Here is a 72,089-nt window from a genome sequence, read left to right as displayed (position 1 = left end):
ACTGTCTCCTAGAGTGTTAGTCTGATTTATGAACTGGAGGGAAGCCCTTGGAGGTGGCAAACCAGAGTCCACACTTTTTTTAAAAATTTCATTTATTTGTGATTAGTGTAAAAAACTCTGCTTTCTGAGCTTGAGAATGATCTTTGGCTTTGCAAATTTTCTAGCTGGGGAGAACTGGGGAAGCGATTGAATGTCTCAGAGTCTGGTTTCTTCTTCTGGAAGACCAAAATAGTAATACTTGTCTCAAGGGCTGTGAGACTGCTAGTGAGTTGGTTAAAGGAATCTGGAACATAGTAGGTATTTACTCCATGTCGGCTGCTCTGTAACACATCCTTCTGTGAGTGCACACTATGTGCCAGGCTCTGGGTGGGGCCAGCCTCCAATCTTTTCTATTTAATTTTATTGGAATATAGTTGACTTACAATGTTGTATTAGTTTTAGGTGTACAGCAAAGTGAATCAGTCATACATACACATATACCCATTCTTTTCTTCCAAAATAGGTTATTACAAATCACTGAGTAGATGTTCCTGTGCTATACAGTAGGTTCTTGTTAATCATCTATTTTATATGGTAGTGTGTGTGTATTATTCCCACCCTCTCAATTCTTCCCTCCCCCCGAGGGTTTCCCCTATGATAACCATAAGATTGGCTTTGAAAGCTGTGAGTTTGTTTCTGTTTTATAAATAAGTTATTTTGTATCATCTTGCCAATATGAAAGCACCAGTCATCTGGGGATGAGGACACAGGCAGCAAAAAGATTAAATGAGATACTGAACAGAAAAGGCACAGTGCATGCATCTGTGGAGGACTCAGTAAGTGGTGTCATGACCTAAGGGTGTGCCTTTATTCCTGTATATCTTATTTTATTTTTTAATTGAAGCATAGTTGATTTACGATGTTGTGTCAATGTCTGCAGTACAGCACATGACTCAGTCATCCATATATATATATATACTCTTTTTTAATATTATTTTCCATCATGGTCTTGCCTAAAAGATTAGATGTAGTTCCCTTTGCTATACAGTAAGACCTCATTGCTTATCCATTCTAAAAGTAATGGTTTGCATTTGCTAACCACAAATTCCCAGTCCATCCCATCCCCCCCCGCCCTTGCTTTGGCAACAACAAGTCTGTTCTCCATGTCTGTGAGTCTATTTCTGTTTTGTAGATAGGTTCATTTTCTCATATTTTGGATTCCACATATAAGCGATGTCATATGGTATTTGTCCTTCTTTTTCTGACTTACTTCACTAAGTATGATAATCTCTAGTTGCATCCACACTGCTGCAAATGGCATTATCTCATTCTTTTTTATGGATGAGTAGTATTCCATTGTATATATATATTCCTGTCTATCTTTTAACATAAAGCACATGTGAGAAAGTGTGGCTTGGTGATGAGTCATAAACAATTGCACTTCAGTCTTGCAGTGGTGTTGAGTTGGAGCTGATTTTGCAATGTAAAGCCTGCTAATGCATATTTGCAGCTTTGTGTTGTTAATGGACAGAAATGGTGTGGGTGAGGGAATAAGTTACTGCATAAAAATGCCATGCCTCCAAGGAGCAAGGTTTAGATGACAAAGGAATCATAAGGGTGACTGACAGAAAGGTGCCTGTGGGAATGAGGGAGATTGTGCCTTGTGCCCTAAGACTGTATTTGTTGAGAGTTTTTCTCTGGAGCTCCTTCTGATCAGAGGCAAAGCATGTGAGGATTCCATACAATGGATACCACCATGCCAGGTGAGGCCATGGATTTCCCAGTGGCCCACACCCATTGACTGATCACCAGGAGGAAGCTGATGCAATTGATTGAGAAGCATGCTAGTTCCCCAGTCTCTTCCCGGCTGAGTAATCTTCACTTCTTTGAACCTCAATTTCTCAACTGTAGAACTAGAGCGAACACATCCACCCAAAGGATTACAAAACTCAGAAAAAGCAGAGTGAGTGAAATGGTTTTATAAACCATAGTTGAGGTAATTGATAAGTTAGCTGTCATTATCTTTTTCTTTAAAGGATGGGGAAAATGTTTGAAATATAATCTGATAAGGGTATATGAATATATAAAGAGCAATGAAAACTCAACCATAAAAAGACAAAATTTTTAAATAGGCAAAGAACAGGAAAAGACATTTCTCTAAAGAAGATGTTCAAGTGGCCAATAAGCACATAAAAAGATGCTCAACTTCATTAGTCATTAGGAAATGCAAATCAAAACCATCATGAGATATCACTTCACACCTCCTTGGATGCTATAATGAACAAACAAAAAATCAAAGGAACAAAACCTCAAAAAATAAATGTTGGTGAGGATGTGGAGAAATTAGAACACTTATATGTTGATGGCGGGGATATAAATGGTGTGGCCACTGTGGAAAACAGTTTGGCAGTTCCTCAAAAAAATTACACTGAGAATTACCATATGATTCAGCAATTCCAGTCTAGGTATATACTCGTGAGCAGTGCAAATGTAGGTCCACATAAAAGCCTGTATGTTAATGTCCATAGCAGCATTCTTCATAATAGCCCAAATGGGGAAACAACCCATATGTTCATCAAAGGATAAATGGATAAATGTGGTTTACACATATGCTATTATTCAGCTGTAAATGGGAATACATGTGATCTGATACATGCCACACCGTGGATGAATCTTGGAAACATTATGTTAAGTGAAAGAAGCCAGACGTAAAACATTCAATACTCTGTGATTTCACTTACACGAAATATCTAATATCTACATACAGTAAACAATAAATGGCAGTTACCATTATCATGATCCTATTATTATATAATTTACAGTACTCATCTTAGACTAATAACCACTGAAGTAGGCAGAGAAGATGTTGATGAGTAGTTAAATAGGACATTATTAGATTTTAAAAATTAATCAGGATTTGCTATGTTCAAGACAGGAGGAGAGACAGCAACAGTTAAAAATGAGCAGATCTGCAAGGGACTGGAGGGGAGAGGAATAGAGAGTGATTGCTGGAAGTGTACCAATGTCCTTTTGGGACAATGAAAAAATTCTGGAGCTAGATAGTGGTGATGATCACGCAGCATAGTGAATGTACTTAATGCCACTGAACCGTGCACTTTAAAATGGTTAAAATAGGAAGTCCCCATGTTGTGCAGCATGTTAAAGATCTGATATCACCATAGCTGTAGTGCCAGTTGCAACTATGGTGTGGGTTTGATCCCTGGACCAGGAACTTCCACCTGCTGTGGGTGTGGCCAAAGATAAAATAAAAGGGTTAAAATAGTAAAGCTTCTGTTATGTAGGTCTTGCCACAGTTAACAGCACCAATAACAGACCCACGTTTCCTGTTCTCAAGGAGCTCACAAAGGCAGAGGAAGTGGTTTGGTTGTTATATCAATGGTCCCTATCAAGACTGTGAGATTTCAGAAGAGGGATGGACCATTATTTCCAGGTTGTGGCTGAAGGAAAGTGGCTCAGGGACCTTGAGTAAACTGCTAGGACTAACAGCAGGTGAGGGAAGGGACTGGGGCTGCGCCCAGCATCTCTTACACTCAGGCTGCTTCTCTAGCTCATGGAAAAGCTAGTTCTGAGATGGGCAATTCCACAAGGAAATACGCAGAGGATGTCTGCCGTGGTCCCCAATTTGCGGGGTGATGGAATTGATGGTGTGTGTGTGCCTGGAGAGGGAGGCGGTGATGGGCTGCTTGGGTGTAATTGTATATTTTAAAGTTTGTGGAAAGTATATCATGAGCTTTCCTCCCCACCCTCATTTAATATTCCATAAACACTCACCACATAAACAACATGTCTCTTCTCAACCCTTATTATCATTCCCAGAACCACTTGCAGGCTTTCAGAAACCCATTATTATAATTATAATCAAGAATCTTAGGACAGAGCCATTTGTGCCAAAAATACATTTACACTTGGAATTGTTTGCAGAGGAACGAGAGCGAGAGATGTCGTTTTACAGCCCTGGAATCTATTGGCAGGAACTCCTACGCCATTCAATTCCTTTTCCACCATTTAATTTCTTAATTTCAATTTTTGTTGTCAAATTCCTAATATTTGCTTTTGTCTCTTTCTCTCTTTTTACCCCCCTTGGGTCTTAATTTTCCAAGGCTTAAAGAATGCACTTGTTATCTTCACCCTCTTGGCTTTACCATCAGGGACAGCCACAGACAAAGACGAAAATGGGGCTGATCTCAAAAACATCAGCAGGATCTTGGGTAACCGCCCCCCCCCCCAAAAAAACCTGCCTGCATCCTTGATTCTTTTATATTAGAACAAAGGCTTTCATTTCATAATTAGAGATAAATCAACATAGAATTACTTTAATTCAGTTCACATTTATTTAGGTTTCTTTTTTTTTTCTTTTGGTCTGTAAGCATATATAGATGAATCAAACATAGCTCTTACCCTCAAAAAGATCAAGGTTCATTACAAGACGTAGACTGTGAATAACTATTCCTTATGGGAGGCAGGATGTAATGAGGACTGCAGAAAAGGGAAAAAACAAAGCAAAACAAACAAAAAAAATCACGTGCCATGCAACCAGAGGAGGGGATGAATTATGAGGCTAGGTTTGATGGAAAAAGAGAGCAAAGATGCAGGTTCTGTTGTTATTATGTGTTAATGACTGGTTACTACTTGGCCAGGTCTAACACCAGATCATGGCCTCATGGGTACAACCATGGTCACTGCAGGTGAGTTTGATAACCTCTCAGAGTCTCAGTTTTCTCACCTACAAAGTGGGGGGCAGGATAGTATCTACCTTGTAGTTATAAACATTGAGGGGTGCAGTGGTAATTGGCCTAAAGTCTCAATTCTACAGCCATTAGGAGTCCAAAGTTTTTCCAGGGGCAGTAGATAGGTCTGTTTCTGCAGGAATCAGATTCTGAGACAGAGTTTAGCACATGGGTTATTGTTGGGAGACCACATGAAGCCAGAAAAAGAAGCAGGGTTGGGCAGAGAGAGCGGCTAAGCTGTGGAGCAGCCCTAGAGGCAGCCTCAGCTGGCCCCATGGCCAGCCCAGCAACCAAAAGAAGCCTCAGAGTTGTCCCACCTTGGTCTTGACCTTGATACTCCTGACTTAGTCAGTCTCCCGATGTGAGCTGCCCAGGTGGGGACTGGCCTTGGGCTAAGGGACCTCATAACTGGCCCTTCAGGGACTAGGGTGACAAGTCCTTTCTGGATGTCACCTCTGGGTCATGCATCTCCAAACCCATTGTGCTGGTCGGCCAGCAAACTCACTGGCATGAAGTGAGACTTCGCTTTTCAGTCCTACTTCCAAAAGTACACTTCCTTTCCTAGGGCCTCTCTGATTCCCGGCTCCTGGTTCCATGTGGGGTTGGCTTTTTCAGAGGGTTCCCTGAAAAATACACAGGCATTGCACCTGCTGCAAGGTCGGTAGATTTTACCAGTGGTCAATGGTCTGGAAGTCCAAGGGAAGGTTCCTGATACACAACATGGGTTTCTACCACCTACGTGTACCTTCCCCTCAGTCTTCCTTCCCATCCCCACCACACACCCCAACACACCCTGCCCCCGTTCTCTCCCTGTCTGAGGCACAGCAATGCATCAGGTAACTTTTATGTCTGGAGCAGGCTTTCATCTAAAGATTTATACCCCAAACAATGCCCTCATCTCTCCAGAATCTGGGAAGCTATGCTTTTCTCTTCTTCTACACAGGTAAGGGTATAAGCACATAATACATATTCGACATGAGTAGGGTTTATAATTATGAATATCTGTTTTACAGGGTCAGACCCACCCAGAGATGGGCCATCTCAGCCCCCCTTCCTGTAACTTTGGGTCCTTTTGCTTTTTTCCTCCTCCAGGCATCCTGTTCACCATCTGTAAATTGAAGCCAGGGTAGCCTGGTTTAGTGAGACGTGCACAGGAGTTAGGTCCCAAACACTTGGGGTGGACTCTCCCTCACCACCCCCCCGCTATGCTACTTTTTGATCTCGGTAGCTTCTACTCATTCACTTTGAAAGGGGAAATATAATACCCACCTCTGAAGTCATCAAAGAGATTCATTCATTCACGATACACTCTTTCATCCATTCTTTGTTCAACAGCTATCAACCATCTCCTGATGCCAGTACTGAGGAGACAGTCGTGGCGAGGACACATCCATCCATGGCCCTGCAGAGCGCTCATGTTATGGCAGCAGAGAAACAATAAGCAAGTCATTAATTAGTGACTCCAAGTGGCCAATAGTGGGGGAAAAAAAAGTAAGCAGGACACAACAATAGAGAAAAAGGAAACATGCATACATAGACTGTAAGGTCAGAGAAGGGCTGTTTGAAGGGATAATTCTACTTCTAGGGGGTAAGGTGTTGCAAAGGAGAGAAGTCTGCAGCCAAGGTTTCTCTAAAACACTTGGCAGATACTTGACTATGGTGCTTGTCACTCTCATTGTAATTATCACAAGACAAACCTAATCCTTGACCCCAGACTGTCTTCCTCACTCCTCCAAGATTAGGAATCCTATTAAAGAAAGCAGATAGCAGAAAAAAAAGCATCACTTCCTAATCAAAGAGATCTGGTTCAAAATCCTTTCTATCACATTGCAGCTGCTGTCAATAAGGTGCATTGGCAAGAAATGGAGATTAATAACATCTATGTAAGGAATGGCACTTCTTACGAGGGTGAAATCATTTGAATCTATGGAAAGGCACATTGTAGGTGCCCAAGGTATGTTCATTGAACACATTACTTTTTTTTTTTTCCCACTGTACAGCAAGGGGGTCAGGTTATCCTTACATGCATACATTACAATTACATTTTTCCCCCAGCCTTTCTTCTGTTGCAACATGAGTATCTAGACAAAGTTCTCAGTGCTATTCAGCAGGATCTCCTTGTAAATCTATTCTAAGTTGTGTCTGATAAGCCCAAGCTCCCCATCCCTCCCACTCCCTCCCCCCCCCCCCCCATCAGGCAGCCACAAGTCTTTTCTCCAAGTCCATGATTTTCTTTTCTGAGGAGATGTTCATTTGTGCTGGATATTAGATTCCAGTTATAAGTGATATCATATGGTATTTGTCTTTGTCTTTCTGGCTCATTTCACTCAGTATGAGATTCTCTAGCTCCATCCACGTTGCTGCAAATGGCATTATGTCATTCTTTTTTATGGCTGAGTAGTATTCCATTGTGTATATATACCACTTCTTCCGAACCCAATCATCTGTCGATGGACATTTGGGTTGTTTCCATGTCCTGGCTATTGTGAATAGTGCTGCAATGAACATGCGGGTGCATGTGTCTCTTTTAAGTAGAGTTTTGTCCGGATAGATGCCCAAGAGTGGGATTGTGGGGTCATATGGAAGTTCTATGTATAGATTTCTAAGGTATCTCCAAACTGTTCTCCATAGTGGCTGTACCAGTTTACATTCCCACCAACAGTGTAGGACACATTACTTTTTAAACTTTTTAAACTCATAGTTGAATTGCAATTTTGTTTTTCATATTTTATTTGTCTTACAACACAAGGTTAAAACCATTACACAATTTCAGGAAGTTGAATGCTTTGAACTCAATTCACAACTCAGAGTTTTGGGCATAGTTCTTATTAGGTTGCTCTCCTCTCTGCACAAACTTGAAATTCCCTGACCAGTATTTATTACCACTTTCTTTATTAACAAATTTAAGGATCATATTTCTAAAGTGAGTGAAATAGCCCAAGGACTCTTCTGAGACTTAAGGATGGTGCATGGATACAGTGTTTTCACAGTAGGATTAATATCACAAAATGTGAATTACAATTTTTTAAATTAAAATATAGTTGAATTAAGTATCGTTCTGTCAATTTCTGCTGTACAGCAAAGTGATCCCGTTATATATATATACACACACATTCTTTTTCTCATACTATTCTCCATCATGTTCCATTACAAGTAATTAGATATAGTTCCCTATGCTTTACAGCAGGGCCTCATTGTTTATCCATTCTAAATGTAATAGTTGGCATCTACTAACCCCAGGCTCCCTGTCCATCCTACTCCCACCACCCTTGGCAACCACAAGTCTTGAACCTGTTATTTTTAACCATTAGCTGGTCTTCAAGGTTACCCTAGTCTATACCTACCACACAGGTGAGAACTAGGTGAGACAATATTTGTGACCATCACAGTGGCTGGCACCTGGTAGGTGCTCAACAGATGCCACTGGGATGATCTGGTTGAAGACAATGGGGGAAGCTGGAGCTCTGGGGCGTGGGGGACTGTGGCAATGGCTGTTGGGAAGAAGTCTGGGATGGAAAAGACTTTGTGGGAAAACACAAATGCAAGCTGTTCCTGAGTTTTATTAGTCTGTCATCCACGTCTTCCCTCTTGAAACACTCTGCAATCAAAAGAGTTTGGAGTGGACTATTTTCAGCCCTCAGCCTTCACCCTGAGCTGCACTAAGAGGAAAAGCTGATTAGGGAAGCTCTGCGGTGTGCACATAAGTCAGAATCACCAATATCCATCCTCTGTGGGATTAGACCGTTAATTTTTCCCCCAGAAACATTACAATCATGTTTTCAATACCCTAGTGTCACTCTTCGTAGGATTCATTATGGCAAAGACCCTGAAATCTATGACTCCTTTTAGCCAACTTAAAACTTCTTTCAAGACCTGCATCAAAATTCTCCTTGGCTAAGATGCCTTCTCGAACTAACCCTTCCCTTCCTGGAACATTCCTGTCACCTTTCTGCTGCCCAGAATCTCCAACATCCACTTGCAGCTTATGCCTTGATAATGTGCATCCGACTGAATGTTTCCTCTTGGTTCTTCTCTGTCAGTGAAAGAACCTGGATCTGGAGTTAGACTATTTGCCATTGTTTCATCACCGACCCTCTGTTTCTTCATCAGAAAAAAATCATGCGTGAAACAAGACCTATATTTTAGGGTTGTTGAGATGATTATGTGTAACAGTGGATGCCGGTATTCTCAGGAAACTGGTGAGCACTCTGTAAATTGGCCAATTTTTTCCCCCGACCTGGATATAGCAAGTCTTCCTAAGCTACCTTGGTGGATTCATGTCAGGGACCAAATGTTCTGTCACTGACTTTCTGCCTGATCTTGTGGAAGTTTCTCCACTGTACAATTACAATTTTGAATTTGATATACTCTTTTCAAATTTTAGTGTCCATTGGGGGGTTGGTGACAAAAATGCATATTCCCAGCTACCTAGGCAGAGATCCTAATTTAGTTGGACTAGAATACAGCCCTGGAATACGAATTTTTTGCAAGCTCCTTGGGAGATTCTGACATATGTTGTCTGCAGACACACCTTGAGATGGATGCTCCCTTAGCACTAGGCTTCTCCCTACTGGGAGTTAAATGTGAACTGGTACAAGACTGATCTCTAGCAGGCTGGCCCCTCAGAAAAAGAGTTGGCAAAGTTCCTTGGGAGCCAGTTATAGCTCAGGGTCTAATCAATCAATTCAGGTAAACCACAAGAGACACCCAATCACAACCTGAGATGGGACTGGTGCTCCCTCCAGCCACAAGTGCAAAACTGACTAGTGTGTCTCAGCTCAAATTATACCAACATACAGACCTTAACCACAGAGCTTCAAGAACCATTAGGGAAAAGATCTATGTTCTGCTTGCCTGAAGTACTGTCCACTATCACATATGAAAAACTGCTGTACAACCACTATGGATAAAACAGTAAGTTGATGCAGAATGTAGCCTAGAGGAGGTTTTATTTCCTAGCCTTTTTGAGTTTCTAGAGGCTGCCTGCATTCTTTGGCTGATGGCCTCTCTGACATCTTCAAAGTGCACCCCCCTGACTCTACTTTCATGGCCCCCTCTCCTCCTCTAATTCTGATCCCCCTTCCTCCCTCTTATGAAGATCATGTTGATTCCATTGGGTTTATCTGGATAATCTATTTTGGAACATAGTAAATACCCAAAGGGCTTCTTAGTGCTGACCACTTGCCTAGTCTGAGTTGACCCTGGTCTGCATTTCCCAGATCTATGTTCTGCTTGCCTGGAGTACTGCCCACTAACACATATGAAAAACTGCTGTACAACCACTATGGAAAACAGTATGGAGGTTACTTAGAAAACTACACATAGAACTACCATATGACATAGCAAACCCACTCTTGGGTATATATCCGGACAAAACTTTCCTTGAAAAAGACACATGCACCTGCATGTTCATTGCAGCACTATTCACCACAGCCAAGACATGGAATCAACCTAAATGTCCATTGATGGCTGAATGGATTAAGAAGATGTATATATACGCAATGGAATACTACTCAGCCATAAAAAAGAACAAAATAATGCCACTGGCAGCAACATGGATGGAACTAGAGACTTTCATACTAAGTGAAGTAAGTCAGAAAGAGAAATGACAAATACCATATATCACATACCTGGAATTTAATATATGGCGCAAATGAACGTTTCCACAGAAAAGAAAATCGTGGACATGGAACAGACTTGTGGTTGCCAGGGGTGGAGGGGAGTGGGATGGATTGGGAATTTGTGGTTAATAGATGCAAACTATTTCCTTTGGAATGGATAAGCAATGAGATCCTGCTGTGTAGCACAGGGAACTATATCTAGTCATTTATGATGGAGCGTGATAATGTGAGCAAAATGAATGTATACATGTATGTGTAACTGGGTCACCATGCTGTACAGTCGAAAACTGACAGAACACTATAAATAAGCTATAATGGAAAAAATAAAAATCATTATAAAAACAAAACAAACAAAAAAACCCTGGTGGTTAATGTGGGTTGCCATCTATTTGCCTGTCTGCCAGTGGGACATTGTATCCATGTGTCAGATTGGACAGGCCATACTGGGTTTCCTACATGATACCAGGGGTTGAATCCTGGTTTCATTTTTGGGTCTGCCATTACTCTACTCCAAGAAACCAGGTCATGTCTAGTCCAGTCCTAAGCCACAGCAGAGCCAAAATGATAATCAGTGCAGAATAGTTGGGAAATGGACACATGATTACAAGAGATCCTTGTCCTTTTGTCTAAATGTGATTATGACTCCCTCCTGCTTCTCACTGCCTCATGGCTCCAGATCAGCCGCTGTCAAGGCTTTGTTTCTTACCACAACATTCAAGGCCCTTTATGACCTGACACCTGGCTCCCTTGCCAAGCTCATTCCCTGCCACACACTTCCAAAACAAATGCTCTCACAGTGCATTCATGTTTTTTTTCTTTTTTCTTTTTAGGGCTGCACCAGTGGCATATAGAAGTTCCTAGGCTAGGGATCAAATCAGAGCTGCAGCTGCCAGCCTATGCCATAGCTTGTGGCAATGCTGGATCCTTAATGCACTGAGTGAGGCGAGGGATCAAACTGGCATCCTCACTAACACTACGTCAGGTTCTTAACCCACTGAGCCACAATGGGCACTCCGAATTAAAGGTTTATTGCACCCTAAAAGACCACACTCTTCATGCCTCAAATCTTTGTCCATCCTCTTTTCCCTTATTGGAACTACAAAAGGCCCATCCCCAGCTCTCCCAGTCTCATCTGCTTAAAGGACTGGTATGCATCTCTTAAAACCCAAGTCAGACAGGACTACCTTCTTCCCTGACCCTCCCAGAAACAAGCCTTTGGAATGCCCGTATACCCTGAATGTGTTTGCATTTTACTTCTGCCACCACCAGGGTTGGTAATTTAGGTAGTTCCAAGAATCAGGCCCCTACTTGACCATGAACTTCTAGAGAGAAGGACCCTGAATCGTACTCACTCAGCATCTGCAGCACTGTCTCCCATAAGGCTACCACGCTGGGAATCTCAGTCCCCAGGTGGTGCACGACCATTTTATAAATTATATGAATGATGCCTCTGCAGTTGTGCAGCATGCTTTTTCTGACCTCAGAGTATAGCTTCTCCATAAGTATTTGTCAAATGAAGGAAGGAATGACTGGAAGCATAGTTGTCAAGCATCCCACACAGTTACAAAAATTTGCCTATCTGTATGAAAATGATAGTGACATATACTCTCAGCACCAACATCATCTCATAATCATTATAAAAAAAGTCATCTTGTGGGTGTCCTTCTAAACCCTGTGTGCCTTGCCTGTGCCATTCTGCACTAGTTCCCAAGCAAACACTCTTTGGAGGGATGTGCCTGACTCTGCTGACACCATTAGTGCAGACAAACTGGCATCGAAAGCAGTCATGTTGGTTTCTGCTTCATTAGAAACTCAAGGGGAAGTGGGGGAAAAAAAAACCATCAATGTTTTGCCACTTTGAGATCACATCAAGAGAGGAAGGAATTTTAATTTCTTTGAGTTAGTGAGACGTTATTAAAGTAGTGCCAGGTAAATATGAAGTTGATGTCACTGAGATACAGTGTCTCTTCTGACTCAGAGTGACATCCACGGAACACTTCACTCGAATCTTCCTGAACTGGGATCAGCCACCGGCAGCAGAGAACACTGGAAAACGACTCTCTCTCTCTCCTGACTTAGGAGGCTTCAAACAGATTTATTCATTCATTTAGTCATCCATTAAATATTCATGAGCACCTATGTAACAAGCACAGCGTTAGGTGAGCTGGGAATTCAAAGATGACTGAGATCAAATCCCAGAGCTCAAGAAACTTGCAATTCAGTGTGGAAGACAGATGCACAGTTATTCAGTTACACAATTTCAAGTGCTATATGATAACAAATGCTTGCTGAGCACCCAATCTGAGTGTGGTACCACATTCTACACTGGGAGATCAGGAACTTCTTTTTGTCTTCACAACAATCCTGTGAGATAGGTGCTATGATTATCTCAACTTTGCAGGTGAGGAAATGGATGCACAGAGAGGCCAAAAGGCTTGTCCAAGATCACACAGCTGCTGAGTAGCTGAGGAGGGATTTTCGCCCAGGGCATCTGTCTCCAGAGTCACTGCCCTTGACCCTCCTGCTGTGATGCTGGAAGGATGATTTATGCATTTGCTCTGGGATTCATTCAGTCTAGAGAGTTGGGAACAACTTCTTACAAGTGATGACTCTGGAGCCAGGTTTTAGAGATTAAATCAAGATCCCTGCAGGTCGGGGCTTGGGGCATAACTAAAGATACCAAAGCAGGTGTGAGCAGGATGTGATAATGCTCTGACGAAAGCAGGAATCATAACCAAAGCATCCTTGTCTGTTCACATTATCAAACCCAGGTCAGATATTCCCAGGCATACACAACACCCCTTCTGGAGCAATGTCTGGGCAAAGAAGGAAAGATGCCCGTTATTATTAGCTTTTAATCTTTTTAAAAAATGAAGTATAGTTGATTTAAAAAGTCATGTTAGTTTCAGATGTATAGCACTGTGATTCAGATATCCTTATCTATATTTATAGATATATAGATATATTCTTTTTGGGATTCCTTTCCCTTACAGGTTATTACAAATATTGAGTATAGTTCCCTATGCTATATAATAGGTCCTTTTTGTTTATCTGCTTTATGTATAGTAGTGTTAGGTGTTAATCTCAATATCTTAATTTATCTCTCCTCCCCTTTTCCCCTTTGGTAACCATAAATTTGTTTTCTATGTCTGTGGGTCTACTGCTGTTTTGTAAATAAGTTCATTTATATCTTTTTGTTTGTTTGTTTTGTTTTTTTTTGGTCTTTACCTAGACATATGGAAGTTCCCAGACCAGGGGTTGAATCAGAGCTGCAGTTGCGGGCCTACACCACAGCCACAGCAACTTGGGATCTGAGCTGCATCTGCAACCTACACTAAAACTCATGGCAATGCCGGATCCTTAACCCACTAAGCAAGGCCAGAGATTGAACCTGTGTCCTCATGGATACTAGTCAGGTTCATTACCACTGAGCCATGATGGGAATGCCTCTTTTTTTTTTTAAATTAAATTCCACATACAAACAGTATATGACATGTGCCTTTCTCTGTCTAGCTTACTTCTCTTAGTATAACACCTAGGTCCATCTATGTGGGGCAAATAGAATTTTTCATTATTTTTGTGGCTGAGTAATATTCCATTGTACAAAAGATGTGATATAAAATGCCCATTATTAATAACCCATGAGTAACATGTAGGGATGGGCTGGGAGTCAGTGCTTCCATCCCAGAGTTATTTTCCCTTCCCAGTCTAGGCAGTTGGATGCTTGAGATGGATTGGCAAAGGATAAGTCTGGGAAGGTGCCAAATGTCATGTTCAGAACTGGGGGCTTTGTCATGTAGGCAATGGGGATTAAGGGAAGGTTCGCAGAATGTGAGAGGAGAATGGAGGTCTGCATGGAGGATCCAAGATTTCGTTGTTGCCTCTCTGTTCTCGCCACATTGAACTCTGGCCAGGGGCAAAGGCAATGATCAGGGGTTCCCAGGGATGACAGTCAGAAGGAAAGTTGTGCGATCATAACAGAGAAAGACTCAAACTTGCAGAAATGCCCCAGGGTTCACCAATCATAGATAATCTTGTTTGGGGAAGATTTGGGATCAGGAGAACAATATCCCAGCCTGTTATAGGGAGAGAGACAAAAGTTAGGAAAGAGAAGTAAAGGGGTAATTACTTCCTAAAATCAACTAGGGATTTTTGATTGAGGATCTTTGGGGGTTAGGTGGGGGTTGCTTCCCTATTATAGAGGTGAGAGTTACTCTCTGCCTACTCTAAACCATTGCTCCTTGATCCTGCCAACATGCCTTCCATCAGAGTTCTTCCATCATCGAGAGAGCACTTGGCTAGGAGTCAAGAGGAATACATTCTGCTTTTGACTCTGTGGGTTATGAATCATGTGACCTTGGAAGGGTCAGTCACTTTCTATGAGCCTCAGTTTCTATATCTGTAAAATGAAGGGGTTGGGTTATGACATGGAGGCATAGTTGCAGCATATATGCCCCTATTCTGCCAGCCAAGCCCATGGCAGACATTATCAATCAATCATGGCTATTTTTACCCAGTAGGTCTGAAACAGACCTCAGAGTCCTTCTCAACCCAGTGATGCCAATTAGTGTTTGCAGATGATTCCAGTTCTACTTGCCAGTCCTACTTGCCAGTCCTACTTGCCAGTCCTGGAATAGATGATTCAAAACTCTCTTTTATTTCCGATATTCTTGAATTCTGTGAAATTTCATGCCTAGGAGTAGAAGAAGAAAGTTCTGGGAAGAAATATTGGTGCTATATGTTTTAGGAAGGCCTTGAATGCCAGCCTGAGTGGCAACAGCTTTGGCATTACAAGCAGAGCCACTATTCAATGTGCTCAAAGGGACACAACAAATGACAGCCCAGTGGCTTCATTTTAATCGGCCAGGGTATAAGAGGCCATGTTTCTATTACCAGGAGATCTATAAGAAATCACACCCATTAATGGTTCCCATTAAATTCAGGGCATGTGGGGAAAATTGTAGTTTGATTTAGTTTAGCAACACGAAGATATTGGCAAGATAATCACATAAAAGCGACACCTTTTATGACTGGGCTATTTGATTTTATGTCAGCAGGTTTCAATTTCCCACATTTTTATGATGGCATATAGGTTCTCCCACCTAATGTATGCATTAGCCAGAGTAAAGGTTACATAGATGGTTTTCACATTCAGGATTCAAATCTGATAATAACGATAAAGTAATAATAGCGCTTGTGATAGAAACCCTCCCCCCACACGTACATCTCCTGCCCCCCCCAAGCCAAGTCACCCTCGTGCTGCCAGTGGAGGTTTGGGGGCGGGGTGTGGGGACAGGCCAGTGGGGCAGAGAAGGAAAGGAAGGACCTGGGCTGTGCAGTCAGGGGCCTGAGTTCGAATCAAGCACATGACCAGGGTTAAGGTAGTTCCCTCTCATCAGGAAAATGGAGAAGGTGAAACCTACATCGACCGGGTCCTGTGGAGGCTAAGTGGGCCAATGGGGATAACATGCTGGGTTACAGAATAAATCCTGCTAAAGTCACACTCACTCATACCCTGTAAGATGGAAAGGGGGCAAAAGTGCAAAAACAGCTTCTCAAATTAAATTTCTTATTTTGAAAAAAAAAAAAAGTATGAAAGGGCTATTATTTCTTCCTTGGACCATAGTTCTAAAGGCCCTGGTGGCTTCCTGCTGTCTATCAGGAGATAAGAGCTGGGCCAGGTCAGTCGACCTCTCTCCGAGACTGCTAGAAATTAGCTCCTCGGTGACAAGAGACCAAGGCAGTGGAGTTATTTAATGGGCATTGTTTTGGGGCCTGAAAGGAGGGAGGCCCAGAGAAGACCCATAGAGTTACTCTCTTTTAATATCCCTCTGAGTCCTGGGTACGTTTAAGCCCTAACTCATCTTTATACCTCTTCCTTTCCCTGAAAGATTCTCAAAGAAGAGTCTTTGAAAGAAGGACTAGTGTTACCCAGGCCAGTTGTAATTGGCAGCCCGCCCCCCCCCCCGCCCCCCGCGCATTTGTCACACGTCTCTCTTCAGAAGCCTAGGTCTCTATCAGGGACCGAATCTCCAGCCATTATTGGTCAAGCGCTCCTGGCAGAGAATTCGAGCTGCCCCTTTAAATCCATTCCTCTTACTTTCCAGTTTGGCCCTATTTAAATATTCCAGACAATTTCAAGACTTAATAATGATGAATACGATTAAGATTAGGGTTTAATAAGAATGTTAAGAAAAGATTTTTCATTCCAATGGAGGTGGGCTGCTGTGAAAATTGAATCGCACCGGGCTTCCCAGACCACGCTGACCGGGATGGTTCCTCACCTCCCTCGAGGCACTTTAACTCCCTCGGTCCAGAATTCTAGGAGGAATGCCTGCGCGTCTCTTGTCAGTTAAACCCCTCCCCCTCGACCCCGGTCATCCTTCCCAGATCACCCTCATGCTGGGCATCAGGTAGTCACACTTACACACAACCTCACCTGGTCACTCCTTCACTGAAGGTCCTTTGTTATGGTTTGGGCATAGGCTAGGAGAGAGAGAGACACTGGAGACCAAGATACTATGAATCTCTGTCTCAAATTAGACCCACTTTCCCCCAACCCAGAGGGTCTAGGTTAGATGTGACAGTCAGCAGCGCTGAAAAGGGAAGGGAAATCATCTGAGTCTGGTACATGCAGCTTTATAGTCTCTTCATGACTCCTTCCCAGCTTTGCAACAATGACCTTGATTATCATGGTGGGAGGCTATGGGGAGGATAAAAAGGCCCTATCCTTGCAGCTCTAGGGCTGGTTTTCTTATGCTTAGAACTATTGGCATTTCGAGCCAGATAAGTCTTAATTGTGGGGAGGTTGTCTTTTGCACTGTAGGATGGTTAGTAGCATCCTTGACCTCTACTCACTAGATACCAGTATCACCCCCTCCCACACACCTCCTGAATTTGAACCACGTTCAGATGTGCAAACCATCCCCATTCCTTCAGGTCTTCATGCCTTTTCATGTGCTGTCACCTTCATGTTCCCGACAACTAGAGAATTCTTTTTTGTCTTTTTAGTGCTGCACCTGTGGTATATGGAGGTTCCCAGGCTAGGGTTTGATCAGAACTGCAGCTGCTGGTTTATACCACAGCCATGAAACACCAGATCCGAGCTGCATCTGTGACCTATACCACAGCTCGAGGCAACGTCATATCCTTAATCCACTGAGTAAGGCCAGGAGTCCAACCCAGGTCCTCATGAATACTAGTTGGGTTCATTACTGCTGAGCAACAACAGGAACTCCAATTAGAGAATTCTTATAAAAACTCCAAGATACAGCTGATTCTGCGCTCTCATTCCTCCACTAATACAATCTCCTTGGTGCATCAGAATCCCTCACTCGTTCTCTCTTACCTTTCAACTGTGAGCTCTCAGGGAAGAGGGACCATGTCTGACTTGGCTTTGACTGGGGATAGGGTCTGGCATGTAGCAGGGACTCAGTAACTATTTATTGATTAAGTAAATTAAAGATCATCTAATTCAGCTGCTCTCAAGTTTTTCTTTTTAGCTAGGACATCTTTCGTTCAAACACATCTTGCATGGAAACATACATGAACAAAAGAGATAAATGTGGAGTGCTCAGATTAAAATTGGGAGTTGGGAGTCTAGGCACTCTACTTTCCTTCCCATAACCACTCCTTTTCCAGAACATCCTTTGCCCTCACTGCCATCAAGCAGCAGCTCTGGAGGAGGTCCAGGGAGGTACTCAGTTTAAAAAATCACTAATCTGGTCCAACCTCGATTTAATGCTTGAATTTTTGCCAGTTAAGTTGGTGATCCTCAAACATGGCTGTCCATCAGAGTCTCCTGGGATAGCAAAAGGTACAGACTTACAGACCCTACAGTTAAAGATTCTGATTCCCTAGGTCTGTGATTGACAACGTGGCTAGGTTTTGGAGAAACTCTCCACCCATATCCTATGGTGAATATTTCCTCTGGTGCTGACCACATTCTCTTCCAGAAACCCACTCCTTTGGAAACTGCTCTTGTGATTAGAAAGTTCTTGACTTAAGCTAGAAAATTTTAGCATCCTCCATGGTCCCATGGGGTTCACACGTTCTAGAAAATATTAACTGGTTGGGTGAACTTTGTAAGCAAGTTTTAAAAGGGAAGACCAGAAGAAAGGGGAAAATTGCATTGGATGGGATTCTGGTGACTCTTCCATATTGTCACTGCTCCATCCAGGAAAGGAAATGGGTCTCAGGCTTGAGACAGATCTGTGAGTCTTGTAGTCTGACCATGTAAAGGGGAAGCTTCACATGGAAGGTGGCAGTCTGTGAACAGCTGCAGCATTCCACAAGGCTCCATGCCTCTCCCAGAGGCTGTGGCTTCCTTTGACAGCTCAATTCACCTTGGGGGAAAAGACCCAGAAGAAAAGACATTCTGGCCAATGTGACATTGTACCCAGGTTAAGCTGAAGAGTGGATGTTCATGTAGGAGAAAGGAACCCAGTGATTGGAGATGGAAGCTGAGTTCTGGTTCAGGTTCCCTTAAGACTGCATTTCCCAGCATCTTTTGATGTTTGGTGTAGCCATGTCATCAAGGGTCAGCCAATGGGAAGAGAGCTGAGGCAGTGTGCCCACCTTCCGAGAATGTCCTCAAAATGAAAGACATGCCATTCTCCTTCCTTTTGCTTCTTCCTGGAGTTTGTGAACTCATGAAGTAGCCATCTTTGACTCTGAGGTGGAAGCTTTGAGGTGATGGTTTTAGAGGATCAAATGGAAAAAGTTAGACCTGATGATCACAGTGACATGAAGAATACTATGGGTTGCCTGGATATATGAAAGAAAAACAAGTTTCTTTTGCCTTTAAGTCAGTGTTACTTTAGGTTTGGGGTCACACATAAGCAAACCTCCTCTGAACTAAGACTGGCCAAATTGCTTACTTTTTGCTAAACTTTGGTTTCCCTCTTTACAAAATAGATACAGTTACACAGAGATGTGAACATAAATAATGTTATGGGGGTAAAGTGCATGGCACAAAACTGGGCCAAGAGGAAACACTTGGTACATTTTTGAGTTATTGTCAGCCCCATTTTACAGATAGGAAAACTGAGTTACGTGATACAGCCAAGGCTAGAACACAGGTCATTCCTTAAAAGCTGTTCTTCTAACTATTATGATGTAATGAGTCCCTCTTTTTGGCAAAAGGGGATAGCTGAAAGAAGGCTATAATGGAAGGTGAGTGTGATGGTGGATTTGGAATAGGGAGAATCAGTCTGGGCAATGGGGAGGCTTCAAATGCTCTTGGAAGAAGAGAGGCAGGACTGAAGCCAGAGAAATGAAAGCCTTGTGTCTTCTCTTAGGAAGGTCCCTTCACAAGCCCAGCCTCACAATCCTGAGATGCTCGGAGGACTTTTTAAATTGTCATTGGCTTCTGGATTCTGCTTCCCAAATGTCCTCTTAGGCTGGAAGTGGAAGAGACAGAGAAGCAGTACCTTGGATATGACTTACTTTTGATTTGATTCTTTGCCAATGCTCATAACTAACCCTGAAATCAGTCTTTTCACCCTCGTTTGGACGATCAGGTGTAAAAATACATTTTAATTATTGACATAATTAAGTCAGCGATTTGCTGCTGATCCGATATGTTTGACAATATTCCGGTGCCATCTGTTTCCTAATTGGACTTAATCTCCAAAATATGTTACCAAAATAGCCACCAAACAATCACATACACACACAAAAATCAAGCTACAAAAACTCTCCACTCCCCTTCATTGCATTCACAGAAACATACACAACACAATTTATCCCAACATCTGCCACGGTTTTAAGCATTATAAGCATGTGACCTGATGGCTTATATCATATATTAAAGGCATCTAGGTGATAGAAAGAAAACACATTGGCCCCGGGAGGTGAGTTCAAGAGCTGACTCTGCGTGACCTTGGGAAGGTCAGTTTCCTTCTTTAGGACTCAGCTCTGATGTGTACATAACCCCTGTTCCCATCTGGGGCTTAAATGTCTTCTTCATGTGATGCGGTCCCCATTATGTGGATTCTATTCATAGGTATCTTTTGTTACTAAAAATGTTCTTGAAATGGGGTCTGGAGACCTGGATGAAGGCTGACTTTTGCTCTGTGATTTGGGTGACCCTGTGGTTTATTTTTCTATTATACGGAAGTAATAATATTCAATATTGATTATATAATCTTGTCATGTTGGTCTGGGTCATGCAAGACAGTATTTTAGTTAATAGAATAGGCTGAAAAATCAAAGTATCTGGATTGGAATCACCACTTCCCACTTATTAGCCATAACCCCTTGAGAAATCTGCATAATCTCTCCCAGTGTCAGTTTCTCCATCTGGGAAATGGGGTTCCTGATATTACCTTCCTCCTGGGAATATTGGAGGTTTAACTAAGAGGTAGTCTGAAGAGTCATCATCTTTCAGCATACTTTTAATTAAGATTCCAGGGTTGTCATAAGGGTTTCATGTGAAAACCTGTTTTGAAGGATCATGAAAAATAAAAATTTGTAAACCTGTCTCAAACTATTCGATACTTGTATGCCAATTCGGAAACATTGCCCTATTGAATTTAAAATAATTTTATGTACATTTTATAGGTGAAAAATGAAGCAAAGAAGATTCAAATGGGAGTTCCCATTGTGGCTCAGCGGTAACAAACCCGAATGGTATCCATGAGGATTCAGGTTTGATCCCTAGCCTTGATTAGTGGGTTAAGGATCCAGCATTACTGTGAGCTGCTGTGTAGGTCACAGATATGACTTGGATCCTGTGTTGCTGTGGCTGTGGTGTAGCTCACATTTGACCCCTAGCCTGGGAATTTCTGTATGCTGAGGGTTCATCCCTAAAAACCAAATAAAAAAAAAAGATTCAAATGATTTCTGTAGGGAGTAATTTTTGGTTTTAGAAACTGTTTTTTCCACAGATTGGGAGAGAGAGCTCCGACAGTCCAAGAGTACTTCATTTCCGTTTGCCAGAAAATCATTGCCCCAGAGCTGCCTTGTTTATAGCTTTTATTGAGAGCTTTTTAAAATTTCAGGTTTTTCAAGAGTGGTAAAGAAATTTTTTTTTCTACAGAGTCTGATCTTCTAGAAATAATTAATTAATCAATTCAATAAATATTTTTGAGCCTCTACTGTGTGCTAGTACTCTTCTAGGTGCTGAGAACACAGCAGCGGGTAAGACAGTTAAACTCTCCTTCTCTACTTCTGTGGTGCACATTCTAATGGGGGGAACACACACACCCACACACCCACACCCACACACACACACACACCCCCACACACCCACACACACACCCACACACACACATGTGATGTCCAGCATTAGATCAGGGCATGGAGATAGAGCATGAGGATGGGGGTGACATTTTCAGCAAGGCAGTAAGGAAAGGACTTTAGCAGGAGGTGCTGTCTGAGAAACTTAATTGAAAAAAAGGCATATGCATGTGGATATTAGGGAGAAGACTCCAGGCTGAGGCCACAGCAAATGAAGACCCAGAGATGCAAGCCTGCTTGCTCTCTACTGAAGGCCTGTGCAGTGGGAGGAAACAATGCCAGAGTGACAGCCAGGCACTGAACTTGGGGGCCATGGTGATGGCTTAGGACTCTATTCTACCAGGATATGGAGTCTTGGAGGCAGGGCGGGGGGGGGGGTCATTCACTTGAGAAGGGCGTGGCTAAATTTGTGATTTGATGTGATGATTCTGGCTCCTGTGTCAAGACTAGATAGTCAAGGCTGAGAATAGAAGCCAAGAGACCAGGATGGAGTCTACCATAGTCCAATCACGTAAGCAAGATGATGGTGGCCAACCAGTATGCCAGAGATGGAGGTGGTCAATGTGACTATATTCTGGGTGTGCTTTAAAGGTGGATTCAACAGGACTTGCTACTGGATTGGTAGTGGGTGTTGAGGAAATGAGAGGACTCAAGGGTGACTCTGAGTCTTTTGACCTGAGGAACTAGGGGAAATGAGTTGCAACTTCCTGAGATGGAGGTGCTAGGTGGGGAGCAGAGCTTTTGTTAAAAAATTTTTTTTTTAAGGATGGAATCTAAGCTTACTAAATTGCAGGACTTTTCAGTGCCTTTATTAGGGGAATGACATTGGGAATCTCCAAGAATGGGCATAGAGCCTACAACATTCCCTTTAGGTCCCAGAACCCTCAGATTACAGAGAATATGATGTTCAGATGGAGGGGGAAACAGGGGTGACTGGAAGGTGGGATTCTGTGGGAGCTAAAATACTGAGAAATCAGAGGAGACAGTGTTACAAATGACATATAAATAACCTTTGGTCCTTTATCTTTTGAAGAATGCTCCTGTGCGCACGGCACCATCTATTCTAAATCAGCAAATTCCATTATGCAGATGAAATCCTGTGGAAACAAATCTGACAGGAGGAGAAAGAGAGAGAAGAAAAAAAGTTTAATTTACCCCAGACATTTGATTTCGTTTTAACCTTCTCAGGAAAATGTTTCTTCTTGAATGTTTCCAATAGATTTGAGCTGATCCTATTATGCTGGATAACCATTCTTTTTTTTTTTTCTTCCCCAAATAGTATCTGAATGTTGATCGAAACCCACCAGGACCGAGGACATTATGTATATTATCCCATTTAATCCTTTTCATATCCTGAAAGTTTGCCTTCTTGTGTAAATGAGGAAACTGAGGCTAAGAGCATTAGAACAACTTGCTTAAAATCACACTATCAGTAATAGCGGTAATGGTATTCAACCTTAAGGCTGTGTCTTTAAAATGCATGATTTTTCCACATGATTCTGGGTGGTTTTCCTTACTCATCTGTTTTGGAAGGAGGAAGGGGAGAAGTTAACCTCACAGAGGACATCAAACAAAAAGAAGCAAATTCGTAATGATAATAGTAGTGGCAAATAACAATTGTGTTTTTACTATTTGGCAGATGTTTTCTGGTTGAAATATCATGGCTCTCCTACGAAGTGGACATTATTGCCATTTTACAAGTAAGAAAATGAGTGATTTTAGTAAGGGCTACAGCTGAGGTAAGACTCTAAGTCTGACTCCAGAGTTCAGAATTTTACCCCATTCATTTTCGTCTTGGGTCTCTTTCCATGGGGTCTCCCATTTGATGGTGGCGGGAAGTGGTGACATAAACGATGACTTGGAGCACTGTGTTAAGGAGGATTCTGAAGCTCTGTGTAGACTCAGTGAGAGGGCGTGAAGGTAGGTGTGATGACATCTGCCCTGGGGGTGGAGACCACAGACAGGTGTGCCCCCACAGTTATTGTGGCTTAGCTCCTCCACCAATCTGAGGCACCTGCCTTGTTTTCTCCTTTCCCCCTTTTCTCTAAAGCACAGAATGGATAGTTTGCCAAGGGAGGGCTAGCTCAGAAGCCTGAGAGCAGTTTTGCCTTCAGGGTGTGTCTAAATTGCAGTTGCAGTCTAAGTGGGGCTCTGAGGTAATTGTAATGCTACCATAGTCCCCTAAGGGCACTTTATTATGGTCTGAGTTAGTTGATCCCCCCCCCCCAACCCCACTGCCCTTCCCCAAGAGGCTTGTGAGGCAGTCAGGATAGAGTTAATCACCCCACTGTAAAGACAAGAAGACTGAGGCTCAAGGAAGCACAGTAACTTTCTGGTGTCCTTACTGTTTCTAAGTAGCAGTAACAGATGTAGACACAGGCTATCAGCCGTCAAATCCAACAACCCTGCTGCTACACTAACATTTGTCCTCTGGCTTTGGTCTGGTTGTTACTGTAAGTGCTGTGATCAGAGCTGGGGTAAGACTAGGAGAAATGTGAACTAGCCTTGGGAGCGCGGTGTGGATTTAAGGAATGATGGGTGTGGTCAGGAAGGAGTCAAGTTTGGAAATGAAACCCTTCCTCCTCTTCACAGCCACCAATTCTTTCCTATATTGAATCATAACAATACGATAAGAACAACCAACAGTTGTATAGCACAGGGAACTATACTTAATATCTTATAATAACCTATAATGGAAGAGAATGTAAAAAAAGAATATATATATTCTTTGTGGTATATAGCAAAATCTATACATTCTTTGCTGAATATATATATGTGTGTGTGTATATATATATATATTCTTTGTGTACATCACTTTGCTGTACACCTGAAACTAACACATTTTATTTTATTTATTTTTTAACACATTTTAAATCAACTCTATTTCAATAAAAATTAAAAAAGAAAACCAAACATGAAACAACCAACAGTTATTAGGGTGCTTACTATGAACCAGCCAGTGTGATAAATCCCTTAACTAACTGATATAATTTAATCCTAAGAACAACCCAGCCACTTAGACCCAGTTCCTACCTCCTCACCCTCATTTTATGGATGACAAAACCCCGTCTCAGTAAGGCTTACTATTTGCCCCAGCTGGGAAGTTTCTGATCTGGGATTGGAACATGGGGAATTCCAGAGGCGGATCCTTAACCCCGTGTATTCTCTGCCTCTGTTAGCTCCACTGTCAGACTGGCTGGGAACCATGGACACCCACTTGGTATCTATTTGAAGATTCTAAAGCTGTTGTTTGCTTATAAACATCAGATCTGCAGCTGATGTAACGCACGGAGCAGATTCGCAGCCCATCACCGAGCTGACGACACCACGCCAGGGCCAGGACCCAACCTTGCAGTCACGCGCCTGCTATAAATACAGCAGGTTCAGCTGATGCAGGCAGAGCCTCAAAGTCTCTCCTTCAGAATTCTGATTTCAAATACATTTTTTTTTCTTCTGCAGGCTTTCTGTCTTCTCTCAAATGCCCATGTAAATCCTCAAATTTGTTGTTACCCTTCCCTGCACCTATTTTTTTTTTCTTCCTGGGTATTGTTTTAAATAGGAAGAAAACTGCTTTTATAACTCAATTTAATACCCCATTTAGACTTGTCTTGGCAATCAGGGAATGAAATACAGTCACATCAGGCAAGGCTTTAAATTCAGCCCTGTCTTCATATTTTGCCATTTGAGTCCTGAAATTTACACAGCCTCGTTCTGACTCTAATTGATTCCTCTAACCTGACCATGACTTTTAACCATCCTGTGGTTAGCACACTTGACTGGACTTATTTCTCTGCTGTCAGAGCATATATCACCTTTAAAGGGACCCACACTGTCAGGAAGTTTATGTCTCAAATTTAAGATTTTTTAAATGAAACAAGAACTGCTGGGCAGTTTAAAGAGCTTAATATGAATAATAAAACACTCAAACATGAGGGTTGCTTTTTTATCCTGAAAACTTTATAAATAAAGACATTAACATTTCCCCGGATCACAGACATGCCAAATGGAGTTGATTTTCTTCAGCCCATGAAATGACCAAAATAGGACTTTTACCGTATAGATAAAACTTGTAACTACAGAATCTACCCTAACTTGAACGATGGTATCTTTAGACTTGGGTGACCCGTGTCCTATTTGTTAAACTAAGAAGAAATTAGCTACAGTGATGGAAGCTCTAAGAGACTATGGTTAGTATTTAATCTACTTCAGAAATCACACTGCTCAGACTTAGGAAACACTCTGCATTACCATATGTCATCATGTATGTGGATATTGTTGTGGAAACTTGGCCTCTGTCCGCTGGTGCTGAGCAGAAATGCAGAGACAGAGTTTGGGGTGAAGGAGAAAAAAAATAGCTTTATTACTTTGCCAGGAAAGGGGGGCCATAGCAGGTTAATGCCTTAAGGACTGTGCCCTCTTTGGGAATGATTAGGAGGTGGTTTTATAGTTTTGGGAGTGGAAAGTAGGGCCACAGATAAGGATCAGGGTAGAGGCAAGCTTGCATTGTTGTTTTTTTTTCTTCAGTGTTTCATTTATTTATTTATATTTTATATTTTATTTTATTTTCCCACTGTACAACAAGGGGATCAAGTTATCCTTACATGCATACATTACATTTTTTTCCCCACCCTTTGTTCTGTTGCAACATGAGTATCTAGACATAGTTCTCAATACTACTCAGCAGGATCTCCTTGTAAATCTATTCTAAGTTGTGTCTGATAAGCCCAAGCTCCCCATCCCTCCCACTCCCTCCCCCTCCCCCTCCCATCAGGCAGCCACAAGTCTTTTCTCCAAGTCCATGATTTTCTTTTCTGAGGAGATGTTCATTTGTGCTAGATATTAGATTCCAGTTATAAGTGATATCATATGGTATTTGTCTTTGTCTTTCTGGCTCATTTCACTCAGTATGAGATTCTCTAGCTCCATCCACGTTGCTGCAAATGGCATTATGTCATTCTTTTTTATGGCTGAGTAGTATTCCATTGTGTATATATACCACTTCTTCTGAACCCAATCATCTGTCGATGGACATTTGGGTTGTTTCCATGTCCTGGCTATTGTGAATAGTGCTGCAATGAACATGCGGGTGCACGTGTCTCTTTTAGGTAGAGTTTTGTCCGGATAGATGCCCAAGAGTGGGATTGTGGGGTCATATGGAAGTTCTATGTATAGATTTCTAAGGTATCTCCAAACTGTACCAGTTTACATTCCCACCAACAGTGCAGGAGGGTTCCCTTTTCTCCACACCCCCTCCAGCATTTGTTATTTGTGGACAAATAACATTTGTCCATCATTTCTTAATGATGGCCATTCTGACTGGTGTGAGATGGTATCTCATGGTAGTGTTGATTTGCATTTCTCTTTTGAGGAAAGATATTCCATGTTCATGGATTGGGAAAATCAATATTGTAAAAATAGCCATACTACCCAAAGCAATCTACAGATTCCAATGCAATCCCTATAAAAATTACCCATGACATTTTTCACAGAACTAGAACAAACAATCCAAACATTTATATGGAACAACAAAAGACCCAGAATCACCAAAGCAATCCTGAGGAACAAAAACCAAGCAGGAGGCATAACTCTCCCAGACTTCAAGAAATATTACAAAGCCACAGTCATCAAAACAGTGTGGTACTGGTATCAAAACAGACAGACAGACCAATGGAACAGAAGAGAGAACCCAGAAGTAAACCCTGACACCTATGGTCAATTAATCTTTGACAAGGGAGGCAAGAACATAAAATGGGAAAAAGAAAGCCTATTCAGCAAGCATTGCTGGGAAACCTGGACAGCTGCATGCAAAGCAATGAAACTAGAACATACCCTCACACCATGCACAAAAATAAACTTGAAATGGCTGAAAGACTTAAATATAAGACAGGACACCATCAAACTCCTAGAAGAGAACATAGGCAAAACACTCTCTGACATCAACATCATGAATATTTTCTCAGGTCAGTCTCCCAAAGCAATAGAAATTAGAGCAAAAATAAACCCATGGGACCTAATCGAACTGAAAAGCTTTTGCCACAGCAAAGGAAACCAAAAAGAAAACAAAAAGACAGCTTTCAGAATGGAGAAAATAGTTTCAAATGATGCAACCGACAAGGGCTTAATCTCTAGAATATAAGCAACTTATACAACCAACAGCAAAAAAGCCAATCAATCAATGGAAAAATGGGCAAAAGACCTGAATAGACTGTTTTCCAAGGAAGACATACAGATGGCCAGCAAACACATGAGAAAATGCTCAACATCGCTGATCATAAGAGAAATGCACTGTTTTTTAAAGCTAATGGCTAGTGGCCACAGGACTGGTTCTGGTGGTTCTTCTTTCTGGAATGAGGAATGCTTCATCAAGCAGTTCTTTTCGTTGGGGATTTTAGTTCTGCATAAAGGCTCAAAGATATTGTTATGCAGATTCCTTGAGGAGGAACCTGGACCCTGCCCCAGGTCTGCCCTATTGTCTCTCTCTCTCTCTCTCTCTTTTTTTTCATTATAGCTGGTTTACAGTGTTCTGTCAACTTTCTACTATAAAGCATGGTGACCCGGTTACACATACATGCATAGGTTCTTTTTTCTCACATTATCATGCTCCATCACAAGTGACCAGATGTAGTTCCCAGTGCTATACAGCAGGATCTCATTGCCTATCCATTCCAATAGCAATAGTCTGCATCTGTTGTCTCTTGACTGCTCCTCCCTGGTCTCTGTACCCCCTCCCTTCCCTGATTAGCAACAGTTTCAACCTGCCCTTTGGAAATCAGGAAATGATTCCTGATTCCCTAAAAGTAGGAAATAGGGGACACAGAAAGGCTTGTGTGCCCAGGAGCCCCAGAGGCCCTGCTTGGTTTCAATATGACCAAAAATTCCAAAGAGACTTGAGTGTCTTGCTGGAACGCACATCCGGCTGGGAGATGAGTCCTGGACTCCAGGTTGAGTTGTGTCACTAAGAGCCACTGTTTACTACAGGCCAGGCACTTTTAAACTTGAGTTAAACCTTCACCAAAATCTCTGGGCAGTATTATTATCCCCATTTAACCAACAAGCAAACTGTACTCTTTAATAAAGGAGTTTAAAAATCCTCACAAGGACATGCAGCAAGGAAATGGGAGAACTGGGATGTGAACCAGGTCTGTCTGAGGCCTGAGTCTCTTCTCTCAGCACTTCTGAGTCCTAGGAGCTTCCCATATGGGCCTCGGTTTCCTCACATTGGAATAAAGTTTACTGTTTCTTACAAAAGTAAAAGAGACTTAAATTTGGAAGACCTGCTCTTGAGATCCAGAAATCCCTTTAGAGGTTGTGTCACCTTGGGCACAGTGTTCAGCTCTCCTGGGACTCAGTTTCTCTATCTAAGAAATAAGGATAAAATCCTTAACTCAGGATCTAATAATGGACATAAGGGCTTCCATTCCATTCCATTGGACATAGGCATGAGCTTATTTTTATCTATTAAACATAGTTGCAGTAGACCCTAAAACTGCAAAAAAATATCAGGTTAATCTTGTTGGTAGTTGGCTTGAAAATCTCTCTTCTTACATTCACGTCAAAGACACAGCTGCTTGGCAGAAGAAGAATACAGAGTGATTAAAAGCAAGATTTTCAAATCAGACAGATCTATCTGTTCTATTATGCACTAGTGACATTATCTCGGGAAAGTGGCTAAACTTCTCTAAGCCTTGACGTCCTCAAGGAAAGGGGAGTCACAGTGGGGCAAACCCCCAAATGGTGGATGAGAGAATTACAAGGAATAAGAATACCCGTTAGGCACTTAGCAGGGCTCCATCAGCATTGATGTGTTAAAGAACAATAGGTCCTGAGTACAGGGAACACCCTGGACTGCAACGTTTTCTTTTGATTCTTCTTATCTTTCCATTCTTTTGATCACTTCTTTATGAAATTAAATAATCCATTTAACCTCCCAGGGCTCTTTGATCTCTTCACCCTGCCAGCCAGCAGCAAGATTAACCCTATAGGAATTGAATCTTTTTACCAGGAGGAACCAGGAAAGGGCAGCTGGATGGAGCAGAAAATAGGGATGATTTAAACTTCAGATTCAGTGATGAGTCTTCTCTGATTAATCTTAGCTTCATCTAGTCCTATGCTCCATACAGAGTTCTTCTGGTTGCGAGACCCCACTGGTCTGCCAAGCACCCTAGGAAAAGCAGGACTGACATGATGGACACTAATTGAGAAGCCAGAAGGCTGTGGCTCAGGGGGTGATGAATGGCTTGCTCAAGAGCACTCAGATAATCAGTGTTGGAATCAGAAGGAAACTAAATATTCAATTTAATAATATAATATAATATAATATAATAATGATGTAATATAATACAAGATGTGTGTAATATAGTAATGCATATATGTACACACATGTGTGTATATAATAGTCTAAGCATTTGACTCATACATATATGTATATGTATGTATATATGTGTATATAACACCCACATAATACATTCATACATACATACACACTATATTTGTGTGTGTGTACACACACACACATACACATATATAATTTCACTTTTCCTGTTTCTTTGCCATTGAGTGATATCTCCTCTCACTTCTCCTCTTACTTTAATAGTGCCATGAGGGGACTACCATGTAAGAAATGCTTAGAACTTTTGGAGGAGGTACTCTGGAGAAGTACCTGGAATCTACAGCACACTGAAGACAGACCTGTAAAATATATACAAAATCCACCCCTTCCATCTTCATCGTTCCCACCTGTCATGGGCAGAATAACTGCCCCTCTAAGTGGTCTATGCCCTGGAACCTAGGAATATATTATCCTGGGTGGCATCTTTGTAGGTATGATTTAGTTAAGGACCCTGAGATAGGAGGTTAGCCTGGATTACCCGTGTGGGCTTCATGCAACCACAGGGTCTTTAGAAGAGGGAGGCAGGAGGGTTGGCGTCTGAGAGAGATATAAAGATGCTTCTTGGCTGACTTTGAAAGTGGAGGGAGGGGCCAGGAGCCAAGGAATGTGGGTGGCCTCTAAAAGCTAGAAGGGGGAAGAGAATAGATTCCATCCTAGAGCCTCCAGAAGGATTGCAGTCTGGTCCAGAAAAACCATATCAGACTTCTGATCAATACTGACAACTAAGACCATCTCCATCCCTAGCTTGGTCAACCACTCTAGCTGCCTCCAGACTGGTCTGTCTCTCCTCCCCATCCCCACCTGCAGAATCTGTTCCATGCACAGCCCCAGAAAGATCATTTCAGACCTCAACCTGCTAATGCGTCTTGTGGGCTTAAAACCCTCAACAACTTCCTGCCACACTTAGAATAAAAACTGGCCCCCTTATCATGACTTCATTTTCCTACCCAAGTGCCAAAGATGATCAGACTTGTCCAAATAGTCTTGGATGGTGAGCGGGAGAACTGAGCCCTGAACCTCAAGATCTGGCCTAAATTCCCCTTCTCTGAGATATATACCCACTTCCTCTGATCTGGAATTCTCTCTCTAAGATAAAGGAAGGGAAGAGCTTTCTCAAAGAAATGTCAGGGCCATTGCCTCAGTGTCTGCGGTTTTGAGAAGGAAGGCTGGAAGATGTTGCAAAACTTTTCCTGGAATGTTCTTCCTCTTGTTCTCAGAATTTCTTGTATTCTGAGGTCTGCAAGGTACTGGAAAAATCAGGGATAAGAGGAAATTCTCCAAGAAAAAAAAAGAAGAATCATTTTCATAAATTGCTTGCTCCCTTAATGCATAACTGGTCAATAAATAATAACAATGAGCTATATACTTATTTGCATAGAGTTAAAAACTCAAATGCCTGAAGGACCAGTTTGGAAACATCCAGATGGAGAATTCAGGCCAAGTGTGGCTAGATCTTCCAGTTTTTCCAAGAGAAAATAGAAATCTGGGGTTTTACACGAAAAACTCATAGTTTTTAAATACGGTTTTTAAAGCAATTTGATAATTGTTTGTTTTGTTGCTTTTTAGGTCTGCACTCGCGGCACATGGAGGTCCCCAGGCTAGGTGTTGAATCAGAGCTGCAGCTGCCGGCCTACACCACAGCCACAGCTGGGTGGGATCCAAGCCATATCTGAGACCTACACCATACAGAGCTCATGGCAACACCAGATCCTTAACCCAGTGAGTGAGGCCAGGAATCAAACCCGAATCCTCATGGATCCTAGTCAGGTTTGTTAACCACTGAGCCATGGAGGGAACTCCCTGATAATTGTTTTAACCATGGGAAGACCAAGCAGAAGGTTTCTGTCACCAGAGGTCATCCGCCTGAGATGCTGGTCCTTCACTCTAAGATCCATATCACTCTGACATACTGGAGCCCTACAGTCAGGTATGGCCTCATTCCACTTAAATGTCTTTCTACCCTTTGAACGGTGCTTGGAAAAGGGGGGTTCAGCAGAGCAATCTGGAGTTGTGAGCCAGAGATTCCAGAGACCCACACCTGAGGGCCACACCCCTGAGCCAGCTGATGTCTGAGAAATGTGTCACAACCACGCTGGGTGCTGAGAGGACAATAAAGGAAAGAGCCATGCTCTTCCCTCAATTTAGTTCAATTTCTAAAATATCCACTGGGCCTACTGGTGCTCTGGGATCTTTTTAGAGGCTGCAGTCACAGAGCTAAAAAAGATGGAATCCCTCTGTGCAATGAATTCATGGTGGGCCTGTAGGGTGGTTGTAAGACACACAGATAAACAGGTAACCTTCATAATCTGGTCCATGTCGAAGGTGAATTTATGAAAATCAAATAAATCTCAGTGAACAGAGTTCTGCGTTGGAGGGCTGGTAATTCATGTAGATTTCTCAGTGTAGGTGATTTTAAATGAGTCTTCAAATTTTTATTGAAGTATAATTGACATATAACATTATATTAGTCTCCGGTGTATAGCATCATGGTACAATATTTGTATCCGTTGCAAAATGACCACCAACGTCAGTCTAGTTAACATCCATGGCTTTGGGATGATAGAGTGAGGGTTTTTTTGTGTGAGATAAAGGTGGATAAGGTAAAGGTGTGCTCCTGCAGGAAACTCTTGAGCAAGGGTGTTGCTTTAAGTATCCTAGATACAGTCTGGATAGGAAGAAGGAAGGTATATTGGAGGAAAGAGGATGATAAGATAATAAGTTGAAATAGACCTGATAAGAGACCAGGCAGAGTGTGGCAGAAGATGGAGAAAATAGTGTGCCAGAGTGAGGGTCCCCAGTCTTCATGCTGGTCTTCTTGGATTTGCACTGATCCTGTCCAAAGTCTTTGTCATTTCAAGACAGGACCTTTGCCCATCATCAGTGGGGTCCCTTGTCCCCTATCAAGTACCTACTGATCTTTCAGGGCACAGAAGGGGTCATTGTGGCTGGCCTGTGAACAGACGCTGGAGACCAGGTTGAAGATGGCACCCATATTTAGATGAGTAGTAACAAGAAATGGAGATCACATTTGTCCGGCCTGATAAGAGGGAGACAGTGAGTGCTAACTCAGACCTCACGTCCTTTTCCCTGTGATCCACGCAACCCAAACACTCAGAGATCCAAGGTCAGCTATCTTGAGATCCTTAATTATGATGCCCAAAGCATCACGTTCATTGGTTTACCACTGTCCACACAAAAGCCCTACTCTTTTTGGACCTATCTTTCAAGTCTTATTATTAATTCTTTTTTTTTTCAAAATGTACCTTAATGAGGTCTGTTTTGACCATCCCTAAAATTGTATCTACTCCTCGCACCCAAATTCCCTATCTCCCTCTTCTAGTCTATTCTAACTATAGTATATTCTAACTATAGAGGGAAAGTGTTTTTATTGTGCTATTTACTGCTTCATCCTGGCACCTAAAATAGCATATGGCACACAGTAGGTGTGAGGATGGGCAGTGACAGCACATCAGTGATTATTCACTGAAAGAATGAAATATGATTATTTATTGGGCTCCTATTATGTGCCTAAGGTCTGTACTCTCATGGAACTTACAATCCTTCTGCCCTTTAAATGTCAGACATACTCCAGGGCACTGAATACGTCTTATCCATCTCTGTATCCCCATATGGAAAATGATATATAGCACACAGAAGATATAATAAGTTCCTGTTGCACAAATAAATCTATTCAACATGGCCCCCTATGATCCAGCCAAACTGGGCTTCTCAATAATCCTTGAGAATTTCCATGTCTCCTGAGACCTTTTGGTTATTCTCTGCCCACGGCTTCAGTTCTAACTCTAATATCACTCACTCATCGTAAGTTATGCATTGAGAGATTCAAAAGGCAAGCTCTGGAGTCATACAGATGTGGCTTCAAAACCTTCGTACCATTATTTATGGCCCCCGTGAGGATGGTTAGCTTGCTTCACTTCTCCGATCTTGGGTTTCCTCATCTTTCAGCAGAATTACACAACAGAGCCTCTCTCATTGGATTTCTGGGAGGATAAAGTTAATGGATTATAAAAGACTTGGTACACTGAGAAATTCATAAATGCTAACCATTACATTTTTGTTGAAAACCCCTCTATTTGCAATCTTCTTGAAGGATACTAGTGTGTTTTTAATAGTGCTTGGCTCAGTTTGTCTTGCAGTATAAATTCTTGTCTATCAACCTTCTTTCTAAGTGGTATTCCTGCTATAGGAGGCATTAGGGTGGCAGAGTTGGGTGTTAGAGTGAAAGGTGGAGGCTGGGCAGTGAAAGGGGTCAGATTTGAACTAGGCTCGGTTAGCTTTGTGAACAGGAGAAGATCATTTCACGTCTCTGACCTTGGCTTTCTCCTCTGATAAATGGGTCTAGCAACACCAACAGCACAGAATTGATGGGAACACGCAACCAGATCCCATTTGGACTAAGGCTTGGAGACATTTGGTGGTTAATACCTATCAGTGGCCAGCTTTTAAAAATTTCTTGGTGGAGGATGAAGCACCCATTTAAACCAGTGACCTTCCCCCTTCTTCCCTCTAGGAATCTGGACCTTTTACTCTATGTCCTTTTTACATTTCACGCAATCTTACTGCGAAAGGAATGTAGGATGGAAATATCTCCTCGCCTCTTGTGGGTGATTGGTTTACACCCAAATCACAAAATCTGATTATAAGTTTGTAAATGTCTTTGCTTACAGAGAGAGACCCGTATTATTAATGGTCATAAAATTAAATTACCCAGTGCATTTCTATTCTGGAAGAAAAACGGATCCACGTTCACCAGTCAGCCAGCATAATGTCGATGTATAAACAAAAATGGGGGTGGGGGGGAGAACACCCACCATATTATTTATTCAGTTCCAAAACATTTTCCACACACCATATGGCAGGATTTTTTTTTCTTTCTTTCTCAAGCCTTTTCACAGATGTAATTATAATTCTTTTCACCTTCCCCAGAGAGATCATCTTGAGTATTATAAAGATTGCATGAAACTTGAGACCTTCCAGGGAACTTTATTATCGTGGCAACCAGTCTCCTCCTCCTTTGCAAAGTTCAGCCACTGGCCTGTGGACTGTTGCTCCACTGAGCACACAACCTGAGGTTTCCCCTGGGGACTTAAATAGTGGGTGAAAGCTCAACATTATCATGATCATTTTCTCACACGCATCTTGCTAGTAGGGATGCAGTTCAACAAAACCAACAGGGCTACATGGTCAGCCTGAAAGATGCCCCCGCCCACTCTTTTCCCTGGCTTCTTTATCATCTTCAGGGCTTTCTCTGATCCCATTAGCAGACAGACATTAGCAACCCTTCTATACCGCATTCTTAGCACGAGGGATCTTAGCATCTACCTCTCATTTATGTCACATGGAACCAATAGGAGACTGAACAGAAGGGAGGCATCCGCTAAACACTTGTTAGTTTTGATCTTCCTGGCGCATAGGAATATTTATAGGGGTTGATTCAGATCAATCCAGAAAGTCTATGTAGCTATGGGCAGGCATTCTTGAGATGGCAAAGACACTCCCTTTGTTGATCAACCACTCACCAGTGTTAGGCTTCATACTCGGGGCTTTAAGTACATGATCCCCTTTATGCCTCTAATAACCCTGTGAGGTAAGTATTCTCATTGTATTTTACAGAGCTGGAAACTGAGGCTCTGAGTACTCAAGGGCTGTTGTCAAGGTCACATGCATCCTCTCTACCACGGTGTTGGAACAACAGCCATAGTGACCTCGTATCAGTTTCCCAGTACGTGAATCACCAACACAACTATCAGAAAGGTCATTCTCAGTGAGTCATTTTTACAATGACAAACTAGGACTCAGGAAGCATAAGGCACTTATACACAAATGTCACACACCCTCTGAGTTTTAAAACATGAAAAGCTAACCTTCATTTATAGCCTTGTTTCTATGGGGGGATGTATTCCAAACTCCAAACATCTGAATTTCAAAGGAACTTTTGGCAACATAACCTGTTTATGTGGCGAAGACTGTCTGTAGCTTCCATATTGATAGGGTGCGTCTGGCAAGGAGAAAAATCGTCTTGTGATTTACCAGATGGCAATTCTGTTCTCCAGCTGGATTGGGAATCCCAGAGGATCCGTCCCTTCCTGCAGGGTTCCAGCAGTACCACCTCTGTGCTCTTGGCTTTTCCAGCAGATACAGGGCTTCTTGGAGCTCCAGACTGAGACCGTGTTGCTCTCAGCACAATGAGAAGGAAGTAACCCAGGTGCAGGAGGTCACGCACTTGAGATGCTCCTCAGGATGTGCCTAAATGGACATACTTTGTATGAAAATGATCACAGCCCTGTGCATCCCCGAAGCTGCTGATTTACACACTATTAGTGTTGAAAGGTGGAGAAAGAAAGTTCGGTAGAAATCACCCAGGGAAGAGCTACGTGGAGCGATTTACAGCAGTGTTTTTCAATTGTTTTGACCACAACTTCCAGAATAATGAGCATTTTTTTTTCACTCTGACTCAGTGCATGTATGTAAGTATATATGCATATGTGCATATAATTGAAATGCATTGTACCTAAAACATATTTTTGTGTGGCGTGCATAATTGAAATAAAAATTTCACAATACTTACCCTTATTATGTGAGATTTATTCTTATTTTTCCTTTCTTTTTTTTTGAAAGTTTACAGTGTACTTTATAAAACTAAAATTGTATTGCATTGACTTTATTTTTCCCTTCTAATCTTTTTCAATTCATTCCTTTCCAATTAAAAAAAAAAGGAAAAAGGTGCTGGTCACAATCCTCTAAATTGAGTTTATTTTTCAGTCTTTTAAAAGTTTTATTGGATTATAGTTGACCTACAGTGTTGTATTAGTTTCAGGTATACAGCAAAGTGAATCAGCTGTATATCTATAGCTCTATCTATCTATCTATCTATCTATCTATCTATCTATCTAACTAGTCTTCTTTTTTTTCCCCCCATATAACAACTCTCTAAATTTTGAAGTCTGCAGGTTGCAAAATACTGATTTCCTTCAGGTTCTAGTTACAGTTCTGGGGTACTATTCCTAGCATTTCTTAGCCTCAGTTTCTTTATCTGTAAAATGTTTATAATGTCACTACTTTTCTCATGTGATTGTTGTGAGGATTAAATATGATACTGCTGACTTGGCCATAAAAAAGAGTGAAATAATGGAGTTCCCACTGTGGCTCAGTGGAAAGGAATCTGACTATTATCCATAAGGATGCAGGTTCGATTCCTGGCCTCTCTCAGTGGGTTAAGGATCCGGTGCTACCATGAGCTGTGGTGTAGGTCACAGACAGGCTGCATTGCTGTGGCTATGGTGTAGGCTGGAGGCTACTGTTCCCATTCAACCCCTAGCCTGGGAATCTCCATATGCAATGGGTATGGCCCTAAAAAGACCAAAAAAAAAAAAAAAGAATTAAATAATGCCATTTGCAGCAACATGGATGGACCTAGAGATTATTATACTATGTAAAGTTAGAATGAAAGACACTCATCATATGATGTCATTTACATGTGGAATTTAAAAGAAGGATACACATGAACTTGTTTGCAGAACAGAAACAGATTCACATTTTGAAAACAAACTTATGATTACTAAAGTGGAAAGCTGGTGGGGGGAGGGATGGATTGGGGGTTTGCGATTGGCATATGCACAGTGAGGTATATGGAATGACTGGCTAACAGGGACCTGCTGTATAGCACAGAGAACTCTATCCAATAGTCTGATGTAGGTCTAGATGGGGAAAGAATCTGAAAAGAACATGTATGTGTATATGTATAATTAAATCAGTTGGTGGTACAGCAGAAATCATCACAATATTGTACATCAACTATCTGCCAATAAAACTTTAAAAAATGAAAAAATACAACAATGCTTATTGTGAATCCTCAAGTGATCCATTTTCTTCACTTTAAAGAGGGGAGGAAACTAAGAACCACTGAAAGGGAAGAAGTTCACCAGAGGTCATGCTGGCCATGAGCAGAATCTTGGACCAAATGTCCAAACTTCTGACACATGCTATTACCCTAGGCCACCTGCAAAGCATACTGCTTTTAAAAGCTGCATTAACCTCTCCTGAAGACTTCTGAAGTGCAGCTTCAAATAGATGACTCCTCCTGTGCCTTTCCCAGCCTCTCTGCAACCGGTTTGTACCAAGTTTCCTGATGAGAGAGTTCAAGATGCCAGTACCCCAAGGAGACCACCTGCTTTCCATAGGCTGAGAGCAACAATGAGTAAATGGCTCCCTGGGTCAGAGAATGAGGTCATAAGATGTTGAAATGGGAGAAAAAGAACTCCCAAATGGCCTCCTTAATTCCTTCTAAGTCCCTCGGAGATACTGGCCTGGGAAGGCAAGACAGCAGAGAGCACTTGAGTTCTAAGTCTGGTCTGTAAGGACTGCAGCGCATACAGGCTGTGGTGGAGAAGCTGGGAGCCATGAGTGAAGAATTTTTCCAGCGTCTTTGCACCGATGAGGGATGGGCACCTAGGCCAGCTTTCCAGTCTCATCACTGCTCAGGATTACCGAGCACTTTCCCACTTCCTCGCTTTGGCGTGGGCATTTCTTCCCACCCCAAGCACCGTCCCTCCTTTTGCCACATATTTAAACCCTTCTCATCCTAGTGCCATTCTGTCATGACTATCCTGATCCCAGCTAGAAGATACTTTGTGGTAGCTGGCATCTTTAGGGGACATTTGTTGTTCCCTACCTGTGATAAGCATAGAAAATTGTTCTCTCCTACTAATATATACGTTCCTTAAGGGGCATGATCTCTGAGTTAGCTCTGTCTTCCTCAGCATCTAGCAACGTGTTTTGTTTGTGCATAGGAGGCACTGAAACATGTGTGTTGAGTGAATAAATGAGTGAAGAAAAAGATGTGAGTGTGGGTGGGTGAATGCTCTAAGACCATTTAGTGTCATCAGGATAAATTATTGAGGATGCATTTATGTGTGTGTGTGTGCACACGCACGCATGTGTGTGTTCTACAATGGAATTGTAAGGTAGAGTTTCTCACCATTGTGTGTGGGTGCTATGAACATTCCCCAGGGAGTTTATATCAAGTACGGAGGCCTCACCACCAGAAATTCTGTTTAAATTGGTCTGGGCTAGGACCTGGGAAATGCGTATATTTAACATTCTGTCATTTCTAGTGATTCTGATGTGCTGACATGGTTCAGAACCACTGCTGTTAGCTTTTTGATTAATAGAAAGACAGTACATGAAAGTGCCAAGTAGAGTAGCTGGTCCAGGGTAGTGCTTTATAAATGCATATAAGCACTTCCTCTCCTCCATCCTCTGGGGGGTTGGGAGTTTATATTAAGCCTCTTTCCACTGTGCAGGGAGCTGAGCCCAAGGGACGCGTTAAAGAGAGGGCAGCCCATGTTTCAGTGGCGAAGATGATCTCATGTCTGATGAGCCAGCCCAGAGAATGAATGTTATATGCTCTCAGAACTTGGGTAAAACCTTCGGAGACTAGGGTGTTTGGCGAAGACTCTGTGAATAAGGCTTCATTGGAGTTGGGCTTCAGCGCGTGGGCAGAATTTAACAACTTGGTGAAAACCGAGCCATTCTCCAGAAGGACATTCTGGAGAAGGAACATAGCATCATCAAAGACAAGAGGCTAGGGGAGGGTTCTTAGGAAATGGGCATGGTGCTGAAGACTTGACTTACATTCCTGACCTTATCTAAGACTCCTAGGAACTATTTCTACCTCCACTGCCCCGCTTTACATGTGATGGAACAAGATTCAGAGAGGGCAAGCGGTTAGCTCAAGGTCACACAGATAGATTAGAAATAGGGATTTGTCTGAGATACTGAAGGCTGATAAAGGTGTGGGTGGACACCGCATGCAGACCAGTCTACCTGAGTAGTCTATCTGGATGTGGAGAGGGAATAAGAGGCAGTTAGGTTAGAAAGACATGTTTGGCCCAGAATATATGGTACCCCAACGTCCCTCCAGGTTTTGAGCTTTACTTTGGGGCCCACAGGAAGTTGAACATTTTTTTAAATTTTGTCTTTTTGCCATTTCTTGGGCCGCTCCCGCAGCATATGGAGGTTCCCAGGCTAGGGGTAAATCGGAGCTGTAGCCACTGGCCTACACCAGAGCCACAGCAATGCAGGATCCGAGCCGAGTCTGCAACCTACACCACAGGTCACGGCAACACCGGATCCTTAATCCATTGAGCAAGGCCAGGGATCGAACCCGAAACCTCATGGTTCTTAGTCGGATTCTAACCACTGCGCCACGATGGGAACTCCGGAAGTTGAACATTTTTGAATGACATCACAAATGCAGCTCCAAGTACAGAGAGCTGAGTTAGCAGGGTTGGCAGGAGCCTTGGGGTAAGTTACTGAATCCACAACGGGTTTAATGAGGAAATTGATTTTATCTTTCCTAAATTGCTGGGGAGCAAACCCAACATTTCAACCTCTTCTAGAAAAAGAGGTGAGTGAAGCATCACCCCAAGAGGGTTTCACAGTCTTATTGCAGAGTGTTTCTCTAGGGGGCGTTCAACAGAATTTTTTTTTTTGCTGAACACCTGCCACGTGCCAGAGCCCGTGCTGAGAGCTGCAGAGAAAGAATTGCACCAGACTCCCTCCCTTTCTCCTTCTTCTACCATCCGTGATGCCCTCGGAGACCCAGATGGAATTGACTCATCAGATACTTTCCATTATCTCCCCGCCATCTTTTCGCTGAGCTGAAAATGCGCAGAATTACCTTAACATTCCCAACTGGGTCTTATTTTCCAAGCCTCTTTCATCCGTTGTCTTGCTTTCCTTTGAACTACATCCAATTTATCACTTTTTTTTTCCTTTTCTTTCTGGAAACATGATGCTCAAAATTGAACACAGCCGTCCAATTAAGTCTTAACCACAGCCAACTAGGGCATAGTAATTGTCTAGCTTGTTTTACATGGTGGAAACTTATTAATAGGTAGATGGGGAGGGGGACACGGGTATACTTGGGCCACTTGATTTTTTTTTTGAAGTAGCACATGCAAAGGTGGACAGCAGAAACTAATGAGCTATCAGCTGCCTCAGAAATACGCTTACTTAATTTTTTTTGGCGTGTTTAATTTGGGAGGGTTTTGCAGTCACTTATTTCATTACCTTGACATTTTTATACCCCTGGTAACAATTTTTTTTTATAAGTTAAGCTTTTACTTAGGTACAGTGTAAAGCTGTTCTTGAGATGAAAGCTGTTATCTGATTCAGAGCTTAATGTTGAAAAGTTCTCAAGCTGGTGAATCTAAAGACATCCCCTGCATAATTGTGTACTTAGAATTCAGTAGCAGTGTAGAAGAGAGAGAGAGCTGCATGTTCTGTCTGGAATTACGAAAAAAGACAATTTATTTTTAAGTGAACTGGGGGAGAAGGGGGGGAAGACTGCAATGGAAGATGTTTAGCTGAGTTACTGAAATACCATCTGGAAGCTTGGCTGGCAAAGAAGAGAAACCCTAGAAGGAACCAGAGATGCGACAGGGGAGCCAAGAGAGGACCAGCCCTCTCTGGGAGACGTGGATGCAGTCTCAGCCAGTGATGTGAACTTTTACAGAGAAGAGGGCGTGAGCTGTGGATAGAAAGGCCACCTTATTTAATTTTGTAAGCAGCATGGTACAGTATACATAAGGGAAAATGGACCATTTTTAAAGCGCACAGCTCAGTGGCATGGAGTACACTCACACTGTTATGTAACCAACACATCACCCATCTCCCGAACTTTTTTCATTTTTTTGCAACTGCAACTCCAATATCCATTAAACAATAATCCCTCATTCTTCACCCTCTAGTCTCCTGGCAACCATCATTCTAAAGAAAGCAGTTTTGTTTTGTTTTGTTTTAACGAGGAGAAAGAGGAGAAAGTTCTCTCAGTTAGGGCTCCACCGATCACTGCTATTTTAGGGAACATCTCCAAACCATTCCAGCGCCATCATTTCCCTCCAGCCTAAGCTCAGTCTTGTCCTTCATGTGGCTATTATCCTACAGTGCCGTCCTTTCTGTCAGCCCTACTGTGATCTCTGTGAGAGCAGGAAGCCTCAAGGTCATTCTTTACAAGTTTTCTGGGTTGGATGGCAGCAGCTAAAGCTTCTTTTTACTTACCATCTGCCAGGCACTGTGATCGTGATCAATACTTTACGTCTTTTATATTTGGCCTCCTTTCAGTAATCTTGATAAGGAGGTAATGCTAAACCTGTCTTACTGATGAAGAAACCGAGCATATGACAACTGAAGTCATCTCCTCAAGGTCAGGTGAAGGAACCATCTCCATTACCATTTTCCAATAGTTTTTCTTCCTCAAGCTGGTCTTCATCAGCTTCTTCTTCTTCAGGAAGATGGGGCTTTCAGACATGGTGTCATCAGGTAGTGGAAATCCATTTCCTTTCCATGGCTGTTTCCTAGAACCCTCGCTCCACAGGGCCATTAATAGGTGTTCCTTGAAACGGAAAGAAATTGTAGGAAGGAACAGCACGGTTCCTATATGGTCTAATACATTTGGAGACATTGAGTTAAATGGAATCTGCCTTGTCAGAGGATGAATTATTCATCCAGTCTGCAAACTTATTTTTCCTCTTTCCATGACCATCTTGTGAACCCAGTACTTCATAGGAAAACTTTGGCAAATGCTGGGAGTGGCATGCAAAATATCTGATGGCTGTTACAGCCTGGACATTGGCCAATCAGACTGGACAGCAGCCCACTAGTGTGGGCACATGGGTGGGTACTGATGGGAGGTGCCATCTGCAGGGCATCAGGCCTCACCTTAACAAGTCAAGCCTCTTTGTAGATTGTCAGTTCAGGGAGTGGGAAGCAACCAAGCAGGCCAGTGGTCCAGGGGAAAAAAGGAAATTTCTCTTTCTGAAATGGTTGTTGGGGCTGTTCAGGATGTATGGATTTTTTTATTTTTTATTTTTATTTTTTGTCTTTTTAGGGTCACACCTGTGGCATATGGAGGTTCTCATGTTAGGGGTCGAATTGGAGCTGTAGCCGCCAGCCTATGCCACAGCCACAGCCATGCCAGATCTGAGCCATGTCTGCGACCTACACCACAGCTCATGGCAATGACGGATGCTTAACCCACTGAGTGAAATCAGGGATCGAATCTGCATCCTCATGGATGCTAGTTAGATTCGTTTCTGCTAAGCCACCACGGGAACTCCCAGGAATGAGCTTTTGTTTATCTGACGTAACCCCCTGTTAATCTAAAAGTGGAGGTTGGGTTGCCTCCAGTCTCTTGGGGTGGATGTTTGCTAGCTTTCATTTTACTGTGGGAGGAGGCAGGATGGGATATTGGAAGGAACACTGGACAAAGCCAGAGGGTCTGAGCTCTGCCTGGGGCTACATGGTGACTGGAGGCCAGTTTGCACCTTGATGGTCCTTGACTACCTGTCTTCATAGTGGAAGGGGTGGCTTATCAAAGTATCTTCAAGCTCTTGTCTCTGACAACATCACCCGGGTGTTTTACTTTTGCTGATTCTCATCTTTAGTTAAGTGACCATACTCATTCTCCACCCTCTAGTAAAGACAATACATGTTTTTTCCTTACCTGTCAGATGATGCTGCCACAAAACCAAAGGCCCGACTTTCGAATTCCACATCTGTCCAATTCTCCTCCATGCTTGAGTCGAGGGAATATATTTTTAATATTTATTAAAGGGCTCCAAACCTCTATAATCTTCATCTTTGATCCTGTTAAATATTCTAAACTCCCCCCGCCCTTTTTAAAATTTAAACATGTTTGACTGGTCTAATCAGGGGCTGATGTGCTTCACTGGCTCTTTCTGCATCTTCTGAGGTGAGTCAGGAGAAGAGGAATGAGGCTTATGGGAGGTATTTAATGCTCATGTCAACTCCATTTCTACTTTGTCCAAATTGAAGCCCTCTCACCCAGAAAACCCCACCCCTGAGATCGATGCTCAGGAAATGATCCTCCCCAATGCAGAGCTATTTCTTTGGAGACCTGAATCACCATGTTATTTGCAAGGGTGCAATACTGGAGATGCACTTACTGTATAACACAAAGAACATGTTTTAGTAAATAATTTTAACATGTTAATTTGATGCAGTTATTGAAATTTTAGTCCTGAATAGGACATAGTTTTTTTTTGGGGGGGGGGAACCTCTATGGCCGAAGGTACATAAACTCCAAAATGGCCTATACAAAGGATTGGGGGGGATGTGGACAAATATGCTTGGTCTATTGATTAGAGTAGTGACATTATGGGATTATGGATGAATTTTTTTTTCCTGCCAGTTTCTTTTATTTTAATTGCAACATTGTTTATACAACATTTAGAGCCTGGGAAATCATATACTGTATACAGTAGAGTAAGTATTGACTTTAGGATCAGACAAACCTATATTCAGGTACAGATTTTTATTACTTTTGTATGTAGGGTTTTAGGTTAAATCTCTTATCCTTATAGAGCTTTCTGCATGGAAAGTGATTTCTTTTCTTCTTCTCAAATCAAATCAAATCAAATCAAGCTCCTATATTATTATAAAAATAGATATAATTATCAAAAGCCTCAGAGTTTGACCTTTGCTCATTTCTGACCATCTATGCTTTAAAGCTATCCTGTTCTGGAATTAGTAGGAAAAACAGGACAGCACCATAATTCCAGGTGTGAGTCCTGGCTCCTTGAGGTCTTGACCTTGGGTCAGGGAACTCTCTAGCTTCAGTTTTCTCATCTGTTGGGGTTTGACCTGGTTAGTAAGCAACATTCCTCTTTTTCTTGCCCAAGTTCAGAACGAGCAGAGAAAGAGACATCTGAGTCAGAGAAATTGAGATCAGAATATTATCTTTATTCCTGCAAAGTCTTTTGGAGGCTGTGACAAGGATGCATAGTAGCCACAGCCTTCCTATGATCCAGATCTTTCCCTATCAGCTGTGCCTAGCCCCCCTCAAAACCTCAGGAACCCAGGCATCGGGGTGGAGGGGAGACAGCCTCTTCTAAATTCACAGAAAGGGGGAGCAGATTGCATCCTCCTTGCAGGCAGCAGATACCAAGAGAAACAAGACTTGCTGATCAATTTCCATCTTCCAAATATACCCTTGACAATTCAGTGGGGTTGTGCATGTTGTTTTTTATACAGTAATTGGCATGTAATTAGCATATAACAAGCAGTGGCCGCTACTGTCTGTTTCTACTGCCTTCCACAGGTAAATGACTGGGCTGGAAGTCTTTGTGAATGAATTGCCAGACCAATGTGGCCACAAAAAGAGGCTATCTGGTACAGGGTTAAAAGCAAGGCCTCTGAAACTAGACAGATTGGATATGAATCCTAACCCCACTACTTCCTGGTTGCATGACCTTGGATGACTTGCTTAACCTCTGTGTATCTTAATTTCTCCATCTATAAAATGGGGATAGGAGCAGTAAGTATTCCTAGAGGCCTTACGAGGATAAAACAAGCTAACACTTGTAAAGCACTTAGAGCGGATCCTGGCACATAGTAAAAGTGTTTGCTGAGTATAAATAAGTAATGACAACGTAGATGCTTATTATAGGACCTCCCCACTCCACAAGATCAGTGGATTTAGGGCATAATGATGACATGCTGGACCATCTTTATTAATGAGCATATTAGAGGGATTTTTTTTTTATCCCTCCAAAATCTTTCATCCCTTTATATTTTGTTGGGAATAAAAAATAACTGTAGCTGGCAAAGGAAATGATTCTGAGTTAAATTGCCCTCTTTAGTATGTGCAGGGTTTTAGATTTTGGGTCCATAGCCTTCTTTCTCCCTCCCACCACCCTGCATTTCTTGGTTAAATTCCCGGCAAGATGAGGATTATTTATAATTTGGCCCTAACTACAGCCCAGCAGGAGAACATGTTAATGAGTTCATTAATTAATTAGCTTCCATTTGCATAGTACTTTAGCATTTGCAAAGCTCTTTCAGATTCATTATTTCGTTTTACGATCACAGTACCCCAGTAAGGAAGGAGGAAGGGGCCATCCAGAATTTTCAGACAAGGAGACGGAGGCTCTCTGAGGTTAACTGGTTGGCCCCAGACAACTTACTCATTGGCAGAGCTGGGAAACAAATGCAGGCCTTCATTCATTTTAGGCAGGGACTGTGGCATCTTACAGATCCTCATTTAAACCCTAACTCCAACCTCTATTAGCTGGGTGATCCTAGTCAAGTCACTCAGCCACAATGACTATTAATTTTTCCATCTGTAAAACAAAGTTAAAAATAGTATCAACCTCTTTAGGACTAATCTGAATATTAACCAAGATAATACACAGAGAGCACACACTGTAACTGCTTTGTCAGTGGTGAGGCCATTATTATAAAGAATGACAAGAAACTTCTAGTAAGTATAATATGGTCCAGACTACCAAAGCATCACATGCAAAATGCAATGGAAGAAGGAAGGAGGAATAAATTGGGATACGTTTTATGTGGAAGAGAACTGGGAAAGCGTCTTTGGGCAGAGTTGAACCATAAATGTTTCCAGGCAAAGGTGAAAAGAAAATTCCAGAGAGCAACAGTGATGACCCAAATTAGAGCAGGGGGAAATTATTTGTTGTCTTTTGGGAAACGATAGCAACATGGAGGTTTGGTGCTGGTGGTGAAAGTGATGACGAGTGTTTAGAAGTGGATATACCATAAGATGTTTAGTGGATATGAAGGTCATTAGCTCTCTGGCATAGTGATAGTGTTAGGTGTCTAGTGATGAAGATAATGATTATGTGCAGGGCACAGAGATGGCGTAAGATATCTAGTGGTCGAGGTGATGGTATGGGTATAGTGATGGCATAGGGTGTGCCTAGTGGTTGTAGGGGGGGCAAAATTTTCCACCCCAGGGAGTTCCCATTGTGGCTTAGTAGTAAGGAACCTGACTAGTATCCATAAGCACGCGGGTTCGACTCCTGGCTTCGCTCGGTAGGTTAAGGATCCGACATTGCTGTGAGCTGTGGTGTAGGCTGGCAGCTGCAGCTCCCATTAGACCTCTAGCCTGGAGACTTCCATGTGTCATAGGTGTGGCCCTAGAAAAAGTTTCCACCCCAAAATATGTCTCTTTGGCATGAGGATTCTTTTAGGCTGACTATTTTTAAGAAACAGAAGACCCAGGAAGTTTTTTTTTTACCTCTTTCTTAGCCGCCTAAAGGATTTAGATCAAGAACTTGCTGGCCTGGAATAGAGCTAAACCCAGAGTTATCTACAAAGATGATGGGCTAGGTGTAGTTGGACCTGGAGATGAGAGTCCACTCTGTATCCTGTTTTCTCTTCTTGACCTGGCAAACATTTGATTACTAAACATTTGCTTTTCTAGCTCCAGATGAATTGTCTTCCTCCCCTTGGAAATTCCACATGACTACCCAACATGCTGCTTTGTCATATTACTAAAGATTGCATTTAAGGTGAGGGCTTCTATCATTTTGGTAAGTTGCTCAGTTTCCCAGATAACATGTTAATCAACTTCCATTTGATTTTCTCCTGTTATTCTGTCTCCTGTCAATTTATTTCTTAGACCATCCAGAAGAACCTAGAAAAATAGAAGAAAATTTCTTTCTCATCAACATGGTTAAAATGTGGGCGAGAGTGTGGGCATGGGGATAGAGAGACTCCCATGATGAGTCAGCATGGCAAGGATTAAATTATGAAAGTCTTGGAATCCATGACAGTAGGTTTGTGCTTTTATGGGAAATCATATGAATGATACTTGTCTATTTTTTGAAGAAAAGGAAATGATTTTATCTGATGTATGTTTCAGAAAGATTATACTGATTGCAAATGCATGGGAGGATTGAAGATGAATCTTTTCTATCATAGGAGCAATATTCCTGGCTTATCCCGGAATGTCTTTTAAAGAAGAACACATTTTCTTTCTTTCTTTTTTTTTCTTCACTTTAACATTTTACTCTGTATTTTTAAGTGTCTGTTTGATTTTTAAGCCTGGAGGGTAAGGTTTGCAAGTATGGACTTGAAAACACATAGAGTCTTCCCATCACCCAAAGATTTAGATTCATAAACTTATAGAAATTTAGGCTAGCCTGAGAATTTAGGGAACTCTAATTCCAAATCCTCATGGGACAATTTGGTTAACCACAGTCTTCATGCATTTTTCTAGGCTTCTAACTCTGCACACACGTGAATTGGAAGCTTTGACATGTCCTAGAGCCATCTGGCTATGCAGAGGACAAATCACATTCATGGATTACTGTTAGATACCTGAAGGGCATCAGAGCCCACACATCCCAACATCTCCTAGGCTATAACATAGAGAAACCAAAACACCTATGACTTGAACCCAGCCTACACCCAGGTTGGGACTGGAACCCATGGATTTTTAATTAGAGTCACTCACCTGGTGTCTGGACTTACTGAGACTCAGGCTCTTTGTGTCTCAGTGAAGAGTAATTTATCAACAGACAAAGCGATAGGCAGGGAATAGATTTATTAAGATAGGACACTTGTGAGGGATTCAAGCAGTCAGGTAAGAAGGCTCTGCCCCAAGGATTAGGTGGGCTACATTTTTATTTTTATTTATTTTAATTTTTAATTTTTTTAAATTTTTAAATCTTTTTAGGACCACACCCACGACATATGGAAGTTCCCAGGCTAGGGATTGAATCAGAGCTGTGCCTGCCAGCCTACGCTACAGCCACAGCAATGCAGGATCCAAGCCGTGTCTGCAACCTATGCCAGAGCTCACGGCAACACTGGATCCTTAATCCACTGAGCGAGGCCGAGGACGGAACCTTGTAGCTCATATATACCAGTCAGGTTTGTTACCACTAAGCCAGGATGGGAACGCCTGGGCTACATTTTTATAATCCTGTGAGTGTGGCGAGTGGGAAAAGACTGTCTTCTTCCTCATTCTTCCAGTGGACATCAGGCTTACATCACTAGTTCCTTCTTTGTATTGGGTGAGGGAGTATTTGACCCTATGAGATTAAACTAGGACTGTGCTGGTGCTTATTCGAATCAGCAGAAGGGTGGTAATATATGCTGAAATATGTGGAATCATCTCAGGTTTCTAGATAATGAGAGTCTCCTACTTTGGAGTGTCATCTTTCCTTCAATTCCTGTCCTTGGTCCTGGGGATCATTATCTTGCTGAACTTGAACACGGGCCTCATTTTATTTTTCACTTAATGACTTTAGGCATATCTCATGATTTTATTTATGGTTTTACAGTTAAGCGAGTGTGCTTCACTCCCCAACCTTCTGACGACATTCTTCAGCCATTATTATCTTACAGGGGTCTCCCCAGATTCCATAGGTTTCCCTCTCTATCTCTGGTCCCTTAGTGGGATTTCCACAACTACCTGTGTAACTATCCATCTTCATCCTTATCAATAGCACCTGGCCAAATAATGGGGGGGGGATGCCTCATCCTAAATCCCCAACTCTGTCCCTCTTCTGTCCCTCCCCCAATGCACATACATGTGTGTACTTATTCACACACACACACACACATGCACACACACACGCACACACACACACACCCCATATGCTTTTATATTTTGGATAGTCACAATTCACATGGACATATTAAAGGCTCTGCAGGGAAGACAACAGAAACAGCAATAAAACAAGAATACAGCGTTTCTCAAACTTAATTAAGCATAAAAACAACATCTTTTTTTTTTTTAAATACCTTTTTCTATCCTGCTTTGGTGCATTCTGATTAATCCATTTTTCTTTTTCTTTTTCGTTTTTTGTCTTTTGTCTTTTTAGAGCCACACCCCTGCAGCATATGGCGGTTCCCAGGCTAGGGGTCCAATGGGAGCTGTAGCTGCTGGCCTGCACCACAACCAAGCAACACCAGATCCGAGCCGCATCTGCGACCTACATCACAGCTCACAGCAAGGCTGGATCCTTAACCCACTAAGCGAGGCTAGGGATTGAACCCACAACCTCATGGTTCCTAGTCAGATTTGTTTCCGCTGCGCCATGACAGGAACTCTCTAATCCATTTTTCTAATCACCAGATGAGATCAGTGAGTTTGCTGGAGCTACAGAACTAGTTTATTGCTACTGTGCTGATGAGAATCCAAGTTCGATGTCTGGGTAGTCTCATTTTTGTAAAAATATTCCAAGTTCTGGGCCTCCTGGCCTGAGTTTCCATTATGAAGATATATTTGGGAAAGTGTCAGGACACACAAGAGCACAGCTATCTATCAGCTATGATTGTATGAGTCGCTGGAGAGTTTTTCTCTCTCTAAGTAACCAATCTGTGCTGGGACTCTATTGTTATAAAATGTCTTGAGGAGTGAGGGTTTTATTTCTGTCTTATCTGCGTCCTGTATTTGCAGTTTCTGTTCTGCCTAAACAAATTATTCTTTCAGAAGATGAACTACTTGTCTTTTTTTTTTTGAGTAGTACATTGTTTAATTGTTTTTTAATAAAGTCCATGGGAGAGACTCAAACTATAGTTAATCCTTTACGAAAGCAAAAGCATAATGGGAACGTTACCACCCTCTCTTCTGAGTCTGAGCACATTGCCATGACTGCCACTTGGACATCACTGGTTTGGCAGAGACAGGCTGGACGCTGACCAGTCCTACTTCTTGGACACAAAGGAGATTATATTTCCCAACCTCCTTTGAGGTTAGCTTGGGACCATGTGATTTCGTTCTGGCCAATAGGGTGTGAGGTTGAAGCAATGTTACTCCACTTTCAGTCCTGATTTTGCAGTTCTTCTTTCTCTGTCTTCCTTTTCCTGGTGACCATGAAGGTCTTGTGCTGAAGATGGGGGCAATCCTGGGTGGAAATTCCTAAGTCATTGCTTGAGGAGCTCCACCAGGACCCGCTCAATCAGAAGGAATTGGAGAAGAAACAGATATTCAAAGCATGAATCCACTGAGATGTTAGGGTTTATCACTTAACTCCAGTTTAGTCTAACCTCTTCTGACTAATACAAATAGCACACTTCCAAATTCCATTGTCCCTAATATATTTGAAGATTGCCTTTTGGATGGAAATCTTTATTCCTTGAATTACAAGCATTTGCATAGCACCTTATAAAGAAAGTCTTGCATCTCTTCTCTCTTTGAGCTTCCCAACACCCCTTGAGGAGACTCAAGAAGGAGTTCATCATGCCTAATTTATTAGGTGCCGCAGTCATGGCCTAAAGAAGATTGTCTAAGATAACTCTGGGGGTCAGTGTCTCATCTGAATTCTGAAGTCAGGCTTCCTGTCTCCAACTTTAGTGCTCAGTCACCCTATTCCTTTTGCAAAACTGGCATGGAATTAGCAGGATGGTAAAGCCAGTCTGGTTCATCCAAAATGGCTCATTTCAAATTACCTGTATTCTGAAGTTAGGAGGAATTTAATTATCAAAACGTTAGAGTTAATGGCATTTTACAGCTAAGGAAAACAAAATACTTCCAGCATTTTCTGATATTATTTCACTTTCTCTGCTATTTTTAGGGGATGCTTCAGAGATTAAACAAGCATTCTCGGCTTATTTAAAGACTAATACCAATTTGTATTTTGCCATTTCCTGGAAAATGCAAGGACCTTAGAAAACCTCCTTTTATTCACTTTACTCATGTGCTCTTTCACGGTGTATTCTCATTTTGTAAATATTAAACCTCAAAAGGAGTTATTATTGCTGTCATTATTTTATACATCTAATATTTATCCCATCACTGCTTCTGTCTTCTTTCAGCCTGCAGTATATCCTTCAGTATTTCTGCAGTGAAAATCTGTTTATGAATTATCTAAGTTTTGTTTATTTGCATTTGGTTTTATTTTGCTTTCATCTTTTTCACTGGATATGGGTCTTTGATAGTTACTTTCTTTCAATCTTTGAAGATCTCATTCTATTTTCTTCTAGTCTCAATTACTTCTGGCCAGAGGTTAACAATAATTCTTATTGCTGCTCTTTTGAAAATAATATGCATTTTTCCTCCCCTTTGACTGCTTTTACTTTTTAAAAACTTTTCTTTGGGTTTCTTGTCTATCACATAGGTTTTTTGTGTATTCATGTTGGTGGGATTTGTAGTATTTCTAGAATCTGTGGCTTGATATCACTCATCAGTTTTGGAAAGTTCTTGGTCAAAATTTCTTCAACTTCCATCAAATATTATTTCTGTCTATTCTAGTACTTCAAATGTTTATGATTTGTCAGAATTTCTTGGGATATGTCAGTGTGTCTTACTCTCTTTTCTCTATTTTTTGTTTGTTTGTTTGTTTTGTCTCTTTGTGCCTTAGGTTAGATATTTTCTTCTGTCTTATTTTCCAATTTAATAATTCTCTCTCATGCCCTGTTTAATCTTCTGTTAACCCATCTATTGTGCTCTTAAATCAGTTATCGCATTGTTTTCATTCTAATATTTCCATTTGATTCCTTTTTATGGCTTCCAGTCCTCTGCTGAATTATCAGGGATTGAGCTCATTTGAAGATGGGTTTTAGTCTTTTTAAGAGCTTCTTGGCTTTTGTTAATGGACATTATTTTCAGAGAAATTTTTGGTTCATAACAAAATTAAGAGGAAGGTGCAAAGATTTCACATGTACCTCCTCCTCCTTGCTCACAGGTACAGCTTCCTCCACAATCAACGATTTGCACCTTTGTTAAAGTAGATGATCCCATATTGACATCTCATTATCTCCCAAAGACCATGGTCTACATTAGGGTTCAGTATTATATAAACATTTTATACATTTGGACAAATGTATAATGACCTGTATCCATCAGTATAATTTTATGTAGTTTCATTGCTTTTAAGGGCTTCTTTAGTGCCTATCTATTCTTACTCTTGGGATAGAACCTTTCAAAGATCCCAAGAGAAATTTCCTCCTTGGCAGGCCATGAACTCCAATTTTAATTACTCCAGCCCCATAATACCACTCTGTTCAGCTTCTTGGCCTCTCAGTTGCCACTTTGTGATTATCTTCTACGCCATTCAGATACCCCTTTAGACTCATCAAATGCCTCTAGAAGTAAAGTAGCACCAAATGGTCAGCTCACCTCTCTGGACTTTCCTTCTTTCTGGAGTCTCAGCCTTTCAAGTCTTAGTAGCTCTCAGATATCTTTAAAAGTCAGTATTGTTTTTACACTTTTTTCTTTCCTTTTTTCTTTTTAGGGCTGCACCTGTGGCATATGGAAATTCCCAGGCTAGGTTGTCAAATCGAAGCTGCAGCTGCCAGCCTAGGCCACAACCACAGCAACGTCAGATCTAAGCTGCATCAGCAAACTATGTTGCAGCTTGTGGAGACATGGGATCTTTAACCCACTGAGTGAGGCCAGGGATGGAACCCGCATCTTCATGAATACTAGTTGGATTCTTAACCCACTGAGCCACAATGGGAACTCCACAATTATTATTTTCATAATTGATCAAGTTGATATAATGTTGCAGTTGTTCTCCCTAGTATTGTTGGTGTGAAACAAACTAGTCCACCATAACCAGAAGCAGAATCCCCTTTTCTCAGCACTTTTTGATAAATCTTTATTTAGGTTTCTTTCATTCAGTCATTTTCTATTGCAGAATCTCTGGTTGCATTTAAATGTATCTTCACACTGAATTGGGCAGTTATGGCCCCAGAATAGAATTTATGAGGATTGGTATAATTAAGGGAATGCATCTAGCCCTTAAAACCATAGGAACCTACCATGATTCTGAAAACTCTATCAGGTCTGGGAAAGCAAAATAAACTTAGGACAAGGAGAGAGAGAATCATAAACTCAGTATTGGAGTCTTGTTCCAGCCCACATCTGCCAGGTGTTCTTCTATTTTTCCACTTAGACACCGTCCCCTTACTTAGTCAAAGGGAGCCAGAGCTGCCTTTTCATTTGGTAATGGAGATGGGAAACATTCATTAAGAAATATGTCAGGCTAGAATTTAAAGTGGTGGGGGATGGACTAATGATGGGAAGGGAAATTTTGCCCTGAGTTCTACCTCCCAGATGCAGAAACTGAAGACTATCAAACAAGCCATGTTAGTACAAATAAATAATAATGCCAATTTCATAACATTAGTTAATACACTAGTCTACGTGATGCACAAGAACACCAGCTTTGGCTACTTTTCACCACAATTGCAGCCAGTGCTAGCCCATTGTCTAACACGTAGGAGCTGCTCATCAAGTAATTTTTTGCAAGGAAAAGGGATTAGAACTTAGAACCTCTAGGAGTGTTGTTCCTTTCTTTAAGGCTGGAACAAAGAGTATCACCAGGTTAACCCGCTTATTTCCTAAATGAGGGAACTGTGCTTCATATTATGTTGGCTTATTACTGAAAACAGACTATAATAAACAGACAGCAGAACCTTCAAAAAAAAATAGTCTTCTGATTTGCACTTTGTTACGAGGTTTCAAATGTAAAACATAGGTGCACAAAGCTATAGGTACATAAATATCAGAAATACAAGCACACACCCACACAGATAATTTTACCTGAGAACCTGGATATTGTACCTGAGAACCTGGATGAAGGACACTTTGGAGTTATTGAAAGATATTTTGAGTAAATCATCCAGGAAGCAGAGGAAGCTGCATTTCCTAATGTATCTTCTGGTGTCCTGGGAAGACAATAAGAGCAGACTCGTCTGAATTTTTTTTTTTTTTTTTTTGCAGTGGGTTTGAGTATATTGGTTAAAGGCAAACCCTGTATTTTCTTATTGGATGATTACTCGTCATTGTTTTGATAAAACTATCTCTGTCTTTCAAGGGAGAATCATATGCTATCAAAGTAGTCTGGCCATTGTCTTTTAGGTGCATGTAAATGAGGGCTTAAAAGAGAAGATTATATTTAAGTTAAATGTCAAGTCTAATTTTTGAAATGGAAACATCTCTTGCTGTCTGAGGTTAATTATCAAAATGTGGATCCCAACAAAGTAATTTTATTTTAGCCAGCACCTGTAAGTTCAGATCAGGAAGTGGGTTTGGACCGACTTTTTCTTTTTCTTTATTAGATTCTCTGTGAAGAAAAAAAAATGAAATTCCTCATTTGAAATTTGTATCAGATGATACTTTGCTGACATATTTTCTGCTCAAATCAATGCAGCAGCACCCTGGCTAATTTGGAATGGAGTTGTTTTGCAACAATTTAGAACATAGCTTGGGAATGAGCTATCCAGCCAGCCTACATTAAAATTAATTTGATAAAGTATACATTAGCACCCTTGACAGTTCTTTGAGCATAGACTTAATAGATCAGGGTCTGGGGGGCTCAGCCAGTAAAATAAAAACCTCTTCTCTGAGATGGAGAGAGAAATTCGCCATCTCAGTCTCCCACACTGCGGGACTAAACCCTTCAGCTATCAGCACAGTACATCAAATTTAAGAGTCTTTAAATATTAAATATCAGTGTGCACCGTGGAATGTAATAAACCCACTTTTCAAATAATGTTTCATTCCCCGACATCAAAATGTGTGAAGAGTTTTCTTTTAAATATACTGTAGAAGTTAATTAAGTTCACTCAAGTTTATTGCATGGATTCTCTAAGACTACATTGGGATATTTACGACCCACCCAGAATGCAACTCCGTGAAACTTTTGATATGTTGATAAGTGATAAGGATGTCATTTGAGGTTTATTTTTTAATAATAATTTAATTGTCATTGTAAAATGCCTCATAGTTAGGACAGATTAAATTGCCACCAAAACCATTACTAAAATTCATAACCTCTATAAATGTAAAGTGTTTGCTACTGTATCATAAATAACAGCACTTGTTCCAGGAAAATGAGGTGCCTGAAATAAATTAAGAAAACCAAAACATATAAATGCATTAGATTGCAACAATTTCTGGTTGCTGATGGGAACGTAGCCGAGTGGGGAGGTGGATTCTTCTACTGAGCAAGGGTTACTTATGATGTCAATAAATCCTGGGTCTTGGAGGTTTTCTTCAGTGTTATTCACCTTATTGGCACATTTGGAAGGTGCTGCCTTTCTTGACTGAGGGGAAGCAAGAGAATCTGAGTACTTGGAAGAAATTACATCACTAGCAAGGTGACCTTATCCAAGTAGCCTAGTCTTCTTGAGCTTAATGTTTCTTGTCTGCAAAGTGGGATCATGCTCTCCAATTGTTTGAAGAGTGGAGAGCCAAACTTGGTTTTCTCATGAGGTTCTTTCCTATCCTAATATCCACTAGACTTGTCTGAACAGTCACCTTCTTGGGAAGCCTTTTCTGATTTCTCAAGTAGGATTGAACCTTCTCTCTGTGCCATTCATCTACTGTCATTTGTCATGAGGCTGTTATCATCATCCTCATCGTATTTTATTAAAAATAGTAGTATTTTATTTTAAAACAGTTTCACATTCACAGAAAAATTGTGAGAATAGTGTGAAGAATTCTCACATGCCTTTTGTCCATAAAGTCCTTTTAAGTTTTGCCAATTGTCCAAGATCCTCTTTTTTAATAGAAAAGATCAAGCTAGGATCAGGTGTTGCATCTAGCTGTCATGTCACTCTAGTGTTTTTCCATCTAAACCTGTTTCTTGGAGTTTCCTGATTTTTTTTTCACCTTGAAGTTTTGTATACAATAGGCCAGACATTTTGTATAATCTCTCTCAATTTGAGTCTTTTATAGAGCTATTATTAAAACTCAGAAACTGGCTTTACTCATCAGAGTAGGAGCCACTCAAGGTCAGAATCTGTGCTGTTCATCTCTGTAAACCCTGTGTCCAGCACACTGCTAGACTTAGAGTCAATATACAATAGATCTCAATGGGATAAATATATCAATATATCACCTGGTATATTTGAAAAAAAAATATGTTTTCATATGTTTAAGGGAAGCGGGGCCTGTGAAGGAAATTCTCTTAAATTTTCTCTTTTCACCTTTTGGTACACAGCAATTCAAGGTCAGGGGCAAGGTTGGCTTGGTGTTGGAATGGGTTGCTTTTAGAAATAGATGGAGGAAAAGATTGAAGAGAAGGATTGGCTGATTTACCCACAGAACTAGCATCTGTCTTAAACATATTGAACTGATAAACAATGCAGCTGCTGCAGAAGTCACACAGAGAAGTAAACATGGAAGCCATATGTAATTCATTGTCTGTGTTAATTAGAAATTAAAAAAAAATTACAGGAGAAGCAGAACAACATGCATCTGATCACTGAAGGCACAGGTCAGGAGGGGATCTGGTACTCACCCTGGCTCAGAGATATTACCTGGGCTGACTTCTGCTCGTGAAAGAACTCCGGGGTTTGACAGAGTGGGACAGAAGAACCAGCGTTGGGTTGAGAGCTAAAAGATTTGGATTTCCTTTCTGACTCAGCTACTTTTTTTTCTGTGATCTTATGTTAAATTGCTTTCTTTCTCTGGAGCTCTGTTTCTTTACATGTAAAAATGAAAGGGGTTGCGAGGATCTGTATGTTTCCTTCCATCTCATACAGACCATGACTTATCGCTGGATGGCCAGATGGGGGACCTGTCAAGTCATTTCAGGAGAGTTGGAATATGAGGTCACGGATGTCGGGAAGTGGGGATGACCTAGCATTTTCACATCCTCAGAGCTTGAGTTCACATTGTACTTTTCGAAGTCAGACAGGCTAGAGAATGATTATAAACTTGTGAGACACTCAAGATAAAAGGAGACTGAGCGAGTGAGCAAGAACGAGAAAGTTTAACTTCCTGGCCCTTGCAGCCAATTACAGCACATACCCTCCAAGTCAGGCGTCCCCACTGCGTTTAACAACCCAGCAGGAAGTAGCCTTGAAGAGACTTCATGATTCCTCTCTCAGACATGAAATAAAACAAAAGATTCCTTATTAGTGGGCTGAAAACCTAGGGACAGTAACCAAGAAAAAAATAATAAAGTTATAAAAGTTCTTTCCTTTTTAATAGAATTTTGTGTTAGTATTGTAAATTAATGTAAATGTCACTTTAAAAGAGAATACAGAATAAAATCCTAATAAAGTTAGATAGCACTGCAGGGGTGGTGAGTAAATTGAGAGAATGTCTGATGAGATTTCAAATGCTGCTTTTTAATGTGTAGGCCTTCCCTTCTCCCCGTTTATTAGATGTGCTGGTTCAGAGTGAGTTTCCTGGGCTTGGAGGGACAGCATCTCTAATTCCATATTAACCAGTAGATCACAGGGATTACTGTTTAGCTTTTGAGTAGGTTCTGTTTTTACAAATGTTTTGAATTATTAGTCAATCCCTTTGAGAAAGTCAAATGGAAGATTTAGTTAACAAATGACCCACAAAGAACCTGAAGCTGAGGGAGCTTAAGCAAATTAAAATCACACACACACAAATGAAAGCATTTCCCTGATACATGTCTGTCAGTGCTTCCAGCTTTTGGAAGGTGGAGATTGGCCCTCACTCATATTCCTTTTCAAGCACATCTGCATCATGACCGAGTGATGAATGCTGATAGAGTTAAAGGTTCTGCCAGCATTAGGTTATAGAAATATCTTCTATTGGAAACTTTTTAATCATAGGGAGATTCACATAGACAACTTACATTTGAGACTTGGCTAATCCCATCCTCACTTACATTGCATTAGCATCTCCCAACAACCAGAGGCCATGGGAGAGGAACTTCCTCCTAAGTACTGGAAAATACACCTGGCAGCAGAGCCAAAACATTAGAGGTCTAGGTCTGACTTAGCCATGCACTAGCTGTATGACTTGAGCAAGTCCCTCCTTTGCTGTGATCCCCATTTTCCTTATCTGGAGGAATGGGTCAGACTAGATTCAGTGTGTTCCACTCAACCCTGGTCCCATGAGCTACTTCTTGATAAAAGGGCTCTGTGGTTAAGTATGCTTGGATAAAGATGTGAACCATATTCACCTCCAAGAGATGCCCAGCACACTCCAGTACATTAAAGGCTGTGAAAAGGCTCCGAGGCAAAGGAATCTGTTGAACCTGTAGCTGTGGCTACCCAAATGTATATGCTCTCAGGATTCTGTTTCTGAGAAAAACTCACTGACATTCTTCAGATGTTTGGTGGATCTTTCTTTGGAAGATCATCTCAAAGAGCTCTTCCAACTCTCACATTTATTGTTTGTGGGTGGCTATTTCTCTTTTGCAGATAAGAACATCTGAGACTCAGAGACAACAAATAACCAGATCAAAGATACACATGCATAGGTAGTTAAATCCCCATTTTAGGATCTTAATATGAATTCCTTTCTTTAGCAACATTTATCCTGCAAACAATGGAGAACTACATGGCTTCTGTATTCTATGTAGCCACGTTTATATTTAAAACTGTATGGCAATGTCTACTATATCCAAGTCTTCCTCTAAGAGCCTTCAGTGAAGGCCATCTTGGATATAGGGTAGGATTGGAGCAAGAATGGCAATGGGTTAGGATATTCCCATGTGTTCAGAGCAATGTTTTTGTCTCTCCCAAGTTGAATTAGGGAGAGTTTTTGTACACATATCTCTATGAGGCCCTTCCATATTTTCTTCTTAAATTATGGATTTTAAATAAATATACATATATATTTTAGAATTCAGGGCCCCTAGGGCAGTGTCTGGCACATAATTGGTTCTTCGCATCATTTTGAGACTGGATGAGTGAATCCATGAAGAAAGGAATGAAGAAATACATCAAAAACTAATTGAAACTCTGAGCATTTAAAGCCATGTCTCTACTGTCCCTGCTGCATTGAACAGGATTGCAGTAACATTCCCTGATTATTTGATCTCACTTGTCTGCCTCTGGATCCCATAGTCTTCTGTTATTTTTCAGTTTTGTTTTTCACTTTACCTGGGGCCATATTTTACCTTGGAGATCTTTCCTATTAACACAACACATCGATCCTAAGGACAGACAAGGTCTTTCTTGGCAGTGTCTCCTTTTCTAAGGAAGGATTTGTTTGTTTGTGTTTCTACAAAATTGAAGCCATCCAAGAAATATTTCTGGTGGGGTGGCACTGTGTCAGAAAATAGTACTAGGTACCAAGGGTATGGTGATTAGTGAAGTAAATAGAAGAAGGAAAGGGTGCTGGAATCCAAACTCAGTCTTAGAAGTCACGGGAGGATTTATGCAGGAAACGAGGGCCGCACTGAGATTTGAAGAATAAATAGGAGTTAGAAAGAAAAGGTAAGTGGAAGTGATAGAAACGGAAGAGACCGAAGGCCAACAAGCCTAGATGTGAGAAAAAACAAGGAATGCTTGGGGAACTCAAAGAAGTTCTGTATGGCTGGTGTGGAGAGTGAACAAGGGGGTGAGAGGTGGTGGCTGGGGCTCTAAGCCCTGAGCAGATAATAGTGGGACTTTCATGCCATGCCTGTGTGTGTCTGTGGGCATTGGTGTGGAGAGCTTTGAAGAGTTTCAAGCAGGTAAACGATGAGAACAAGTTGGCACTTTAGAACAGGTTGACGAGATCTACATTCCGGCTGCAGCAGGGATGCTAGATTAAGGCAGGACAAAACTTCAAGGAGCCTAATTAGGAGCTTGCTATAGTCTTTGGAGAAATGATTGTATTATGGGCTAAGGCAATGGCAGAGGGAGTAAAAAACTGTTTTGCATTGAGTGTTTTCAGGAAGTTGAATCAATTTGATGATTAATTAAATGTGAGAGATGAGCGAGAGAGATGAATTAAATATGAATCCCAGGTTTGGGGTCTGACAACTGGGTGGGAATTGATAGACACCACTCACTGAAAATGGAAAAACCAGACGAGGAGTAGGTGTTTCAAGTTGGGGATTTCATGTGCCGGGGGTCTAAGTCTTTCTCTTAGTATTCTCTAAGTATTCTCTTCCTCTTCAAAACCATCTGTCAAAGGCTGTTACTACTTGTTTAAAGAATTTGCCACTAAGTATACAAAGCATAATGTATCAAAAGGAATTTAGATTCCATAGGTAGAAAAGAGACTACTGATACAACCGTGTGTGTGTATCTACAAATGGGTTGGCGGGACCAGATCAATAAAAGAAAAGCATTAGCCATATTTTGAAATAGTGAATAGTTCACCAAGTTTTACAAGTGACACCACTTGCACCTTTGGGCAGTAGAATAAACAAAATAATAAAAATACTTTAGAAGGTCCTCGTGAGCTATTTGGGTTTTATATATTTTGGCCGCATTAGAAAAATAGTGAAATAGCTTCTGCTTTGGTACTTTAGCTCACAATTAAAGTGCTGGCTTCAGGAAGGAACTGTTTAACCCAAGTGTGACTGGGCTGTTTGAAATCCATCTAGGTGCATGTGTCCATAAGGCTGAAGACATTTAGGACAGGTGATAAAAGGCACTATGAGAGAAATTTGGAATACTTTCTCCTGAGAAATAAAGGATGCAGAAAGGGGTGGCGTGAGTGCTCATAAACATACAATGGCTCTTGCAGGGAAGGTATCCTTGAGGTTTCTAGATGGTAAAGTGGAGAGGAAAGAGCTTTAGAGTTGGACACGAATGGGTCCTTGGCTCCAAAACTCTGTAATTGTGTGACCTTGGCAAGTCTTCCAACCACCCTGAGACCAGTTTCTTCATCTATAATGTGGAGATAATAATGACCTCCATTGTCAACCAGAATTGGGTAATAAAGAGAATGTGCTCACTTGTCAACTCCTGTAATTTTATACTTCTACCTCCTGAATCTAATTGATGGCATCTATCTTCTTCTTTCTGATCATTGCAAACATCCTTATGACATCTTATATTGATGATTCATTCCTACCCTAACTGAACATGTGACCTCTTGACTTGCTTTCTCTAGCTGTCTCTGGTGCTATTCACTGAATGATCATTCTAAATCATAGGATTTGGAGCATTCCCTTCATGGCTCAGTGGTAATGAACCCGACTAGAATCCATGAGGATGCGGGTTCGATCCCTGCCTCACTCAGTGAGTTAAGGATCCGGTCTTGCTGCGACCTGTGGTGTAGTTCACAGGTGGCTTGGATACCCATGTTGCTGTGGCTGTGGCATAGGCTGGCAGCTACAGCTCTGATTAGACCCCTAGCCTGAGAAATTCCATATGCCACAGGTGCAGCCCTAAAAAGACAAAATCAATCAATCAATCAATCATAGGATTTTCCCGTAAATGTGTTCATTTTACTGCTGGGAGATTATATTCCCCAGCCTTTCAGCATTTAGGTGGGGTCTTTTGATTAAACTCTGTCCAATAGAATGTAAGTGCAAGTAATGTTTTCTCTATACATGCTAGACCCCTAAGATCTGCGCAAATCTTCACTAGATTTCTCCTTTCTCTTGTCTCTGGATCAAATGCAGGTAATCCAGAGGAGGATGCTATGGCACTAGAAGATTGTGGAGTCATTCAATGGAAGATGCTTGGATACCTGAATGGTTATATGGAGCCCAGATCCTGGTCAATCATCAATGAACTATAAGAGGAGTAAGCAGTAACCCTTTACTGTATCAAGCCAATGATATTTGAGGATAATTTATACAGCCTTTAAACTGACTTCAATAATGATACCTACTCAGTTTTCACGATCTCTTTCAAGGATCCTTGTTTGGGTACCAATCTCTGATCTAACATTTCCCCCTCTGTGGCAAGTCACTCAACCCCTCTGTAACTTGCCAATGGTCGTAACAATACCCTTTACGGGTATTGTTTATGATGTTGATTGAGGATTAAATGAGATAAGCTATGCAAAATATCTGGACCAAAGTGAATTCAACATAAAGACCAGCTTTCATTATGATCACCATTATCATTCCAACTCTGAGACTCCATAATTGCTGATTTTCAAAACTCAGAGCCAACAATCCTGAGAAATGGCCCTAAATGTTTCCCCCACAGTTTTGATGAAACAGTTTTAAAATATAGACTATAAGAAATCCATGGAATGTTACTGATTATAAAAATCACTGTCATGTCTTTCATAAAAACAATCTGATGAAAAGCCAGTTTCGATTGAATGACCATCAGGGTGTGATCTTGGAGGTGAGATGCTGAGGCAGCAGTTATGAGGAGGAGTCGGGCACTGAAGATGACAAACATCATGAGACCAAGTGTTATTGTTATCCTTCATATGCTCAAAACTTTGTCACTGAAATAACACAGACCACTAACCATCTGTTCCCCAAAAGCCATGACTCATGAATTTCATGCTCTTCAAATCTAGTGCTTAAAAAATCATCAAGTATGCAAAGTTGTTCCAAGAAATCCCTACCTACTAATTGTATCCAGTGCTGTTATTTGTTGTGTATTCTCTCAACACTTACTGGGATGTTTTGCTAGCTGTCCAACCAAAGCTGTAATTAACTCAGTTTCCATGGTGTCATGGATAAAGCACGGTCTTTGGCCAAAGACAAAATTGCATGGACTCCTGGATCCAGTCCCATAGTGTGTATTTGAAAACGTGTTATTTCCTTTACCTCCTTCAGTCTCAATGTCACTACATATAAGATGGAGATAATGATACATCTCTTGTTATATTTTTGTAGTAATTGGAGATAATTAATTCAAAGTTACTGGCACATGACAGGCACCCAATAAATAGTGATATTTTGATTTTTGTCTATCAACATCTATAGACACCTATAGATATATTTTTTCTCTTCTGCTATTTTAGAGTCTATAGAATGGAATGCTGAGATAGCTAAATATTATAAGGCTTATGCTGTAAACTATCATGCAGAGTTTTGCCCACAACATCTTATAGTGTGTATACTGAGTGCTTTCGTATGAATACCAGTATATGTTCTCCTTTACATATTTCCATTTATTGAGTTTAACTCTGAGCTTCAGAGATCCACAAAGTATGATTTAAATTAAATTATTTCTTTTCTTTTTTCTTTTTTTGTCTTTTTAGGGCTGCACCTGCAGCATATGGTGGTTCCCATGCTAGAGGTCAAATCAGAGCTTCAGCTGCTGGTCTATACCACAGCCACAGCAACATGGAATCCAAGCTGCGTCTGCGACCTACACCACAGCTCATGGCAACTTGGGATCCTTAACCCACTGTGGGAGGCCAGGGATCGAACCTGCAACCTCATGGTTCCTAGTTGGATTCGTTTCTGCTGTGCCACAAAGGGAAATCCAAATTGTTGTGTATTCCAAATGATTTCTTTTCTTTCATGTAAAAGAAGTCTGGGAATAGATGATTTTCATGGCTGGTATAATGCCTCTAAGGTGTGATAAAAAGATATAGTCTCCTTATTCTTCTACTTTACCATCCTAAGATATTAATTTCATCCTCAGGCAACTTCGTAGTTATATATGGTGTTTAGGTCTTTGACCATTACATTTGTAAGGCATGTTGTAAAAACCACAAAGGCAGAAGGGCTGTTAGGATGAATCAGCTTTCTTCAAGTGGGCTTCTTGGAAGTTCCACATAGCATTCACTTGTACCTAGAACTTGATCTTACAACTGAAACTAGCTATAAGGTAGTCTAAGAAGTGTAGGCTTTTATTTATGGATTTCAGTGTGCCAAACTAAAAGGTTGGGTTTTTATTATCAAAATTAATAAGGAAATGCACATTGGGACAAGACGGTGAACAAGACTGGAGGAAACTGGAAGCATAGCCCAGCAGTTGTTAAGAGGGTTTAACCCAGAGACCAACTCCATTTGGAGCAGAGGGTTGAGTGGTTTGCCAGAGCCATAAATAAGGACAATGTAGAAGAGTGCCATGGATGGTGCTCCCTGTGTGCAGGCTGAAGATGGGTGACAGTAGTCACACCATGGGCTTGCCATCCTTGGCTTAACCCAGAGGAGTGACAGGGTTTCACTTGGAAGAGTCGGTACTTTCACACAATAATGATAGTAAATATTAGTGCTTTTTACTACAGCTTGAAAAATGTTTCCCAAATCATTTTCTTATTTGATCCACCCCCCCCCCAGAAAAAAGTGGAATAGACAGAGATTATTATCATCTGCATTTGGCAGTTGAGAAAAATAAACTCAATTGGGGGAAGCAAGATGCATAAGGTCACGTCGCTATCGAGTGGCAGAGCTGGAATTTAAACTTCAGCCTCCTGACTGTAAGTAGGGAGCTATTTATATTGGACTTGACAAGCACTTAGAAGTAGTTGGCTTTGGGGTCAGACACACACAGGCTTGAATCCATGCTCTACCCTTGCAGGATCTTTTGGTTTTTAAATGCAGTAGTATTGAATTTTTTTTTTTTTTTGGTATAGAGTTCTATGAGTGTTAACATATGCATAGATCCTTATAAACATTACCACAAACAGATATAGTACATTTCAAACATCTGAAGCAATCCCCTTGTGTGGCCCTTTGGTAGGTTTTACTGTGAAGCTAGTGGGGTGCTTCTGCCTGTGTTACTATTGATAGTCAAGAGTTCAAAATGACAGTGAGGAGCCAGCTCATTATGAGTATATGATAGGTATATTGTTCAGGAAAGACTGGGCTGCCAGTGACAGAAAGTATAAATAAAGATGGCTTGAGGACAAAGGACACATCTTATCCTATCTTATAATGAGAAGTCCACAGGCAGAGTGGGTTGCAGGTGTTCCTGGCTCGCTTGTCTATGATGCTCTTGGCTCCACATATTGGTTACAGATGTTCCAGGTGTCACTGTCAGACGTAACATATCCAGAGGCAGAAAAGCACCATCTTCTGCTCTTTCCTTCTCAGGAATAAGATAGTCTTGTCTAAAAGCTGCAGGGCAGAGTATCTTTTTCGTGTTTCAATGACCAATATTGAGTCACATGTCTCTTGGTTCACTAATCATGGGCAAGAGGAATAGGACTTCCATGATTGACTCGTGCTGGTCAGGATGCAATGACTAAGGCTGGGGTGGGGTGCCAGCTTTCCACAAAGCATGTAAGTGCATGCTGGGTTCTGTTAAGATGTGGGAAGTAGTGTGGCAGATAACGAGTAGGCAACAAACCGGAAGTACAGAGGTGGATTCCTGCTGACAGCTCACTTTCCCCACCCTGGGCCACTGCCCCCCTCTCTGAATCAGCACCAGGAGTCAATTACCAGCCAGTTGGGGGCTTTCAATCTTGTTAGAGCTTGTGTGTGTGTGTGTGTGTGTGTGTGTGTGTGTGTGTGTGTGTGAGTGTGTGAAGGAGCAAGGAGAGATGTCAAAACAACTCCTAGGAATAATATACGGAACATACATTGGCCATACAGTGACAAAAGTATCTTTTTGTCTCATTGTAAATAAAATAATCCCATCAGAAAGCCATTAGTCACAAATCTCTGTATCTTTCTTTCCATTTTTCAGTCCCAGGCAGACAATAATTCCAAATCCAAGCAAGGTCAAAAAGAAGAAATTTGTTGATTTGGAATAAAGAACATGTAATTTATTCAAGTATTTCCTTTTCACTGTTTAAGTTGCAAAATAAAGATGTTGTATAATTAGTGCATAAGTGACTCATACAAAAGGTTTAATGTTATTTTCCTTTTATTTTTTACTAGGGCTTTTCAGCAGTTGGTTGGCAGGGGACAAACATTTCCCACAAGTTTTAAAACCGTGTTTTATGGGTTTTCATTTAGTGCTGAAAAAGGATGGACACAAAGCAATAAGATGTCTTCACAGAGGTCAACTAGCAAATCAGCATCAACTTCAGGGCCAGGATAGTTATCTTGATTTACAATCCATTTAATCTAGTTTATTCTCTTGATCACTTTGAAGGAGTGATCATCAATACATGGGATCCTGGAGAGCCAAAGCTATGTCTGTTCACCTCAGTGTCCCCAAGGACTGCCTCCTCTAGTAAGTGCTCAGTGGATACTAGCTGAACTGAACTTAGAAATGTCACATTCATGTCCTTGGTACCTGAGATTCTGTGTCTATCTTAACCTTAGTGTACCTTTGCATGTAGCAAAACACATTTATTTTTTTACACCTGTTCTTTTCACTGGGTCTGCTTCAGGTAATGTGGAACGTCAAAGCAATGAAGGATCATGTTATTTCATCTCAATGGATAGGAAAATATTTATTTTTATGCAGCAGGATGACAAGCAGGTTTTGGAAAGATCAATAAGTACCACCTATCTATGCTGATAGGGTAAACTAGAGCAAGACATTGAATAATCTTGCCCAAAGCCCCCAAGAGAACACAGCAGCCCAATACTACACTGAAGGATGCTGTATTGCCAGTGTTATGTGGTATGGTTTGGGGTATGAAATTTCCAAGGCGAGGTCTCAATTAAGAGATGCATCCTGCCTATTGGTGCTTGAAATTTCACTGATAATATTTGGTCCCTTTGCACTGTTTCTAATTTGTCATTACATCTGCGACACATCTTTTATTTTACAAACTATAGATTATCTCATTTGACCCTCATAGCAGCAGCAGGAAGAAATGGGTAAGCGCAGGCATAATTAACCTTGTCTTGGACATTAGAAGACTAAAGTGTAGAAAGGCTAAGTAACTTGGGAAGCCAAGAGGCCTCTAAAGCTTGGAGTATATTGGCTTCAAATTAACAAACCCTTTGTTCACTGTTCCCCATATCCTATGAACCTTTCCTATTTCCACTAGTTGGAATTAATTCTTCCATTCTAGTACATCTGATAGATCCTCTTATTATTTGACTGGTTTATGCCCTGTTTTAATAGAATCTCGTTACTTCTAGGGAACTTAAATTTAGTCTGGTCCTAACAGACATCTGATGCTTGCATTCCATCTCTATACAAGGAATCAGCCAGGCTCCTTGAATACTTCCATTAACAGGCACCTCACTACCTCTCAACAGCCTGCTTCCTTAAAAAGCGCTTTTACAAAATTCCCTGTTTTAGATAGATTTCTGCCTTCCTGGGAGAATGTGATCCCTTTATAGACAAGGCTGCATGTCCTTATCATTTCTGTATCTCACCCACTTCCTCCCATTGTAGCAGAAGCTCAATAAAAGTTTGTTGAATGAATAAATCAGTGGATGAATGGTTGGATGAGTTTCTAATAAAAGCTTCAAACAGTGCTGTCTAGTATCTTTCAGAAGCTATTGACCTGACACCCAAGGTGTTTTTAGTTGCTAATTTATTTTCCTCTGGTTGGGCTTTTGGAATTTCTAATGCAAATATTTTTGAAATACAAAGCACAAGCCATCGGTCTGGCCTCTCATAAACTGGATGCATATCAAAACTGAGTGCAAGGAAATGCAAGATATGAAAGTGTAATGATATATGGGGCAGCCAGCAGCAGGGAGATATAAACTGATAACTGACTGCAGGGGGATAACAGCTAAGTCACAGGAAGACAGGATATTTTTTCTCACTGGAAAGGAGCAAACAACAGAATGATGAGTTGGAGGTGGGGAAACATGCATGGTAGGAAGGCAGAGGCAGGACCCCCCTAGTGGTTAAGTTCCTGCAAGCTGGCACAGCCTGCAAGCATGTGAACCTGGCTCTTACTTACCAGCTGCGTGACCCTGGGAAAGCCACTTACTTCCTCAATCATCCAGTTTCCCACAAGGACTAGAGATGAAATGCATAAGTTAGTGCATAAAATGTACCCAGAACAACAGTGCATGGAGCTAAGTTATCTTAATGATGGGACCAGTGGTCGGGCTGCTTGGGGTCTCCACCTGTAATTAGCTGTGTGAATTGATCTCCATGAGTGCTTTTCCCAAGTCATCAGTAATGGGGATCATAACACACTGCATGGAGTGGTTATGATGAGTAAATGAGATAAATACGTTATCCTGTTCATTAGCTGGTTGTCGACTGCTCTGAGATTCAGATAAAGCCATTAGAACACCCCTCATTCTTCATCCTGTGGATCCCCAAGCCTTTCCCAAGATATGTGGGACTTCCTGGAGTGCATACATCCCTAGTGTCACCCGGGACTCAGAGTTCTCTGTTGTTGAGAACTGACTTTTTGGCATCATGTTTACCCCCACATGTGAGGCTCAGCTGCTTCTTTGATTTTTAGAATAATCGCAACTACTCTTCACTCTAGGTCTAATGACTTGACACAATGTGTGTGTGTGTCTGTGTTTGTGTGTGTGTGTTGGGGGTGGGGGGTGGGAAAAAGCCACACCCACAACTTCCAGCCTCCCGCAGTGTATATGGCCTCCCTCATACCCAAATTTTCAAGGAAACTCCACATTATTCTCTCTCTCTGTTATTTTTTTAATAAAAAGCAATTGATCTCTCTCTCAGATGCTGTTTTGGTACCAGCTGATACTCAAGTCTGAGGTCTCATCTTCCATCCTACGCATTTATTAAGAGTTTTCTCCAAATAAAGAAAGCCTCCCTCTGACTGTCCCCTGAGCTAACTGGTAAATCTCTAAATCTGACCACATTTTCTATAACTGGGACTTTATCCACATTCACGTTCAGTTAAATACCTCTTTCTCATTCTTGTTCTCTTCCTTTTGCCTGTGAAGTGTCACCACACCTATGATTCCTGCTCCCTGAGAATGGAGGTACATCATCCCAAACCCCCAAAACACAGCACCGTTCAGCCATTTCCCACAGGAAGCCAGGAGCAAAGTCACCCAGACTTGCACTGAACTCTGACTCAGGCCCCGCTGACACTGATAACAAGGGGCCTGGTTCTGAGCAGAGGATTTAAAAGCGTTCAGGGAACAAAGGAACCAATCAGGCAATAAACACATGAAGGGGAGTTATCCAAGTGCAGAGGCAGAAAGGAAGGAAAAATTGGGTTTGAACATTTCTCTCCAGACTCTGCCCCCACCCCTCTCATCACGCTCTGATAACCCCACAAAGGCCGGGCTTCCCATCCTTTCAGAGAAGATAACAATTAGCCAGTTTTTGTGTTTGTTTTTTCCTAAGAAGGAAACAATATTTCTCTCTACCTGTTTTACAAAATTTGGGGGAAATTGATGAGCAGTTTAAAAAAGAAATAAAGATTTTAGAATGAGAAAGATCCATGCATCCCTTCCACATTTGCCAGTGTGGTCTCTAGAGAACATTTCTCCAAAAAGGTGACTTTCACATGCTTCAGTTAAATGTGAATCAGTCCTGGGAGCCAGACACTGCACTAAGGTGTGGTGAACATCTATCATTGGTTGACTTGAAGTAAAGGAGCCACTCTTAAAGAATGTGGGTGGGCCACACCCAAACACTTGAAGGTGTTAAGAACAAAAATGGAGGTTTCCAGAGAAGAAGGAATTCTGCTTCAACACAACAGTACCGACTCCTGACTGTGTTTCCAGTCTGTTGGCCTGCCCTATGGATTTTGGAATTTCCAGTCTTACAATTGCAGGAGGCAGTCCCATGAAATATATATATAGAGAGAGGTAGATAGATAGAAGAAAGATAGATAGATAGATAGATAGAGAGAGAGAGAGAGAGAGAGAGAGAGAGAGAGAGAATGCAAACATATATGTGCACAAACATACAGTCTCTCATTGGTTTCATTTTTTTTGGAGACCACAAATGATATCTCAAAAGATGTGTAGGACTTAGGTAGGTAAAGACTGAAGAGACTTTGAGGGAGGTGCTTCAGGCAAAGGGAATGACGTTATGAAAGTCCTTTTTACCATTTCTTATTTCATGCTTCTAAGGCCTCCAAAGGCTCCTCCTGGTTCTGCCTTTGGATTCCTCAGGGGATTTCTCCTACTTATCTTCTTTTCAGATCCCCTGATGCAACTCCAGACCCCGCAGGTGTTAAGTGTCCTGTCAACCACTGAATTGATGGTGGAGGGGGTGGGGGGGAGTCCAAGGAGACCCTTGTGTAGACAGATTGGTCCTTGAGCTTGGAGTCGAGCACTTTGGGTTTGAACCCAGATCCCCACTTTTCCCTGGGAATCCTGGGGCATACATCTAAGTCTCTCTGGGATACAGAGTTGTTTTTTGTTGTTCTATAGAACGAGAACAATAAGAAGAAGAGTTAATATTTATTGAGCTCTTAATGTATTCTGTAGTATCCTAAGCATGTAAGTATTGATTCAGTTAATCCCTGCAACAGTCTTGTGAGGTAAGAACTGTTATTACCCATGCTTCATGGATGAGGAGATGAGCAGGTGAGGAGATGCTCAGGACCCTGCAGCCAGCAGGTCTCAGGAACATTCTCTGAGCCCAGGTGGAGTCCAGCTCTGTATTATTTACTCATAATCACCACTGATAATAATCCCTGCATCCCCCACATTACAAGGCAGCTGTAAGATTAGCTATCAAAGGTTTTTTTTGTTTGTTTGTTTGTTTTTAACCCAGAAATCTTCATGAATGGAGATTATCATTTACTATTTTTTTTCTTTCTCTCCGTAGAATGCTCTGGGATATTTTCTCATTTGTTCTAAGATTTGCCTTAGTTTTATTGAGTGTTGATTTTCAAAGTGTCAAGCTCTGTAAGATTGTCTTTGATTCTGGTATCAATTCTACAAGGAAGGCGTTTTGTCTTTGTTTTAGGGGTGGGGGCATTTGGAGAGACAGGTGAAGTGCCCCAGGTCAATGATTTAGACCCTGGTGGTCTGATGGGACTGTCCAAGCTGATAGCCACTTCCTTAACTTCTGACACCCCTACCAGCCTCCCCGCCATTCACACTTGATGGGCAGACTTGGTGTCGGTCCCATCAAGTGTGGATTTCTTCCTCCCTGGACTTTACACTTTGAGGGAAGAAACAGTTTCCTCAGCCTTTTAACACATTTGCATTAATCATTTTTGAACACACTACTCTGCAAGTGATGATTTTGATTTATGGATTTGAGCTGCCTTCTCTCCTCAGCAACCTCTGCGGCTTGCTCAGATGTGGAAATACAGGGAGCCTCGTGTCTGTCTCCCTCCTATCCTCCTCCCCAGCCCAGGGTTCCTTCTTTCACTTGTGTTCTCTCTTCTTTGGGTTTTTCTTTTTCTTCTCTTCCAACTCACATCCCTGTTTGCCTGTCCTTTATCTTGCTGCAAGGGGCTCTGAAGCTATTTTGATGTTCTGCTTGCTATGGAAATAAACTGTCCCTCACACACTCACACACAGCTTGTGTTCTCCTAATGGAGTACGTGGTGTGTGTTTGTATGCAGTTCTGGTACAAAAAGGACTGCAAGCTCCAGGAGAGACCTGGGCAGATGTTTCAACAGCAGAGGTGTTTTCATGGATAGGACATCATGCAATTCCCTTCAATTGTATTTTAACTCAGTACCGGTTGACTGCCTACTATGTACTTAGACTATACGTAAAAATTGTCTAACTCTCTTCATATCAGAATTATTAAAGATCCTTGGGAATAAGTGAAGAGATCAAGGGATGAGAAAATAGAGATAAGTAGGTTTCACTTGGCAGTGCATTCTGGAAAAAAACAGAGGGATTAGCTGCACAAACCACCCAGGCCATATCCACAAGTTTTAGAGAGTGTGGGGTGGTTCTTCAGAAGTGTAGGAGTAAGAAAAAGGACCAGTGGAAAAGTAAAACCTTTGCA

At 41.5% G+C, this 72,089-nt stretch overlaps 1 long non-coding RNA gene across 2 annotated transcripts; it reads left to right on the top strand.

The window, feature by feature from the left end:
* The first annotated feature begins 23,033 nt into the window (after positions 1–23,033).
* On the top strand, positions 23,034–63,282 carry LOC125121348 (uncharacterized). 2 transcript variants are annotated; one of them, XR_007133442.1, is made up of 3 exons: positions 23,034–23,289; positions 47,248–47,335; positions 62,063–63,282. It is a non-coding gene; the product is annotated as an uncharacterized LOC125121348 (long non-coding RNA). The 2 variants fall into 2 exon arrangements; XR_007133443.1 differs by lacking the exon at positions 23,034–23,289 and having other exon boundaries at positions 47,082–47,335; positions 62,063–62,186; positions 62,702–63,282.
* Positions 63,283–72,089: the final 8,807 nt, after the last annotated feature.

Source organism: Phacochoerus africanus, chromosome 2 (assembly GCF_016906955.1).
Source record: "Phacochoerus africanus isolate WHEZ1 chromosome 2, ROS_Pafr_v1, whole genome shotgun sequence".
In the NCBI taxonomy this organism is placed as follows: domain Eukaryota; kingdom Metazoa; phylum Chordata; class Mammalia; order Artiodactyla; family Suidae; genus Phacochoerus; species Phacochoerus africanus.
This window is presented reverse-complemented; position numbering and strand designations above follow the sequence as displayed.